This window comes from Aythya marila (assembly GCF_965140915.1).
Source record: "Aythya marila genome assembly, chromosome: 1".
Taxonomy (NCBI): Eukaryota; Metazoa; Chordata; class Aves; order Anseriformes; family Anatidae; genus Aythya; species Aythya marila.
This window is the reverse complement of record NC_139042.1, coordinates 79,294,343-79,353,695: the sequence shown is the minus strand read 5'-3', so window position 1 is coordinate 79,353,695 and position 59,353 is coordinate 79,294,343. Positions and strand designations below refer to the sequence as shown.

The 59,353-nt window shown below is 39.9% G+C and overlaps 1 protein-coding gene across 1 annotated transcript; it reads left to right on the top strand.

Moving 5' to 3' along the window:
- The first annotated feature begins 17,614 nt into the window (after positions 1–17,614).
- Positions 17,615–52,109, top strand: VEGFD (vascular endothelial growth factor D). Its single transcript, XM_082784640.1, has 7 exons — positions 17,615–18,238; positions 37,046–37,256; positions 40,930–41,120; positions 43,370–43,518; positions 44,299–44,396; positions 47,164–47,359; positions 48,815–52,109. The coding sequence occupies exons 1-7, from the start codon at positions 18,149–18,151 to the stop codon at positions 48,939–48,941; spliced, it is 1,062 nt and encodes a 353-aa protein (XP_082640766.1). The 5' UTR covers positions 17,615–18,148; the 3' UTR covers positions 48,942–52,109.
- The last annotated feature ends 7,244 nt before the right edge of the window (positions 52,110–59,353 follow it).

Here is a 59,353-nt window from a genome sequence, read left to right as displayed (position 1 = left end):
TGTGTAACTGAGATTCAGGATGGATGAAAAAAAGAGCTAAGGTTGTGCAGATGTCCAAAAGGTAAGAAGCTTAGTACTTTTTTTGGGAGTAGGAAAGTGGGAGAAGAAGAGGAAAGTACTGACCTGGGTGTGAGTCATAGCAGGGTGAAGAATTTCAACTTTATGGGGTGAGAAACACCTTATTTTTGCAATGTTCTTCACCCTCATTGTTTGGAAATGAATAAAAAAAGGCAGCTGTGCCAAATGCTACTTCAGGTACAGTGCAGCACAGTGCTTGATGGGAGCTGGATTCCTGTAGATGGGAACCGAATATCTTGATTTGTGTATTGGGTTTATGTGACAGGGTTTTGGTAGCAGGGGTGGTGCAGGGGTGGCCTCTGTGAGCAGCGCCCAGCAGCTGCCCCATGTCAAACCAGAGCCAGCTCCAGCCAGCTCCAAAAGGGACCTGCTGCTGGCCAGAGCTGAGCTAGGGAGCAATGTTGGGTGGGCCTCTGGGAGAGCAGATTGAAGGAAGGGAAAGAACGGCTGGACAACTCTGGGAGAGAGGAGTGAGAAAATGTTGAGAGAAGCAGCCCTGCAGCCCCCAAGGTGAGTGCAGCAGGAGGGCAGGAGGTGCTCCAGGCAGGCAGCAGCAGTTCCCTTGCGGCCTGTGGAGAGGCCCCTGTTGGAGCAGGCTGTCCCCCTGCAGCCCATGGGTCCCATATGGAGCAGATCTCCACGCTGAGGTTGCTCACAAACAATTACACAAGTGGAAATGCAAATTTCCTGCAAACAGGCATGGGGATTCTATTAGAGCTCTCTACTGAGGAAGACTGTATGAACTCCACTCTTATTGTCCCATGAGAGAGTGCTGCAGGTGGCTTAAAATCAGAGGGAAAATTTCATGCACAATTCTCATCAGAGAATTCACACAGGAGTGAATGGAAACAAAAACAAAAACAAAAAAAAAAAAAAAAAAAAAAAAAAGCGCCACAGACCCATTAGAGACAACTTTTCAGGGATCTAGTTGCTTTAATTGCATGAGCGATTCATTTAAAACAGGCACATATAAGAGTTAAGCAGCTGGTCAGTGCCTGTACAGTCACAGAAAACAGATGTTTTTGCACGGTACAAGGCAGCTGAAGCAAGGCTGTGGGTTTGGAAGCAGTGCATTCCACATGGCTTGGAAAGAAGCCGGGGCCACATCCTGCAGCCTACATGTGCCTGATAGCTCCCCTCTTGGGAACAGGTCTCCACAGAGCATGTACTAGTTATGTCAGTCAAAGATTGCCCTCAGGATCAGTAGAATCTCAGCACCACATAATTCTTTCACATTTGTAGCACGTTTTTCCCTGCTAGCTGTATAAAAGGGAATTCTTTATTATCCACTACTGCGGTTTTGATTTGCATAAAAAAATTGATTTATTTGCCATATGAGATACAGTTGTTAGTTGCTTTCACATAAAAAGAGCAGATGAGGAACAAGATTATATCAAGCATTACAAGCGTGTAACACCATCAGTGACTCTTTTGCCTTTATGGGCACAGATCACAAATTACGTATTAGAACAATAATAAAGATGGGAAGTGAATCACCCCAAATTATACATTATATGCATCATACAGGTGTATATGAATAGACTTGTAGTTCAGTGGTCAAGACCATATTCAATTACTGTAATCAGCTTACCAGATCTTGGCTTTGAATTGCTAGTGGAATGACTGGAGGTGGCCATAGCACATGAAGTAACAGGAACCTAGTGAGCAATTATGTTAAATTTATCAAATTTGCAACTGTCTTAAAAAGAAATTGAATCCTAATTGTTTGTTGTATTTGTATTCACAGCACAGTGTTTGTTTATTTGTTTATTTCATTTTGTCTAAATTTTTCCCTTTGTGTTTTATCACTCTTGCAGTACTTTCAGCATGTTTGTTGCTTTGATGGTGGATTTGGTGTATTGAAGAAGAGAAGCATTTAGCTTTCTGTTTGCCATGAGCACACTTCAGTGAACAATGTCCTGTAAATCTAGTTCCAGCATTTGAGAGTTTTTAAAAATATTTGCTCCCATATAAAAATATATATATAGATGATGAAAAGACTTCCCTACATCTTCACAGACAAAATATCATAGTGTTTAGTTGAATGGTGATGATGTAAAATTGCAAATGACAAAAACATAGATACAAGCAAAACCAAATAAGGCTGAGTTATTTTTATTGCTTAAGGTGAGAGAAATGCAAAACAATTAACCAGTCCCTTGCAAGACAAATATGTGTAATCTTTTCAGTTTTCATAATCAACAGGGTTGTTCATCTGACAAAGAAGTTGGAAAATTTTTCTTAACCTGAAGTGCCTTTCTAAGAACAAATCCTTCAGGAGGATGCAGCATTGTTCTCTGTGGTAATACCATCTCTGGAAATCTGAACTGACTTAACACTTTTCAGTCATTCTGGAGAACTGTATCAGCCAACAGTACTGAGCCAAAACTAACAGTCTGTAATTTGGTTTGAGGAGCACATTGGCATCCAAAATCAATTTGCAAGGTAAGAACAGAAGAATCAATTTGCAAGGTTAGAACTGGTGTAAACAGATGTTCATAAAGGAAGGATTGGGTGAGGGATTTGGAGTCTAGTGTTACTTAGGAATCAAACCATGATTTGGGAGCTAATAGTGGGTGGAAATAAGTTATTTTGAAAGGGTCATAGGGGTTTTCCAAAATTATGTATTTCTAGAATTAAAAGTATGGAGAAAAAGATAAAAGAAAATTACCAAGGTATACTCTTCATTATATATATATATATATGTATGTATGTATATATGTACATATATACATAAAAGCATAAAAAAATAGGGACTTGGGAGGCATAGAATACAAGAGATGACATTTTAAACAAGAGATGGTGTTTTTAAGAACTTCAGAGCTTGTGTTCTTTACCTCCATATCCCAATGTCAGAGCTGTTCACCAGGGATTGAAATGATTCCTTGTACACAGCACATGGAGGGAATGCAGGAAATGTGGTCAGTGTAATGTAGGGATTCCGATCAGCTGATTTAATGCAGATTTAATTCTGATACAGTAGTAGCCCTGAAAAAGAAAAGGTGGTGTTTGTTAGCTTGTTAGTAGTTAGTGAATGTTTACATATTATAGACATATGAATGTTTCTCACTCTCATACTTATTGAAAAACTGACACATCAGAAATCCTCTTAGTGCAAAGTTAGAATTTTGATAGCAATATTAATCTGGCTGCATTAAAGGGTAAAGCATAGTTCAATGTGCAAAGGACACACCACATTTCAGAATTTGATTAATAATTAAAAAGAAGTTCCTTCTAACACCCCTTAACATTAGAAAACATATACCAGTTGTGGAGTTTTGGCATATAACAGATATGTGTGTAAGATCCAGTATAATATCTCCAGTGAGATTACTATACATCTCAAATAGCAAGCCACAGCTTCTATTAAATGTAATCACTTCTCCCAGCGGTACAGCAGCATAGTTCAATACAGAACAAAATCGTTTTCTCAGTTTAAAGTAATCCCCACCATAGCCTGCATGGTTAAATTGTGACTGGGAAACAAGGGGAAATAACGATGGAGGGTAAGCTTCTAAAGATGAAAGCAATATGTTTTGCCAAAAGAAAGAGATCAAATCAAACAGGGAGTAAAATGATCTACAGGGAAATCCTTTGCTAGAGGTTAATGCTACATGATAGATCTCAGAAGAGACAGACATGGGTGGAAATTCTTGGAAAACAAGGGTGCATTAAGTTAGCTATATTGAAACTATATCAACAGGAGACCAGCCTCATGGTGTTGTAAGCATTTCATAAAGGAAGGTATCACCATAGGTGGGAAAAAATGTGCTCCTAACAGAGAAACTCAAGCAAGCTCTGGCACTAATACAATGGAATCTCTGTGAGGGAAGTGATAAAGTGCATAGAATTGCGGTGATTATATTTTACAGCCAGGAAAGGAAACTGATAAATATCTACTATGGGGAGAAACAGGGTAGATACATGTATATGCATTTTTACCCCAAGGAGAGTTACATGGAATTTTAGTATTTAATAAATAAATAAAAACAGGGTTACTGAAAGTTATTTAAGAAACAGACAACATCAGAAACCTGCAGAAAATTTTGGAAGACCTTGTTTCACCTTTGGGGAAAGGAGGACATGAGGCTGAAATATTTTTATTCAGATGAAGCAACAAATCCAGATGGGATACTTTGTGAATTCTGTAAGAAGTGATAAGTGATCTTTTAGGTTATGTGGCAAAATAATTTAAAATGTTTCCAGGAAGCCGACATTTTCCAGACAGACAGTATAAGAGGAGAAGAAAAAATGCTTCTGGAAAACACCCTGATTCTACTACATGGCTATACATCTGAAGAAGATGCTTACAACGCTTGAGCTGGTCCTCCTAAAGTCACTTCAGAGTCAGTGGAGGGAAGTAAGTGGAGAGCACAGTCCTCATTTTAAAGGATGTGCATGTACTTGGTCAGGTAAATAGCATCCTGAAACTTTCTGTTTCTCTCCATTATAAAGGGAGTTCAGAGTGGCAAAACTGGATATAAGTCTACATACTTGTTTGTAGAAGTCTAAAGTTAGATGAAATGAACCCAGCCAAAGCTACCAATAATTCCCTTTGACACAGCTTGATTGGGCTCAGTGCAAGGAGTTTCAGAGGTTAAACTAGACTTCACAGGTGCACAAACACAAATATGCACAAAGATGAGAAGAAATAGCATATACAGAGCTGTCTGATAGGGCCTACATGCACACACAAATATATACAGCACTGAGTTTGAGGGAGGTGCTGGACTCTGCCGAAGGAGCTGGTCATTGTCAAAAAATATCTTGCTCAGTGCAAGCAAGTCATAAGATAGCATTAATAATTCCCTAAGTCTGTCACAAATGTCTCATTTGTGTCTGTAGTGTTGGGAATTAGGAAAAAGGACACCTCTGCAAATCTCTAACTACCCATAACTCAGATGGCAGCTGTACCCAAAGGTAACCAGTTAACCAGTAAGTTAACCAGAAGGTTACCAGTAACCAAAGAGGCCACCTATGCCTGGGCGTCTCAGTGTCCAAGCCTGTGAAACAAGTCAACCCACTCCAGTGCTGACCTCTTGGTAATTTTTTTTAAAACTCTGTACACTAACCTTGATTTTCGCATCTCACTGTATGTCAGTGCTGAAACCCTCTATTCATACCAAATGTGATGGTGGGTATGTTGGTAACTCTCTGTATTGAACGCTCCACAGAGCTTCTGTTCAGCTCTCCAAACATGACTTTCTGGCAAAAGATGAGATGACAAGATTTGCAAATATGTAAGATGCTGCTCTTAATAAAAATAACACTCTCTTTGTGGCTGAGCAGAAAAATGTGTCGGTGGATTGACAGCTCACTGCTTTCATTTCCTCTTCAGCCTCAGAACATTGTTGATACTGTTGAGTTTTAAACACAAATGTGCACAGAACAGGTTTATATCAAGAGATTATTATTTACATGCTCCAAGTCATCTATCAGATCTGTTTTACCACATGCTGGAGCTGATTTTGGACCCACCGCTCTACACCCTTTCATCTCAGCGGATGCCCCTGCCTGCACACTGTTGCAGGACCACCCCGGTGAGCAACCTGATGGAGAAAAGCTGTGCCCTAGCAAGCAGCTTTCCAGCCAAATGGCTTCAGCAGTGTGTTGCAGCATCCCACTGTTTTGCTATTTGACAAAAATCAGTCTCTTGCAGGTGGTGATTTCAGCTGTAAATTGTGACTAACTATGTGGTTTTCACAGCCTGCTGTGGAGACCATCACTGATGTAGATCGCCATGCTGTAAGCTTTCTGATATCCCAGAGGGTGGAAATCAGATCAGGGTGGAGAATTCCTGGCTCATTTCTGACTTGTTTGAGAACAGGGATGATCTTCTGCCCATTTTGGTGCTGCAGTTTCTTCCTGAGGATATACCCACCAGCATACAGTGAGGCAGCATGTGGCCATGGCAAGGATATCTGAGGTCCTGTTTCATACCTACAAATGCATGAAAGAAAACAATATCTTCAGGAAAACTTTGGTTATCTATGCACTAGATGAATAACCAGGGTGATTCAAACACAGGGACATTTTTATATGTATTTATATTTTTTCCCTATTAGTGTATTTAATCCTAAATCCCTTGCTAAGAGACATAGGACAATCTATAAGTCTGGTCAGTACTTCCAACCAAGAAGCAGTCATCAGAATTTTAATACATATGCTATTGTTTAATTGGTTTGGTCTGTATGCCTCAAAATGTTGGGAATTACTGCTTAATCCTCAGCCTTGGAGGGAAGTAGACCCAATGGGAACTAACCAATAATTGTCATACTGTATGAAAATACACTTATAAATGAAAGCCAGTCTTTCCAGGTAGCTATCTGCGTGCTTTTGCTGATGTTTAGATGTTGTAATTTAACCACATATTTACATGTAGAACAGCTATTTTCAGTAGAGACCCTTATGAACTGTAGTGTTAGCATTCTTGGCACAGGTTAAGCAGTGGAAAATATTTCTTATCTGATTTGACTGTATCTATAAGTGAAAGACACGTAGAATGTCTTTCAAAACATTTTTGATTTACAAATAATAATCAAATTCATAATGTATCAGAAAAAATTGCCTGTGAACATTTCTGTAATTGTCTTTGATGCTACTGTGTGAGTCTTTTGTACGTACTTTATATATGAATAGTAACATATTTTACATGTATTATCTGAAAAAAATATGAAAATTATGAAAAAATATTTTTGTAATTTATGACTCAGTTCCTATATTTTTTTTTTATATTTAGATGTCTGTTTTCTTCAAAGATCCTGATGATGCTAAACAAAAACCAGAACTTCATCACATAATGTATTGACTGATGGTAACTGTTCACTCTGAGAGCAATGTAGCTCTGCCCTAACAATGTAGCTCTGCCCTAATAATTGCAGCCTGAAGGACATTTCTTGATAAAACTGAGATGAGAGTTGTTTACATTGTTGCCGTAAGCCATAACTGTGGGCTCATCACCATCCAAGTATCTTCTTGCAACCTTTAATATATACATTTATAAACATGCTCTCAGAATTTTTGGAACAAAAGTTTCCTAAATATTCCTGAATTGTTGTGCTTTTACTAATTGCTTATTGTTTTCTTAATTTTCATGATATATATCAATCTCTCAACCTCCTCATTTTGAAGTCAGCACTGGAAAGGGGGCCTTCCCATGTACATCAGCAGGAACAGATTAATTCTGTCTGATCATTTCTTTTAAATCTCTTTTGAAAATTTCAAAATTTAAGTAGCCAGAATAAAGTTATTCTTGTTCCCCAAATAGAATAATAGGAGAACAACAATAGGCCTGCAGTTACACTTAACAAGCTAATTGATCTCCAGAAGAGTTTGCCTTGTGTATTGCCTACTTTTCCAGTCTTGGGGATCATCTGGTGAGACGATAGTCTCTCTTAGGAAAAGCAAAGATGTGACCCTAACTCACTTCAATGTCTTGATGAATCTACATCATGTTGGTATCCTCTCATTCCCTTTCTGTATCATCTGCTCTTGTGCTGTGTCCTGCTTTCTCTTGAGTGCCCTCTATTGTATTTGGAACAATGGTGGGTGGGGTGGTATGCATGCCAAATAAATATTCTTAACATGGAGTCCAGCTTGGAAGAAAGATTCATAAGTAATTATCTGTTGAAATGCATTTACTGTATTTGCTTTGGTCCCTCAGTGTCAGAAAACAACTAAAATCCGTAGTCACGGTTGATTGCATCATAGGTCATAGAAAATGTCAGTCTGCACAAAACATTCTTAATTACATACATTTTCTAAGTTTCTGGTAGTCACTTGGACTATCTGTGTAATGTTGATAGGACCTCTCCCTGAATCCAAGAAACTCTATGCCCAGATTGCTTCAGACCAACACATCAGACTAATATTTTTGAGAATTTGGCTGAAACCAAGCCCTATAGTAGTTGGCCAGGCACCTTGTCTGAGCTCCACTTGATGTTCTTGTGCTTTTAAATCATAATTAACAATCATTTTAATGATTTTTTTCAACATCATTAACCTTAATGACTTACTTATTAGATCATAATTATGTATATGGCATAAGGTGGGCCATGGTAGGAAGACACTTGTGCATGTTTGAAGAAGCAAAGCCTTCTTGGAGATGCCGTAAAGCTCTGGGTGAGGGGAACCAGAGAATCCTTTGCTACAGTCTTGTTCACTGATGAAGAGATCTCTGAAATGAACTATTGCCAGAACCACGCCTGTGTGTTGTCTTGAAGTAGGCTAACCAGAGTGATCTAAAACAGGCCCAGGGAGCAAAGCAATCATGAACCAGGGAAGAGCAGAGGTCCCATACAGTCTCTTTACTATCTCTCTTTTATATTTAACAATCTTATTCCTCAAGAACATTCCATCAAACATACAGCATCAGAAGAGCAAGACCTGAATATTTAGGTACAGAAAGAAGATAATGTATTTTTATTTTTTTTCCATGTTTTTAATCTTGTCTTTTTTTTTTTTTTTAATTTTTAGTGACGTGTATCTAGCCTGCTACAGGAGTGACAGATTCCTGGAAGATTTTAGATTTTTTAGGTTTAATTTCTTTTGGACTTATGTTCACCACCCCCCCCCCCCCCCCCACCTTTTCATAAGTAAGCACTATTTCAGAATCTAAATTGTGTTCACTTTTTATATTATAAATGTGCCTATCAAATTTCTTCACTGCATTTAAAGATTAACCTAGCAGTTTATGTGAATTTAAGATTATCTCATCATTTTGCTTGTCTCTTGTCTTTTCCTTTTTCTTTTCCTTTTTTTTTTTTCTTTTAAAGAACATAAAATTGCTTTCCAACTCCCTGACAGCCCTCCTAAGCCTAGACAATTTTGTTATTAACTGCCTTGCCAAAAGACTGTGCTAGAGACTTAAGTTCAAAGTGTATTCATCAAATGCCACCAACAAAGTATTTCTCAAAAGGATGAGGAGGTCTGAATTTAACATTCAGAGCTGTTGTGACATTGTAAAATACTCTTTGTAAAATCTCATGTTTTGTATGGCCAAGTGAACTCATCTACTCCAGAACACAATGACTGGTAGCTGATACATCAGGCTTTTTATGTTATCTGAACACAGCTGCAGAATCTTACACTTGGTAGCAGACCAGGGTAACAGCAGGCAGGGGGTTGATCCTAAAAAAAAAAAAAAAAAAAAGTGCGTGTATGTTAAATTAGGTCTGAAAACAGGAGACAAAAAGGTGAAATAAAGTTGACACACTCTCTGTGCCTCTTCAGGATTCTTCCCATCCTTTGAGAAGCCTTGATGGTACCTGGTCTTCTGAATCCTGATGTCAATAATGGGAAATTAAAGATAAATAGATCATTTCATGTAGGTCACTGACCAGATGATGATAGGTATGAAGTGTTCATTTGACTATGGTTTAAAAGGCGGATTGAGCTTGAGTAGAGTTTTTTGGGTATAAAACTCTAAAACTCTTCACAAAAGCCACATGGCAGGCCATCTTTTATTGCACTTTCAATAAGAAATGGAAGGTGAGATTAAAAAACTATTTTTATATCAGTATACATTATTGATAGCAATAGGAAGTAATAAAGACAGGAAGCATGTTTTTTTATTTTATTTTATTATTTTTTTTTTGGAAAAGGGTAGAAGTACATTTGTGTTTTAAGTGTGAAAAAAATCATCCTGTTAGAGCCAGAGATGAACTTTATAATATATACACTTCAAGTATACATTTACTTCTCTAAACATCCTCAAGAGAGAGATCATTAATTCTTTGCTGCTGACATCAGGGAGCTGACTTATCCTTTTATTGGCCTAGTGTTTGTGAATATTAAAGGAGTTAAACCAAAAGTAAATAATAAACATTTCATCCCCAAACTTTAAGTTGCACCAGATGGACTTTATTTTCAGATTACCGAGTGTGACTGTAAAGTGTCCTCAAATGGATTCGAATCCTGATATTAACTTGTGGGGGATCTGCTGTCATTGCAAACCACTATGTGCATGTTCTCAGGGTGCAAGGTCAGTTACGATGATGTTTGTACTTGTTCTCAGACCATCTATTATATATGTTTATATTACTTCAAGGATGTTTTTTCAGGGTGTTACAAAGTAGGCAGGGAAATCACTTGTAGAAAATAAATGAATATCCCTTCTATTGGCACCTACTTGCTGTCATACCTCCCACAAACTAATTTCATTTTGTCTAGGACTTGTAGCAAAATTTGCTCCTTCTGAACCTCCATCCTTCTACTTCTCTGTATGTTCTCTCTCATCTGTTAGTTGCTCTTATTTGTGAAAATGGCTGTATTAGGAGTGGGGTCTTAATTTGATAGAAATGCTGGGTGAAAATAGTTGTTCTGCTGTATTTTTACTGCTAAAAGATCTTAGAAAAAACTGCTTTGTTTTTGATGAAGACAGGGAGAGGCAGAGAGGGGAAATTAGGCAGCATTAAGCTATTTGTTTTTATGGCTTGGCATCTTTTAAGACTCCTCTGAGTTTCTTGCTGGCCTAGAGAGGCAGGAATGTTGTCATGGTATACTCTGGCCATACCTAGTGGGTCAAGAGTTTGGGACTTGTGCACAGAAAATGTTCTCAAGGGGTTGTTTCTGCTTATTCCAAGGAATCATCTCCTTGACTGGACAACAGAATTAGGCAAGTGCTTGAATTTGAGGTATTTTACATTACTTTTGACTAAGAATGTTTCTTTTTGACTGGATAAAATTAAGATGTCCAGAAAAAAAGGACAATGACTAATTTATGCTATAGGTAAATATGATCAGTTGGGAAACCACTTTTTTTTTTTTTTCCTGTGGCCTTATTATGATAGATTAAGCCATGACTTCAGTTCCACTGACTATTTATTTTGGCAGTCTAGCCTGTTGTCTGAAATGCAAAGATGAAATTAATCTTGAATTTCCTTCTTTTCTCACAAAGCCTGCTTACCTCAAAGAAGTGTCATGATGAGTTGGGTGGAGCTCTCCAGGAGTACTTGAAGGTTATTTTTTGGTAAGGCCACTTCAGAAAATAACTTTGTATGAATTCGGCTTCAACTGACAAGGTCTGTAACATGTATTTCTTCTGCAGTCTCTAACAATGTAACAGTCACTAGATTAAATTAGCATTTTCACATCTAATTGATGTATTATAATGAAACTGTGGTCATAAAAAGGATGTGTCAGTCTTCATGATGTCTTGTAGATGCTCTGCTGCCACCATCTAGCTTGCAGCCACTTCAGTTTTATTGTTATAGGACTCTACTGTGCTGAATGAGCAAATGGAAAGTTTTAAAGTACAGGCTGCATTGTTTCTGTTTCATGTGGAAATATCTAACATTTTGTTCTGACTGAAGAGTCAGCTGATGCTACCTTGTACTCAGCCGCACTACAGAGTTTCTCCTGGTGTGCAGGAGGAGCAGATAAGGTTCTTTCACTTACTCAAGACAATTCCCAGAATTTGAAAGGTAAAGATGTTGATGTCATCTGTAGTCACATCTTTCTCTTGAGAAACTCTAGGCTTGATATGCATAATACAACAAATGTCTATTCAGTTATACAAGTTGGTGCAAGCTGTGCATACCCTTAAGACCGAGGATGATTTAGCAAGAGTGATGTGCATACTGGAGAAAATGACTGTTGTTACCATTTTCTTCAATGTAAGCACACAAGATTTCACCTATTTTTGCTCACAATCCAGACAGAATTAATCCGTCTAGATACTCGTGTTTTGCAGTTATACCTCCCTTGGCTATTGCTTCAGATTAAAGGTAGATATTGAACTATTGACTTTGAATTCATCCTCTTGGTATATGCCTCCTTCATTGACTTTCTGAGCATTTTAAGGCACCTGAGTCAAAAAGTTAGGAATCCTCTGATGTACTCAAACACCAGCCAGTGAGCATTTCACAGTCAATTTGGAGTCACATCCCCTGTTATGATAGGTGTGAAGGATGGCTTTTGCTCCCTGGTCAGACCTCTACCTCTTCTTCCCCTCTCCCCTCACTCCTTCCTCTTTCTTTTCTTTTCCTTTCTTCTCCTTAACCTTGAGAACTCTTTTTTTTTTTTTTTTTTTTTTTTTTTTACCTTCCTGTTTAGCTTGCCTCACTCTTTTATAAAAAAAATAGTGAGGACTTAGAATATGTCACAAGAGAAATCGGGGGTTGTGAGTGCTATTGTAATTAAAGTCTGATTATTGTTCCAGTTGTGCCCTCATTAACAGTTATGTAAATACAGATGGAAGTGAAGACAAGCCAAGCTCCCATTGTTGTAGATACTGGATTGTAGGAATTCAGAGAAAAATTAGGTTCTCTGGAATAGGGACAATGTAGTTTAGGTTCCTTAGAAGTTCGAGTTACACAAACAGACACCAAGGAAACAGCGATTTCTTCATACTTTGGCTAGGTAAAGCTGTCATTCATCACAGCAGCCATGCCCACTATGAAGTTAGAAATATGAACTAGAAAAGGGTGGCAAGGCAGCCGTGCCCTTTGCGAGTCTGGGGTAGAGCCTTTCAAAGACAGAGCAGCGTAAAGGTGTGTTCATCACTGAGAAGCTCAGCCCCAAATGTTTGTGGTTTTCATCTGCCCGGTGTTGACATCTATCCTGCTGCAGCACGCAGTTAACAGTAGAGTCCCTCCTCCGAGCTAGGCCTCTGTGCAGCGTGGTGGAGAACCGAACCCATGGATATTGTGGTTCACCTATGTTAAATCTGAGAGTGTGTCTGCCCTTCAGCCACGGGTGTGTTTGTAGCTTGTGCAGGCATTCCCTAGAGACCTTTAGTCTAGCTAGATTGGCTATCGATAGCGGTTTAGCCACCTCAGCCTGGAGCGCAGTGGATGCCCAACGCCTAGTTATGTGGCCCACTTTTCAGGCAGGTTTTTCAGCCTGCACTGAGCTCCAGGCTCACAGCAGCAAGGAGACGATGAGGCTGTCTATCTGAAGGGTAGCTAAAGAGTAACCTCACAAGGTGCCACAGCCACCTGGCTGGTATGTGGGGCTGGTCCTGGGGCTGCCTGGTGTGCACTGTCCCATCACCGCATTAGCACAACTTCAGCAGCAGCAAGACATGAATCTGGCTATTAGATTTTGCTTGCGTTTCTAAATTAATTCTATAAATCCAGTTTAGCATTTAGTGTGATGTCCTGAACACTCTCATATTTGGCAGAAATTTCTAATTCCAGTAGCTGTTATATTAACCTTTGCATTATTTAAACATATTTTAAATAACTACTTAACAATTTATAATAAATTTAGTAATTTTACTAAGTCAGCGGCCTCAAATTGCTGTATCGAGTGTTATATTAAATATAAGTAAGATTCTTGTTTGCAATATTTGAGATAATTGACCCATTTTTTCTTTTTCTATGTAATATTCAAGAAAACAAAAGTTCCTCTGTGTGAGGATTTTTTAGAGGGAATGTACAGATCTGCTCATAGAATCATCTTACAAATACTTACTTAATGACCTTCACTGGGAATTATATTAATTCCATGAACATTACTCCATGCTGAGACTTGAAGCTGTGCAGAGTTCTCAAGCGCAAAGTATCTAATAGAAGAATACAATATTTGAAGTAAAGGCAATGAATTGCCTTTATTGATCTCCAATTTAATTTATGCTATCTGAGAGTGATTGATTAAATTAGAGTTAATTTAGGACATATCGTCACAAATACTATTTTATCTGAGTATTCCTATTGATTCATGGTTTACGCTTGTGGTAAAAGGTCTGAAGTACCTTTTTTTTTGTGTGTGTTTTGCTGCATTTCTCTCAGTGAAGATATTTTTGGAGGTGTTTCCCTAGTAGTTTTGCCTGGCAAATAGTGACACAGGTCTGGACCTATCTGCAGGTATGTTATTTTCAGATAACAAAAAGAATTTATTTTATCAGATGAAAGAATTTCAGCTTAAAGAATATGGGTTGTACAGTATAGCCAATAAATTCTTCTGTTCTTTGGGTATGCAAGCATGCAATACATTTATAAGGTATTTATTTATTTATTTATTTATTTATTTATTTTTTGTCTAAAGCCTAAATATAGAACCTGCTATGCAACTCAATAAAAAGTCCTGGTAAGTAAGCTGTACTTGGTCTGCATATTCTATCTTACAAATTAGAGGAAAGTATCAGTAAAATATGATTAGTCTGTTTCTAGGTATATATACCTTATTATTTATTTATTTTTTTTATGTTCTCTTCCACCAAAAAAAATTATGACAATCAGTGAATTGGGGTTTCTGTGGAATGTATGTGAAACTGTTACTTTGGAATTAAGTCTCATATGCTTGCTTACAATAATATTGAATAAATAATATATAATGTTTATAGATAGAGATTTAAACTTGTTTTCATAAGTATTGTTCATTCATTTGAGACTTCAGCATTGATCAATATTTGAAATAGATTAAACCAAATATTTTAAGTTTTTCCTGCAAAGAGCTTACTGGTTGCCATAGTATGAAACAACTGCTAAGTCAGAAGTGATAAAGTAGGAAGATAAAGTCTCATTTCATTTAACAGAATTTAACTTTGTTGGTGTCAAAGGAGCTGGATATTCAGCCACCAAAGTGCAGTAATGCAAATAGTCATGCAAAATTTATTGAAGTACTTCATTCTACAGTGTTAGCTTTAAAAAAATGCAGAGCAGCGCCATGCACAGAACTAAGCAGGTAGATTTGCAATAGCAAAAGGAAATAAAAACAAAAGCTAGTAGTGCTAGTAGTGTTAATTTGTGTTTAGACAGTAAAAGAAAACATAGGTCATAGTCCTAGGAGGCATCCGGTTGGACAGCAGGTTTGTTCAACTGCTCTTGCAGGCAACCTGCAGTGTAATCTCAAAATACTTTAAGTTAGCATTAGAGAACTATTTACATTGTTATCAGTGCAGCAGCAGGCAGGAAAAATTGTTAGAAATGTGTGTGAAGAGTAGGCTTGAGGTAATGCTGGAGAGAGCCCTTATTCACATCCCACATTGGAGAGGAGAGACAAGAGGAATAGGGGAAGGGATAGGGACTGTGGAGCAAATGGTGAAAGGAAGCTGTTCCCAAAAGTCCATCATCAGAGTTGCTCTGCTGTCCTAGTAACTGTTTTCTCTTGCTTTGTCTGTGCTTTCGCTAACAGCTTTGAGCTAGATTTGAAGTCCATGGCAGTTAGCAAAAGGTGTTTTTCTTCCTTTGCAAGTCTTTGTGTCTGAGCCCTGAGGGAGAGATTAAGTATTGTGTATCTTCTGCCTGCAGCATCTAACTTGCTCTTTTAAATGGATTTGATTCAGTGCCAGAGGTTCAGTTCAGTATTCCTGCCAAAAAGCCCACTGAAGCCAGAGCTGGGCAGACAGATGTGATGAACATTTTGCTTCCAGAAAGACATAATTTTGGTCTTTCTAAATGTTTTTGTGATTCAGAATTGAATTTGGTTAATAGCAGTGACGAACTAAAACACAAACAAAACATTATTGAGGTGTTTCCCGCCAGTGTTTCCAAAACAAACAGCCTTGATTTTCTAGTGCTAGTTTGTTAATAGTCCCTGAAGTAGGTTTTGTGGGTCCCACAAGGGCGGAAAGGCCATTGCCATTCTCACCGTGAGGCTGAGACTGTGAGAACCCTTGGGTTTGTGTCTCTTCCCATTTTGATTTAAATCTGAGAGCTGAGCTGTGCTCTCATTCTCAGACATGTGTTTTCCTTACTAGTTTGCAGATCATATCACCACAAGGCCTTTTCACTCTCCATCCCTCCAAGCCCTTTCACCTCCTATAAGCAGTTAAACACCCACTGGGATGCAGGAGGAATTCCACAGCTAGTGTTCAAGACCTTCCGTGCTGCTGCTGGGTTGTCCCTTGCTTCTGCCACCTTACAAAGTGAAGCGGAGTAGTGATGTTGTGTGAGGGCACCAGCCAGAAGCAGCCTGACTAGCAGCTGGAAGGAAAGCTTGCTCCAGTTACCTGGTCTGGCTGAAGAAAAGGTGAAATTTTGTGCCAGCCCTTCCAGGGGAACAGAGAAGCTCATCTGTAAACCATTCTGGAGACAGGCTGTGTAAGTAATACTTCGGTGACCAGGCTTTAGGGCACAAAGGATGTATTGCTTCTTGCCTGTGTTGTGAATCAGGGTCTGTGTTCAATTAATGATCCCCATAAATGAGAGAAGTTTGTAGGCAGATACCCCCTCCAGATAACTCTCTATTGACCTGTAGTTATTATCATGCAGTCCTGACCTTGTAGTGACTATTTTGGGCTTGGTCCCTTGAGCTGAAGTAGCGTGCTCAAGGCTAAGGAGCATTCATTTTGTTCCACAAGGTTTCAGTTCCTGCAAGCAGATGGCTATCAGCATCAGAAGGGAAATGGGGAAACTAAATGAGGTCAGAGTGACCGTACATAAGCAAGAGATAACATGCTCCTTTGAAATGATGAATGAAATAGTTGATGTCTTTCAATGGCAGACTACAGCATTGATGCAGAACATCCCCGGTGGTGTGGGGCTGGTGAAACTGCATGAACACAGCCAGCAGTGTGGTGGGGGGCAAGGTGGAAGGGGGAGAAGGAGGTATGCAGAGCAGAGGACCTTTCTCACATAGCTCAGAGAATGAAACTCACGCTGTCCTTACACGAACCACTGCAGGGTAGGTGGGGGAAGAAGCCACCAGCTAGAAAAAAGGGAGAATAAATTGCTTTCACAAAACAAATGGTGAAAGACAACAGTTAAAATTATTCAGTCACATATGTGTTTTTAAAACGTGATGGCACAGTTAACTGGCAACAACTGGAGAAAACAGATTCAAATAATTTTCTCTATCATATCCATTTGTGATGAACTCTTAGGAAAAAATTATGCAACCTTACTGATAGCAACAGAAATGTGGCTTATATTTAAAAGAGCTACTTCTTGGAAGTCAAAGGTAGGAAAGCAGTGCTGTGAAATATTAGCTACCAGACTGTTTTATGGTAACAACTGTAGCTCTGCAAACCCTAAGCTGTGTGAGAGTGGAGCTATTCTCCTGAATATTAAATATTACTTGAGTACAGCAATAAAGACTTAACATGTGTAATTATCAGAGCCTTTGTCTATGTTATAAATTTAAATGCTTGCTATCCATTTTGGCTTTAAACTGTGGAAAAGTGCAGAGAAAATTCAAGATCTTTTTATCTTGGGGCAGAAAGAGAGATTCTATTTTGCTGAAAAAGAAAAAAAAAGAAAAAGAAAAAGATTTATTCCTTTTATATCTGTTGCTTCCTGAACTTTCATTAAAAAAAAAAATAAAAAAATCCTGTGTGTTTTTAAATATAATTTTAAAGTTTCCTTTTTAAAATCTATCCAGAAAACCTTATGCTACATAAAAGAAAATGGTCTTTCTTTCTCTTTTCCTTTCTCTCCCTCTTTTTTTTAAAACTTAAAATCTGTGTGCTGTGTAAGAAACGTGTGCTGAAGTTTCATGTTTCAGGTAATCTTCTTTAAAATAATGGGAGTCTAGATTGCATCAGTTAGTTTAAAAACTGCTATGCTATTGGTAGGGACAAAATGGGATTAGAGCCAAAATTTGACTGTGTTACTGCCAAAGTCTGTATCAGATTTAAGACACATGCTTCTGCAAGCTTCCATGAAGGTTGTGAAAAAAGTTTTAATACAGAGTTGGATTACAGCTCTCTAGCTCAAAACATTGGCCATTACACTACCATCTGAAAAGGCTGCTGTAAGACGGAGCACAGAATAGAGCAGATTTCTGCAGTTTTCTGGACCACAGATGGATTTTGAATACCTCTTTGTGCCTTGATGGAAGATATATTAACTTCATTAACTGGAATCCAAACCTGATCACTTGTGAGAGTGTGTGTGTATATGTACAGATAGAAATCTATTTAAATCCTTATCATGATTTTCTTTCAAGTGCATGTAAAATCTGCTCTAAGAAATTACATTGTCTAGGTGAATTGTTCAAAATAATTGTTTAGAAGAGTAAAGAGCTAGATATTTGCTCTTGCATTTTGGAATCTTCTGTGAGTTTATGACAGAAAAACTGGAATCTTTTCTTGTCTGCATTGGTGATACAGAAATGCATTTCAAAAGAGACGCCTCTAGCTGTATGACAACGATTGCATAGTAACCTGTGGATTTTAAACATCAGAATGTACAAACCGTGGGCAACTGTGAATATTTTCATAGTTTCTTTTCTGCATTTGCTGCAAGGATCTGAGTATGAGAATGGATCTGTGAAGGTAGGTGATCTCTATTTATTGACATGGTTAATAATCCACATTGCCAGAATTATATAAATTTCATGTGCAAGTTGGTGAGCTTCTTGCTGTTTTGGTGTTTGTTTTTGTTTGTTTGTTTTTTTTTTGCTTTGTTTTGTCTGTTTTGTTTTGTTGTGTGTGCTTTTGTGTGTGTGTGCGTGTGTGTGATTGTTCAGCCATAGAAGAAAGAGAATCTATATAGAAGTTAAATGCATATAAATTGTTTATTAGTTTATTATTTTTACTAGCTGTTATTAATTAATTTTAATATACTTTGTTCTTTTATTAAACTTTTAGTATCAGTCATGCAAGGCAAAAGGAAAATACAAAACAAAGCAGAAGTCAGAGCACTTGGGATACTTTTTAAATGCACTTTTTTTATTTCATGTATTTATGATTTCAGAAGTAAGAACACTGGTGTTGAAAATTTTCCTCTAAAAACACTTGTTCATCAGTTGCTTACTTGTTTGCCAGAAATCTAAGAAATATTTTTCTTTTGTTTTACTAAGAAATGTTGTCCAAGACTTTAAAACAAGCAGCAAATAGTAATAATAGGGCACATTGCCTGAAATTCAAACTTTATTCTGAATGCAATGCATGCAAGAAAATTTAAGCTGAAGTTTCACCTTGAGAGTATGATTTTTTTTTGTCTAACTTTCTGAGAAAATGTGAGAACAGCCAGGACAATCATTTAGAAAAATCAGAACAAAAGCTGGAACAAGATTCTGCATGTGTAGTGTGTCCAAAAATGATTAATTCAGTGTGTGGTCCAGAACAAATTATTTGTTTCTCACTGACAGAGCAAAACAAGCTAATAGGTTTGTTTTCACTTCAGAAAACCTCCTGCTTGCAAGAGATGACCACACACTACTCTGTGAACTGCACTTCATGTTGACCTGAGGTTTAGAAAAGAAAGGCTAAATTATGTACTTAATTGCAGATTTCTGTTGCCAGCACAAGAAGTTAGCAGTGGTGAGCAATGTGTTTTCAGGATGACTAATGCCTAAAGCCTTTGCCTGCTCACCATTCACAAGCTTTTAATTTACAACCTTAGCTATCAGGACTTGGAAGACATGAAGACCAGTGCAATAATTCTCATATACATTGCCTTCATTCTTAGATACATTGCACTGCATGACAAGTCACTGTTTACTCACATGTAGGAATCTCTTTACTTAAATCAGAAAGCACTTTCTAATATAGCATACTAACCACTGTATAATTGGCAATGATGATAACTCTTCCCTCACGTGGAACACAAGTTTATTCAGCGTATTAGCAAATCACTAGTTAGTTAAGAGCCTTTTAATTAAATTTTGAAACCATATCCATTTTGCCCAGCATACATACAAGAGCTCTTCTTGCTCATTTAAACTGGTTTATAGTTTATTGACTGTGATGACATTGCCTAGCAAGTATATGCATATTTGTAATTGTTTTCATTGTAATTTGGCTACCACTCTCAAGGAGCCAGACTAGATGCTGGGTATTCTATTTAATAAAAATAACTGTTAGTTTCCAAGACTATCATGAAGGTATTACGTAGATCACACTAAAAAGGACTATGTTTCACGTGCATTGGCTGCTGATTACCAAAAGGAAAAGACTGTGTTTTTTGTTTGTTTGTTTGTTTGTTTGTGTTTGTTTGTTTTCCTGCTTGTTCTGCCTCTTTCTGATAGATTTTTTGGCTAAGCTGTTAATTATTTTTATTTTAATGTTTGACATAGTGTATTAGGTTTCTGGGTTGTTTTAGCATTTATGGCATGTGGGCTTTTGTGCATGTGTGTGGGGTATATTATAGTGCTTTGTTGTACACAGGGTTATCTGTATTCTTACCAACTGCACCTCAGATTTTACTTGCAGAACACAGAAGTAATGTATTGTAGTCACCTATCATATCTTATTTTAAAAAAGTTCTGTAAGATCAACAGTAATATTGCCGGGATAAAAAACACAAGGTCAGGATGTAGGTGTTAATCACAATTAATGAGACACAGAAAGCCTCCCCTCCTCTATCGTTGTTATAGCAGACCAGGTAACTAAGCTCAACCCAGGACACTTGAAGTTTTAAACCTGTTGATGGACTAAACTATCAGGTGGTGTCAGAGTGGTATCACGTGATAGAGTTTCAGGGGGTTAAGCATTTAAATACTCTCTTTTCCCCTGCCACAGTGACCCTCAATAATGCTGTGAAGGTTAAAAGCTTATTTACAAGTTGCTGTAACTCAGGGAGTATCTCTGCTGTGCTTGACTTTTCCTAGCCCTTCAGAAACACCATACTCTTCTGGATACAGGACTCTCTTTTATTCCCCACGTGTACACCAAGCCCATTAATTCCCTGTCTGCCAGACCCCAGTTCTTCCCTCCTGTCTCCATTTTTGTTCTGTTCCAGTCCAGCATCAGTGGATCCCCAGCCCGTATTCCTGGACCTCCCTGGCTTAGGGTTGGTTTCCCTACCAGGATCCCTTTTGCCATCTCCTTGTGTTACCTTCCTTCCCACTCACCCACTTTTGGGCTGGGATAGCCTTCTCCTTCCTCTGACCCTCAGAAGGTCAGTCTCAGTTTCTCAGTGACAGTCTCAGTGCCCTACTGATCCTGTCCCGACTGATCATGGTTCCCCTCTTCCCTAGCTTCTAGCTTTGTTTTCATGGTCAGAACTTCTTGCCTTTCCATTTTCCTGACCCCAGTTTCTAGTTTTGGTCTCCCCTGATGCTCTCAGGCTAGATATTGCACTCTTTTGCTAATGTTCCTCTTCCCTCTCCACTTTAAATCCGACATCTTCCTTTCCCATGTTGCCCAACCCCTGAAGGAACCTAAAGGAGATGAATGGTGTTGTCCCAGCTCTCAGGTCTGTGGGCTGCTCCTGTGCTGGTCTGCATCCTTGTCCTGCTCAGCTCCAGGCTGGTGTGTGGTCAGCACGAGCCCCATCTGCAGAGTTTAGCTGCTAACCCCTGGCAAGTCTCTGCTGAGCATCCGTGAGCTGCTGCTGTTACATCTGGGTGGATATTTACAGAGAGAGCAGGAGGCACATCTGTGCCAACAAAGCTTCCTTGGGTGTCAAAAGTTTACATTTGTCATCCACCACAAGGAAATGCTGGACATTTACAAAGACAAAATTGCCAGAAAAGGTTTTTGCACAGATGCAGAAGGAGCTTCGTCCTTAACTGCGAGCAAACCATTTTGACCAGACAACAAATCATAGGATCATAAAATCACAGAGTGGTTTGGGTTGGAAGGGACCATACAGATCATCTAATTCCAACCCTTCTGCCATGGGCAGGGACACTTTTCACTAAGTCAAAAAGTTATTAAAATCATTTAGAAGCAGACATCTGGCACGGAAAGTTTCAGCTTGAACACTGAATGTCTGGTGATGTTATAACCAACTGGAAAGAGTCTCATGACAGGAAGCAGTAGGCAGCTTAGTCTGGGGCAGGGCAATCATGTAGGTATCAGACACAACTCCTCAGCTGAACTCATGTCAACATTGGCAGTAATCCCTCTATTTCACACTCCAGTTATTTGATTCAGGTTGCCAGTCTGACAGACTAAATCCTTAGTGAACAATTACATTTCCACATGGGTTTTCTGATGCCTAAGCATTAATTTTTTTCATCATGAAATGCTTAAAAATGCCTTGTTGAAGTGTTATCCTGCCAGTCTCTTACATTATGAAACCCCTCAGCTGAAGCACCACAAACTTAACTGTCACTTTTCCTGTTTCTCCCCCACAAACACATTTTTCCTCTCCCATACAGCAATGACAGACATAGACTACTTTTTTTTTTTTTTTTCCAGAATTTTAAAATTAGGTAGAAAGAGGTATGTCCTATATTCATCAGAGCCAAGAAGACTTTTGCCAGGAAAAGCCCCAGTGGTCTGTCAGACCTACTTCTGTCTTCCAGCACTAGAACTGTCTCTCTGATGAGGCCACAGAGTCCTGATCGCTGAGGGGGTGAGTCTCAGTGCTCCCTGCGCTGTTCTGCCCTTTATGTTATTTATTATGGGGAAGGCAAGAGAAAGTAATGCCCAAGTTACAACAAACTCAGAGCTTTCTCTTTTTGCAGAGGTTTTCTCCCTGTGACAAACTCTCTTTTGGTTCATTAGAGAGAATCCCCTGGCTGATAGGCCTGAGGAATATAATCGAACTTGATGAAATCTGGTCTGAAGATAGAGGGGGTAGATATTCTCAGCCCTGGAGCCAGCTGCTCTCTGCTACATGCACACCTTTTCTACAGCTAATAGCCTTTTTTTTTTTTTTTTTTTTTTTTTTTATCTCCGCACCAAATATTGATACAGGCTTAAGTAGCCATTTCTGTTCTGAAGGATCTTAGATTCAACAATCTCATGTTGCCACTGGGAGATGGACAGAGGCAGAAGCCAGTTGCTGGTCCTTGTCCACTGCCCTGCTCTGCTGAAGGCGAGAGCAAAACTGCAGTTCCCCATAAACCTTAGTGGAGACGCCTTGCCCTTGGGCAGGCATGGAGATACTGGAGAGCCACCGTGAGCTGAAGGAATCGGGAAGCTCTGCATCTCTTCCTTCCTGGAGCCACCTGCAGTCTGTCTGTGCAACCAAAACAGAGCTCTGCAACAAAACCTGAGCAAGTCTTAGCCAAGCAGGGAGTAAGCTTTTATCTGATTATCACTGATGCTGTTTTTCAGATAGTCATGCAGCTAAATGCTATGCAGCACTCTAATAACAGCTTGCAAGTGTTGCTCACTTTCCAGAAAAGATATATGCTAACAGTTTGTCTATCTCATAGATTCTCTTCCTCAAAGGCAACTCCTGGAAGTACAGTCAGCTGCTCAGGAGCTAGGAAAAACTCAATCAGGATTGTTGGAAGCAATTTCTCTCTTTAAGCTAGACTTTTCATCCTTACATCCAGCTTCCTTTCAAAGTTAACAAACTCTTTGAAATACTGATTATGAAATTGTGGTTTTCATATGTTTTCTTGTTATCACTGCTGCTCTTGATTCTCTGTGATTACAATCTCTGATAGGCGTGATGAGCCAAGAACATGTGGAAATGTACTTGCAGCATTCCTGCAGAAACGTTTGCCTGTGCTTTTCCTTCAGGACTGGGAAACTATCAGGGAGGTTTATAGGAAAGCCAATTTGTTCTGACTTATCTGCTACTGACTTAAGAAGCTACAGTGAAGGATAAGACAACAACCCCGTATATTGCCATGCCATGTGGCATCCATCCTTGGCTCTTATCAGTTGGGAAAGGAAATTACAAGCACACTGCTGCTTTATCCAGAGCAGCTCTCACTCATGAGAAAAATCCTTCCCAGCTGCTGCTCCAGTCTAGTCCATCTCAGCTGGGATTGTAATGTCTGTGTATAGAGCAGAGTGCTGAAAAATCCACCAGGCTGTTTAGATTAATCAGATGCAGCATTTGAGAAATTCATTCCATTATTCAGCGGTTTGAAATGAAGACAGCACTAATTAAACTTTGACATCAGTCATAGCTCACATCTGGAGCTCTGTAAAGTCCAGGGGAGGCAGGAAGGCAGGTTCAGAGGGCTGTGGAGAACCTTCTGTTAATTAATGATCACAGAGCAATCAGGGCAAGCAATCAACTCAGGCTCAGCGAGTGTTGCTTGTCTGAGGGCAGTTTGCTGTGGCTTGCTTGTGCTTTCTCCCCCACAGGGATTTATTTCCTTGTTTCTAACCACTGATGTGGTGGTATTGATGCAGCTCCCACAGGAGGCAAACAGGGCTAGGAGAGGAATAACCTGCTTGAAAAAGGGAAAAAATAGTGCATAATCTATCTTGTAAGGTCTCTGCTGGTGTGGCTGCAAGTTTTGTTCTGGTCAGTACTGTCCCTACTCAGATCTGAGTAAGGTTTGCTGGTGTCTTATCTCCTGTCTGCCTGCCTGGGAAAATTAAGTAAGGTACTGTTGTTGTAGGTGATAACTCACTTATTCCCATTCATTAAAAATCTTGTACAGTACTTTTTATCATTATCACTGATAAAAATGATTGGGGTCGGTGTTTCTCTTAGACCTTTCTCACAGGGCAAGTAAGTCCAGTTACAAAACCAGCCATTACTGTTTCCTGGGTTTGACTTTGAGATGTAGTCCCAAACTGATGGCACTGCTGGGGTAAAAAGTGTCCTGAGTTATTTTGCTGCAAGGAGGTAAACGTGATATGATACTTTTCCTAAATAAACCCTTATATGTCCCAGTATGTGCCAGTCCCTTATAAAACTCCACACCTCATCCCTATTTCCCCAGCACATTTTACAAATCTTAATAATTCTTGTTGAGAGTTGGGGAACAAGGACAAAATTCTATGGGCCCCCATGACAGCTGCAGAGTCCCCATTTGGCCATGGGAAGACCAAGCAGAATTTGTTCTTTTATTGAATATCTTTGTAAAAGAGCTATATTTGGGTTTCTACATCAATGAATAGTAGAACTATTGAGAGTGGTGTTTCAGTTTGCTCACATTAAGAAAAAATAACTTTGTGAAGGATATCTGCATGTTTGTTTTCTTTTTACCCCAGATCTGACCTAGAGCTTAGGGATATGGTTTAGTGGAGGGCTGTTAGCGTTAGGTTGGAGGTTGGACTCGATGACCTTGAGGTCTCTTCCAACCTAGAAAATTCTGTGATTCTGTGATTCTGTAAAGGGTATGACCATTCAGCAAGTGGCAGAACGCCACCTAGGCTTCTTACTGTTTTGGCAGAATGGCACTTAGAAAAACTGGGACAAATGTTTGAACACATAGAATTTGGTGATCCAGTGTGGGCACTGCATGGGTTTGGAAAGGGGTGATTACTTTGCTTATTATCAGGTCAGGATGGCTTTGCCAGAACCACAGTATTTAGACCAGAAGCATGCTGAGTGAGTTTTGAGAACTCATTGTCACTATAGTGCAGTCACTATTTGCATGCAGTGGGGAAAGGAATCATATCTGAGTCGTGTTAAATTACAAGACAGTTGCATCATGTTGATGTATCATATGTCACATTGCACACAGTGAATGTGCCATACAAACAGGCAAAACTTTTCACTTTAATTAGCAATGTGACTCAGAAACCATGTTAGGATACTTTCCTCAACTGCTAGGGAAATATTACTTAAGAAAAAATACAATTCCAGGAAAATGTGTGCATGTGATTGGGGTAACATAAGTTCACTCAGTACTGGCAGTGGCTCTGCTTTGTGAAGTGACATTTGGAAATCCGGCCGTACAATTGGCTAGTCATACTTCCAAAACATTTGTTGAAGTGTCTTGGGGCAAACCCAGAAACCAATGAAATCACTAACTGAAAGAACCTTCAACACATTAAAAATATTTTCAAATATTAAAAGAATATATAGTCATCTGATTTCATCCAATTCTCTGTTACTGAGACATTTCAAAATCACTGTCCAAACCCCAGTGATTTCCAATGAAAAATATCCAAAAAAAAGTGACTACAGTCTGGACACATTCTTTGTAAACACCTGCAATATGCTATTTTTGACATGTGTACTGTGTCACAGTGTTAGACAAGCACCTAGGATTGCATATGATGAAGTAAGAGCTTATGTAATGTCTCTAGCTGTGCTCTGTGGTGAGCATTGTGTCTGCCTGAACACACTGCAGCTATGCCAGAGGATACAACCAAGAACAGAAGTAGAGCTTGAGAAAACATACTGTAGGATTCCCATAGCTATCAGTAGCATTTGGGATATACCAGGCAGTTACCACCCTGGGCATTTATGACAATCCCTATCTGTCCTTTCACTGACCAGGCAAATACACTTTGCATGATTACCACAGGAGGGGCCTAAAGGCAAAGTCTCAACGTAGATAACCAGGCTTGAAAAGGAAGAAACTCCACACCACAGTAGACCTATTTCTTTTTTCCATCTCTCCATCTTGTTTTTCCATCACTACCAACAAGACGAGGCATAGTGAGTGCTGTTATCTTCAAAAGCATACTTTAGCTGCTGTGAGTGAGGGAGTTTCCCATGACAGCCAAAAGACCTGGCTGTGGGAAGGAAGATTTGTTTGATGAGAGTTCTAGTTGAACAAAACAAAACAAAACAAAACAAAAAACACATCACAACACCCATTTTAATAAAAAAGATCTATATGGCCAAAAGAGAAATATTGTGAGAAATATTCTGATACATTATCAGTTTCTGATTGTTTAGACACATAAAAGAAATGAAATAATCTGAGATTCATGGTTTCACTTCCAAGTCATGTAATATTCTGCTGTTTTCACTTCTTTGCTTTGAGTATTTAGTTTCATTCAAACCAAATGTTCAGAGTAGAACAACCAAAATGTCTCATGTCTGAGGATTTTGATAATGTAATCACACTACTAAAGTGCAAGAAGTCTGATTTGTTTGCTGTAGCACCAGAAAATATATATTCTAATTGAAAAGGCCATTCAAAATATAAAACAGCTGTTCTCCTGAAGACGCAGGGTAGCTGATATGATTCACTTGTGAAAGCATATCATCCTCAGCTAAATTATAAGCTGTTTATCACCACCTTGACTACTAATCTTAGGAAATGGGTAATTAAGTCTCCTGTTTTCACTGGGCGTGAGGCTGGAGCCTGGAGGAGAGGAGTCTGGAGGGAACTTTTTAACACGCTGAACAGCAATGTTGGAGCAGTCCAGAAGTTGCTTCTCCAGTTTTGGGTCTTGTCCAAATGATGTGCTGACAAAGTTTTATCAAAAGAGACCTTCAAACATCATTTCTTTATCAGTGAGAAATATGACTCAGATGAATGTTTCCATCAGTCCCCTTCTCCCTGATAAAACACCAGATAAAAAAATCAGTTTTACCACTTTATGTTCCTCCCAAAATCACATATAATGTAACTGTCAGTCCTTCTTTCTGTGCTCTGGCCATTTGCTGCTGCTCTTCTTACAGGACAGGGTGCTATGCAGTTTCTCTTTCAGCAGCATGGACACACTAGACGTTGTGGGATGACTGGATTGATCACATGGTCACCCTTTCTTGAGAGGAAGTATGGTCAAGACAAGTACTCTAACTCTGGGGGCAGACAGCAGAGAGGTCTCTCTTAGGCTTTGGATGGGGGAAGCAAAACTCTTATTCTTCTGACTGCTTTCCAAACTTTGAGCTCTAGCTGCGCAAGCAGGCACTGGTGAGGGTAGAGAGGTGACCTTCAGGCTTTCCACCCAGAGGACAATTTTCTGCTCTTTGAGCAAAGCAGGAGTAGCTGTCTGGGCAATGCAGCTAGAAGATGCATTTTTGACACATTAATATTTTTGCTTGTGTGAGTTATGTGGAGTCACTCTCTGATGCAGTTGCAGAAAATGAAACTTTTTTTGTGTGTAGAAAAATGCAACTTTTTTTTTTTTTTTTTTTTTTGTGCAGAAAAAAGTTGCCCCAGTACCTGGGGGAGTTCTCAAGCCCACCCCCCCAGACAACTTTTTTGACTATCATATAACTACATGTATGTCCGATGCAATCGTAGGGTTTCTCAACTGTAACACAGTCCCTAGTAATTTTGTATTTGGGGAAAGACTTGGTCATTTCCAACCTCTTAAAAAGAAATTCTGTCCAGTTGCATGTTTTTTTGCAATCTACTCGGACAATATAGTTGTAGTCTTTCAACACAATTTCCTCTGAAGAAAGAACTTTTAAAAAATGTGAAAGCTAGAAGTCAGCCTCACTGGACCACCACTTGACTTTACCATATGCTGCATGTCCTTCCAGATTGTTGATGCTGTAACTGGAATGGCAGCCCAGGTGAGTGTCCAGTCTGAATAAGTCTGAGAGAGCTTGATATTTTTTCCTGAGTATTAGAACAGATTTAAGTTTTTGTTTCAGCCTCCATCTGAAGGTGGAATGAAGTACTGAAAGACCCTGAAGCTTCATCCATGTTTCTGATAAAGACAGAAGAGCCTGTAAATGTCAGTGAGAAATTCCATGAGAATCTTATTGGTTTTAGGGAAGAATATAAGTAGGAAGTCAAAATATCTCATTGTTTTGTCTCTATGAGGTCACATTCATTATAACTAAAAATAGCTTCTTTGTGCACTAATAGAAAATATAGATAATCATAGATATAGGCACACAGATGTTCATGAGCCCAGAGGGGCAGAGGGGATACTGTCAGGGATGGTATTACATAGATAAAAAGTTCATAGCTGACAGAGAATCAAAGTTCTGATTTTAGAGGAGTTGTTGAAAACAAATTATTATTATTTTTTCTCCTCAGAAATGAAATACAACGGTGATGATAAAATTAGTGCAAGCTATTATGTGTCAGACTTGGTAAAGTTAAACTCCCCATGCTATATGTTTAAAAGCTGAGGCAGTTACTTCTTGGTAAGGCTGTAAATTACTCCTGCAAATCTGATGCTTTCAAGCTGCAGAAAAGTTTCACAATTTTATTGTCTGTTATGCAACACCCAAGAATGCAAGATGCTGTAAAATTGACAATATTTGTTATGATAAAACTTGACAGTGGTTGGACCCCCTGCTATCTCAAAATCACGGCCTATGACTCTAAGCATTATTTTCTGTGTTTTCTTGGTAATCTCTTTGGATAAATGCCTTCCTCTGTTTTCTCTTTTCTTCTACTTTGGTTGTAGTCACCAGGTTAGGGATCGTCTCTTTATTTTGTGTTCATACCCAAAACCACAACAATGCTAGAAATAGTTACTAAAAATGATGCAAATCATCAAAAGGAGTTTCTCTTACTGCAGAGATTATATGGAAGCTTGTCAATTTCATCAGCTCAAATGATGACTTCAGGCACCATCTTTGTGTAGGAGCTGGGCTGTTTTCCTGCCAAGAGAGAGCAAGGCTTTTCCACAAGAACTCGCTTTCAGTGTAGAGATGCCTTGGTCAGATCGGCTAACAGCCTGCACTATGAACCACAATATGGCTTTGAGGCAAGGCATGAAGTCCTCCACCCAGGCTACTGGCAGTCCTTGTCTTTAGCCAGTCCCAGCTCCTTTAGGCCTTAGTACAGTTGCATGATCTGGTTGCATGAAGTCTTTGAGCTACTTGTAGCTGCTACTGCTGCATCAAGCACATGGCACTCACATAAAGCTCCAAAATGTTCTCATTTCCTGCCAGTACTCTTTGTCAATGTCCAAGTGCCCTCACTTTGTGATGAAACCTCCCCCACTAAATTGGTTAATTTTGAAAGATTTAGTTTGAACTTAGCTTAAACCTGCTTGGCAATGTCTGTAATACAATGACATTAAGAGAATCATAACTCTTTGTTATGCAGCTAAAATCTGCTTTGTTTGGCAAGATAAAGTTCTTACCTTCTTTTTATTGTTTAACTGCTGAGAAGATGGACCATAAAACAGTGCAAGGTTATTGAAAGGTTCCTTAATCATTTGTCCTGGCTCCAGACATAGTGATAATGTTGAAGCTTTCCATTGGTATTTGTGCAGCGCTTGCCACAATATTATCTGTGACCCTAAATCAGAAAAAAAATGTGTTCTCTTTCAGAAGAGCTGTTACACATATATAGCTTTGAGCAGAGGTTCGTGTCCCACTGTGGATAAGGACTGCCAGGGCTGGGGCTAAAAGAAAGTGGTTTAGACATCTGTGTAAGCTTTGGGGATGTCTTCCTTGAGTCTGTGAGTGTGACCGAGTGTAGAGTGAAATGCAAGCAGGACTTTCTTTACAGTGTGCAATATATGGATTTTGATAAACCTTTATTTTTGCCTTGTCATACATGCAGAATATTATTGACTATGCATCTATTTTCTTAAAAAAAATTATAGTTACTGAACTTGAAAATAATTAATTCGAGGTCCTAGGCATATGTTTGTGGTCCTTGAGTAAATTTAGGACTTCAGTGGGCCTTTCTTTCACTATTGCATTCTACACGTCTTTCCTCTGTTCAAATTACCTCCAGAAGATCCCGAATGGGCCAAATACAGCACTAATACAAAGATCATCTGTGGCATATTTGAAGGAGTGAAATGTAAAAATGTATTGTGTTCTGCTGGCTCACTCAGACATCAGTTTGAAATATGTAGGGTACTTTTTCCTTAAGCAAGAAACCTAGGAGCTTGTCAAGCATGAAGAAAAGGTGCGAACTGTTGAGTGGCAACACCTGATAGGAGCTTGACAATACTAACTCTCAAGAAGGGGCAAAGTTTGAGTAGTGCAGACTAACTGTGAAATTCTGCATCTGTACAACATGACACACAAGACAAATGTTTGATTATTATAAGTCAACAGGGTAATGAACTCTGTCTGATTTAAACCATCTTCCAAGGTAGGAAAGGCCACTGAATGTACCACTGCTCTTTCTCTTGTTTCTTTCCAATGCTAACTACTTTTAGAGTTCCCTGGCATCTGAGATTGCTAGGAAGAAGATAGATAGTCCATTATGGTTTCTTTTGGAAAGACAGAAGTTGTAATTATCCAAAAATCACAATGCTAACCCACGTTATCATTTCCTGATGTCAATGATATTGCTCGTAGTCCAAACGCAGGCAAATAGATATTCCTCTTTGAACTGAAGAAAGTTTTGGAACATACGGGAGGTTCCTGTCATGAAAAACAGAAAAATTTATTTGAGTACAAATCAGATTTTTATCTTTGGGCATGGAATTCATTGTGATGCTTTGAAAAATTATATTAAAAGTAGCAACAAGATGAAGAGATAAGAATGAACTACTTGAATCTACTATACTACTTGTACTTTGTTTTGTTATTTGTTATTGATGAGTTCTAAGAAAACATTTATTGTAGGCAATAGCATTATGTACTTGGTTTACTATGGGGTATACATTTATGGGTAGTGAAAGTTTGTGACATTTTGAGATATCCAGTGATATGTTTCCAAAGATTATATATATATATATATATATTTTTTTTTTTTTCTTTTTGGGATCATGTAAAGAACATTGTCCTGGCCCTTTTTCAATAGCTCCTCTGTTTTCTTTCTCTCTCAAACCGTAATGGAAATTTTAAGCTTTTGGGGGCCAGAGATCATCATTTTTCCAACTATGTGAGCAATGCTAAGTGCAGTGAAGTCCCATTCCACAGATAGATTGCAACCATCACAACCAGCCACCACAATGGTGAAAGCTCATCCCACCTAACCACTAAAATCTTTGGTGACTTAAGAGAAAGGGAGTGAGGGCATGGCAGGGAGAAAAAATGGATGTCTCTATACCAAGAGGCTGACCAGCTCAGCCTGAGTTAGATCTCATTAGACTCTCACCTGACCCATCGCTTAAGAGTGTGGAGAAAAAAGGGGAAAATAAACATAAAAGCACAGTGTGTTCCAAGCAGTACAAGATGATGAAAGCAGAATGGAGAATGTTGCAGGTAGACAAGAACCGAGGAGGGCAGAGGTAGTGCAGGTAACACCATGACAGGGGAAGGAACCTGGAACAAAGGACTATCATTATCAGAGAAAGCCTAAAAAAGGGAGGAAGGGATCTCTGAAAAGTTTGAAATAGCACATGCAGGTGACTGCAGTTAGGAGAAGCAGATAGAAAGTGCCTCTGCTGCTCTTGCGTGTTCTGGGGATCTGGACCTTCCAAAAATATCAGTGGAGATTTGACCTCTTTGCATGCTGTCCACTCATTATCACTGTGAGAAGGAAAAAAAGTCTTTGATCATCACATGAAGGGTAGGTTTGGAATGTCATCAAACCTAACACCTTTATCCAATTTCACATTTTGAAACATTTATTCATCTTTCAGTGCAAAGCTGCACTCTTCCAAGTGGAGCTTTTCAGCCGGCCGGAGTATGTTTGTCTGTAACGAAACAGGGCTTGAATTCAAACTGTTGTACATGAAAGAAGTGTCCACATCTGTGTGGCATTAGCAGTCATATGGTATGTCATCTGTGATATTGCCTGAGACCATAAAAGTTTTTATGTTTTCAGATGATGCTATCCTTTTCAAAACACACTAAATACAAATGTATGCTTGAGAAAGATTTTGTGACCACACACTATTCAGTGCTGCTGTGCCATAACAAGAGAGTGCCCCAGCTGAGGCCATAATCCTGCTGGTGGGGCTGCTGCATCTTCCATGTGTTTTCATTTATATATATATATCTTTTTCCTTCTATAAGCTTTTAGTTTTGAATGCTTTTAAGTTGTGGATATCCACCTCTACAGTCAAACTGTATAAAGATGAGAGACTCCGTTCTAGATTATGAACAGTCTGTCCATGCTCTAGCAAGTGTTTAAAAGAACATCTTATTGAGTGTATTGTAAAAATCCCAGTGAAGACAAAACAAATGTGTAAGGCAGTATTAATTGTTCCTGTTTCAGCACCTAGTCAGATCAGAAGAAAATGAGATGTTTGTCTTCAAATGTTTTATATTCCAGAAAGCTGCAGTGGGATTCGTTTAACCAAAGATCCACAACACAGATGACTTTTGTGATCTAGTGAGCCATCCCTGGAGGTCTTTAAAAGACGTTTAGATGTAGAGCTTAGGGATATGGTTTAGTGGGGACTGTTAGCGTTAGGTTAGAGGTTGGACTTGATGATCTTGAGGTCTCTTCCAACCTAGAAATTCTGTGATTCTGTGATTCACTTACTGGGCAGCTAGCAGAATTTCAATGTGATTTCAAATGCCTCATGCTCTGCAAGTGTCTATTTCTCTACCTTGTTTGTAGAGGGAGCTGAGAGTGACAAAATAGATGTCCACAGTGTAAAAATCTACAATTATTTGGGATTCAGCCCTCTACAAATATCTATTAGTGCCTTCTGCTTACTGTCATGCCTAGTGTCAGTAGTGCTCAGAGGGAGAGACAGCACTTTATCTCAGTGCTGTTGTTGATATGGGAAATAGCATCAGGAAATTTTGTATTGGATTCCTGGGAAGAAGTTAAAAAATCAGCTGCAAAATCTGTTCCCTCCAGGAAGTCAAATATAAGAAGAAAGAACATGATTATCCTGACATTGTTCTGGGAGGCAACTGGCTATCCCATTAAATGAAGAGCTTGTGTATCTGTTGGGAAATGTGAAGACAGTAAAGGCAGATGATTCACTTCAGGGTTGAATAACCCTGGCACAGAGAAGTGATAACTCAGTTCCAAGGGCTCTGTGTGAGTTTTGGATAATCACGGTGTAGTTAATTAGGTTTAACTTCTAATGACTGTAAAGGGAATTCTGTAATGTGCACTGCTCTTCCCATTTCCTTTGACTGCACTTCTCCAATTTCCAGTATAAGAGAAAAAGTAAAAGAAGAGAAGGAACAACCTGCATACATAGGCAGGCTTTGTCAATACCACTATAGTGCATCAATATCAGAGGTACACTTTTGTAATTATCACAATTCAAAATCCATTTGATATGCTTTTTTATTTTTGTACAAAATTGAATTCTATTAATAAACTTTTTTTTCCCATTTCTATACAATATTAATTTTGCAGGCATAAAGTCAGTTAATTTCCACATCAATGAATTTGTATAGCTTTAAAAATACACAGATACTTTAAGCAGTACAAATTTTTGCTTTAGATAAGCACAGAGATCTTTTCTGTACCATGAGGCATGCATACTTTTTGTGTATTTTTTGACCTTAAGATTAAAATTAGTTTTCTCCTATAATAACACTTGATATTTAAGTGAAAGAAGTGGAAATGCAAGTCCCAACTATTGACTTCTACAAGAAATGCAGAGATGTGTCTTTTCATTTACAGAATAGCATCATATAATTTTACTGGTTCTCTGTAATTTCATTCTAGTTTAAAGGTCTTGGATGCTGACCTAGCTTGGACATCCTTCTTTCTTTTCTTTCTTTTCTTTCTTTTCTTTCTTTGTTTCCTTCCTTTCTTTTTTTCTTTCTTTCTTTCTTTCTTTAAAGACAAAAAAAAATGTTAATGCTTAATACATTTCATTTTTAACATATTTGGTCCCATTACCACACCACCCCTGGTCTCGTACTCACTGTTTTGCAGGGTCAAGGAGACAGTATGTGTATGAGAGTGAATATAAGCTGCGGTTCTTTGAAAAAATAACTCTTGACATATTGACCTCAAGCTGAATTTGAGCTTTCCTAGATCAGCAAAATTCTGGGTAGCTTGTTTGTAAAACTGTCTTGCAGTTAAGTTACTGGTGCTAATTTTTCACATTCCTTTTGACTTATTTGTCCATAAGTATTGAGATGGGCGTTCCAGTTTTCACCACAGATGAAATGTATGAGAAATGATACACCTATGAAAAGCAGCCATCTCTTTCATCATAATAAAACATGGCAGCATGCTAGAGCACGGTACAATGTTCCATATGGGCATAAAAGAAGAGTAAATAACTTATTCTGGTTAACTACTTAGGGAATTTTAGGTCAGTGGAAGGTAATTATGCAAAAATGAACTTGGCCAGTGTGTACAAGCTAACATCTGTATCATTGCAAAATAAATGCCACAGATGTTTTAATAATGAACAACAGATGTGGTCAATGCCTAGGTTTCAGATCTCATCTAAAAATCTTTCTCTCGTAGGTGACTCCTCACTCCTTCCCTAGGCTTATGCAGAACACTATCTGGCTGCTGGCTGCCTAATCACCAGCTCCCATCTTTCAGCTTTGCCTTTAGGATGTGGTGTATTATTTATAAGAGCTGGCAGTACAGCCCCTTATCTGCTGGTCAGAAAGCACAGCTGACTGCATTAGTGGAGAACACAGCTGAGCACTAGCCCAGCAGAGTACAGCCATTTACAAAGATAACCTTTCGCTTGGGTTGGAGGCAGTAGTTTTTAGCAGACCTGGTGAGTCAGTGGAAATAAATATGCAGTGTCTTGGTAAAGGCACACAGATGTCAGAAAGCAGCAGCCAAAGAAACCGGTATTGTTGTGGTATGCCATGTACTACTAAGTTTCTATTAAAAAGGTATATTTTAAGTGAGTAATGACTTTATACTAACAGTGTAGGCCTTTGCAGGGAGTGTTATCCCATGGAAGTGGAGGGCTGTCATGTACTGCTGCACAGCCACAGCACAGAGGCTTGATGTGAGGCCACCTTGGCAGACTTGGGCATGACCTAGATGGCAATCATGGTGGGAAACAGCAGATGCACCCTGCACTTTGCAGCACGTTGAACATCGTGTTTGCCCACTGTGTGGGTCGGCCCTCATACTTAGGGCATCTCCTGGCTATATCACCTACTTTTGCAGTGATGTCTCCTGACTGACACCAGAGTTTTTGCACCCAAGGTGGCTCTCTGCAAAGGTGCCTGAATTGTTCTTGCAAGCTGAACTCATTCACATGCCATGTTCCCTGGGAAGCAGGGACACGGGGACTGCAGCCTGAATTGGTTGATCAGCTCTGCTGGCTGTGATGGAAACGGTGAGGAAAGGGGTATCTCACCTTCCCAATTTATAAGGGCACAAATCGTGCAGATCCGTCTGACATCAGGCACCATTAAAAACAGGGACATTCCCATGTCACAGAATTCACAGAATTACAGAATTTTTTCTAGGTTGGAAGAGACCTCAAGGTCATCGAGTCCAACCTCTGACCTAACGCTAACAGTCCCCACTAAACCATTTCCCTAAGCTCTACATCTAAACGTCTTTTAAAGACCTCCAGGGATGGTGACTCCACCACTTCCCTGGGCAGCCTGTTCCAGTGCCTCACAACCCTTTCAGTGAAGAAGTTCTTCCTAACATCTAACCTAAAACTCCCCTGGCTCAACTTAAGCCCATTCCCCCTCGTCCTGTCACCAGGCATGTGGGAGAACAGGCCAACCCCCACCTCGCTACAGCCTCCCTTGAGGTACCTATAAAGAGCGATAAGGTCGCCCCTGAGCCTCCTCTTATCCAGGCTGAACAAGCCCAGCTCCCTCAGCCGCTCCTCGTAGGACTTGTTCTCCAGGCCCCTCACCAGCTTTGTCGCCCTTCTCTGCACCCGCTCAAGCACCTCCATGTCCTTCTTGTAGCGAGGGGCCCAAAACTGAACACAGTACTCGAGGTGCGGCCTCACCAGAGCTGAGTACAGGGGGACGATCACCTCCCTAGCCCTGCTGGTCACCCTGTTCCTGATACAAGCCAGGATGCCGTTGGCCTTCTTGGCCACCTGAGCACACTGCTGGCTCATATTCAGCCGACTATCCACCATCACTCCCAGGTCCTTCTCTGCCTGGCAGCTCTCCAACCATTCCTCTCCCAGCCTGTAGCTCTGCTTGGGGTTATTGCACCCCAGGTGCAGGACCCGGCACTTGGCCTTGTTGAACTTCATGCAGTTGACCTCAGCCCATCGGTGCAGCCTATCCAGATCCTCCTGCAGAGCTTTCCTACCCTCAAGCAGATCGACACACGCACCTAACTTGGTGTCATCTGTGAACTTACTGAGGGTGCACTCGATGCCCTCGTCCAGATCATCGATGAAGATATTAAAGAGGACCGGCCCCAGCACCGAGCCCTGGGGGACGCCACTAGTGACTGGCCTCCAACTGGACTTGGCTCCATTCACCACGACTCTTTGGGCCCGGCTATCCAGCCAGTTTCTAACCCAACGAAGCATGCGCCAGTCCAAGCCAAGAGCAGCCAGTTTCTTGAGGAGAATGCTGTGGGAGACAGTGTCAAAAGCCTTGCTGAAGTCAAGGTAGACCACATCCACAGCCTTTCCCTCATCCACCCAGCGCGTCACTCTGTCATAGAAGGAGATCAGGTTCGTCAGGCATGACCTGCCTTTCATAAAGCCATGCTGACTGGGCCTGATCGCCTGCTTCCCCTGCAAGTGCTCCTGTTTTCCCAGGTATTCTCAGCTGTTCTCATCAATATGCTGCCTCTGGTGCAAGTGCTGTGTGTGCTGTGTTTGGGACATGCAGTAAATGCACTGGCTTTCTGACTTCCCCCTTTTTCCTTCCAGAGGACATCTCTGTCAGCACTGGAGCGGTCAGAGCAGCAGATCAGGAGGGCATCCAGCCTGGAAGAGCTGCTTCGAATCACTCATTCTGAGGACTGGAAGCTGTGGAAATGCAGGCTAAAACTCAAAAGTCTGGCCAATTTAGACTCCCGCTCTGCATCGCATCGCTCCACCAGATTTGCTGCTGCTTTCTATGACATCGATACACTGAAAGGTGGGTGCAGGTTTGGAGTCTGGCTGCAGCTTCAGGACCATCTTATGCAGTAATGGATTTTAAGTGCCAGGGGTTTCCTAGAATACACCTGGACTGGAAACAGCAGGGCATTCACGGAAAATGACTCTGTACGAAAAAATGTCAGGCAACAGCCTGAGTATGTCTCCCTCATTTATGGGCAAATCAGGCTTACTGTACTGTGTACCATTCGAGGGAAAGATGTATTATGTATGAATTTGTCACTCCACAAAAAGAGGGGAAGTAAACATGCATAGAGTGGGCTGGAGTGATGGGCTGAGGGGCCTGCCAGCAGCATCTTGCCAGATCCTGGAATTTGCTTGCAGGCAAAAACAAACGAGTTTTACAACAGGCATCACAATCCCTTTCTTTATTAGGTGTGTTTTGATATAAGGCACTGCACATCATCAGTGGTGTCTGAGTGGGAACTGCAGGAAGGAGGTATTGCCCTAATCTTCTCTCTCTATTTGAGGAAATCTCTCTGGAGAGAAGAAGTAAGCTTTGAAACTGCCAGCCAGCACCTGAGTGAAGGGAATCACAAATCTGTTCCCCCACATGGAGCAAAAATGAACACTGTTCCCTGTAGGTGAAAGACTCAAGGGCCATTTTATGTTCATTGATGTAAAATAAAAGATCAAGTACTACGCTTCAGTCATGGAGATGGATTTCCTACAGCAAAGCTACACTATAGGCTAACCAAGTACAGATCAAGCTATTCTTTTTTGTTCAGTCTTTACCCTGAAGTGACATGACCATATCACTTTCCTTTGGGGAAATAGGATATTGCTGATCCTGTTCCAGCACTGCTTTTACAATAACCACAGCCACATTTGCACGCAATTGCTGTCGCTTTTATATCTATTGCTTCTACATTTCAACTAAATTATGACTGAGCAAAGGCCTCAATTTAGTTCTCTGAGCCATGGAACAGAAATGCAGAGATGAATGCCAGTCTGAAAAGGGTTTTTATGTGACAGGCATGGCTTTAAACATCTCATAAAATTTTTGTAGAGACAAACAAAACAAAAGCAAGCTAACAACAACAAAAATACACAAATCAAACCAAACAAACCCCAGCATCCAATACAGATTGGAAGAACAACTAAGGGGACTTTAATTAATGTTTGCATGTTTTGTTTTTCACATCTTTACAAGCCTATACAGAAACATTAGTTTCTGTATGTATATCAAATGAAGTTAATGTAGCTGTTATTAGAAGTAGTACCCAGGGTCAAATGCTGTATTTCTGTATTCACTATAGCTCATTGAGTGAGCCTCTGTATTTATGAAAAAAATAAATGTTCCTTTTGTCAATGCACTGAAACAACAGAGGATGTTGTCAAACGGTACTGAGGCAATGTAGGCTTTTTGCAATAGGCATTTTGAATGGCAGAAAAATGTAGCTCTTCAGGTAATGAAGTCAGATACCTATAGTTGTACAGATGTAATATTCTCATAACCACTTGTCACAGCTGTTAGTTCACTTCCTTCTTTCCCTTTGAATATCTAACTTTAGACACAGGTATGTCCGCTTTCTCAAACAAAGCCCAGTCACTGAAATTTAAGTTAAAAAAAGCCTTTTGGGTCATCTTCTCCATTTTTCCATCCAAAGTGGAATTATCCCAGAACAGAAATGACTTTGTTCTAACATCTTAATATGTTCAAGGTATTAAAGCTCCTTTTAAAAAACTGAGCCTATAAACATGTATTTCTTTCCCACACCCTTTCCAGTCAGTAAGCACTGTCCCTTTTGCCAAGAGCATCTGTTTTGTTTTAGTAAAGTTCTATGATGAGAAGGCTGGGTGAAGTCTATTCACAGCTTCACAGTTAGACCATCTTCCACTGCACCCCACACTCCAATGGTGCAATTTGAAGACTTTGTTCCTCCTTTCTAGAGCTTTAACAATGAAGTCACTGAAAGCCCCCCTCACCCTGTCCCACCACAACCTGCCCAGAGCAGCTCAGTTCACCTACAACAGCAGCACTTTCAAGCTTGGGTGTATATCATCGGAGCCAGATTTTGCAGCAAATGCCCTGTGCTTGCTCAGGGGAGATCACAGCGACCACAGTGCTTCACAACAAAGCATGACACCCACTTCTTTGACCAGCCCTTCCTGAAGCAGCCCTTCTGTTTAAAATAAATAAATACATACATAATGTGATTAATAAAGGGAAGATATGTGCAGATGGAAAGGTCATCACTGCTCACTCTCACTGAAGTGACATCTGAAGTGGTTACATGCATGTACTTTAGTAAGTTTGGCAAACACTTTATTTTCTATTTTAAGGCTTAGGATTAGATTGCTGCTTTGATAGTCTCAACTACTCTAGAAAATTCTATTGATTTTAGTGATTCTTTCCTTAATTTATGCTACAGGAAGTAAAATCAGAATCCAGACCCTAAACTGTTATAGTTTGTACTTTTTGAATGAGTGGAAAGTAGAGTGAATCAGCCCTGAGGAAGAGCTTTGCAGAAATAAACAAACTGATTTAGATATACAGAGTCAGTTGAAGAAAATATAAATAAATGAAAGGAAAGTCAGGTAGGAAAGAGTGAAATCAAGGCTTATCTGAAGACAAAGTATAGCAATTAGATTAAAAGTCTTCCAGAAAAAAAAATAATAAAAAATTAGAAATGCCCTATAAATGTACATACTGCTGGCACAATAGCAGGGAGATGGACTGCACTGGGAGAGCAATTTTCTTAATAGTGTAGAAGTTGCTTTTCACCTTTCATAAGCCTGCTGGAGGGGGGCAGACAGGAAAAATGTTTTCAGTATTTTAAGGACTTAAAGCACAAGCACTGATGACTCTCGAGTAATTTCATAACATGAATCAGATAAGCAAAAGCAGAAAAAAAAAAAAAAAAAAAGCAGGGCCACCTCTAAGAAGACCTGAGATGGTATTATGTAAATGTTACTATTTTCTCTCTGTGCTTCAGCCAGTGAATGCATTATTCCTTCTCACAGTCAGGGTTTGACAGATAGGTCTGAAATAAATTACTAGTCTATACCAACTGAGTATTTGAAAGATGCCACGTTGTTTTGAATAGATAAAAGACGCTTAAATTCATATTCCTGCTATTCCAACTTAATACCCAAGAGGGTATTTAGGTGTGAGAGTGTTTGTCTTGGATTTCATTCAGCAGCTTGGAAACAGCTCGCTGGCTGACATCCAGTGGGAGTACTAATACCCTCTGACCAGAATCTGTTAATCATTAATGTGCTTTTCCAGTCAGGCCCAGGCTCTATGCGCCCAAATTGGGGTACACGTGGTGACAGGCTAGGGTGGCAACATGAAAATGACCCCGCAGGAGAGAAGAAAGGGTTGGGGCCTGCCTGACCAGACGTGCTTTGGGGAGCTGATCCTCTGTCAGCAGAGATCGATGTGCCCTACTTAACCCATGGACATGAACGGAGATTTTGGTCATCCCTGTTGAAAACCAAAGGCAGATAAATGTAGCGACCTCTTTGCCAGGGCAGCTGCTGTAAGTTACTGGGATAATTTTGTACTCCGCCTCTCTCTGGTCCTTAAATTAATCCAAGTAAGTGCAGATGGCCTGCCAGCACTTCATTTTTATTTGTGTAATGTTTTTGCCTCACTAATCAGAGGTTTACTTTGCCATGATTGCTCATAAAAATGGTGTTCTCTCCAGTCATAGATGAGGAATGGCAAAAGACTCAGTGTGTGCCAAGGGAAACCTGTGTGGAGGTTGCCAAAGAGCTTGGTACGACAACCAACAAATTCTTCAAGCCTCCCTGTGTGAACGTGTTCAGATGTGGAGGCTGCTGCAATGAGGAGAGTCTGAGCTGCATGAACACAAGTACAACTTACGTGTCAAAAACGGTAAATGAGCCTATTTACATGCATTCCCTTTGCCCTGGCTCTCAAAGAAGGGAGGGGAAAAAGGATGTTTGGTTTCTGAAATCCTGTTATGAAAGATCTGTCTACTCTGTCATAACAAACAGAAGAATTGACTTTTTTATCCATGTGGAGTAAACACAGGCATGTGCAATGACATTTTACACTCATGTCATATTATTACAAATGTTTATATATGTGTAGAGATGGAAAATCAGACCCTGAGAAAGTGACTGTAGGCTCACATGACATTACGGGATATAATGCTTCTCTAACGTATTGTTACTTGGACCTGGGACCTCTTGAGAACATTGGCTCGTGGGAAAACTCTCCACCAAAGGACTGAGAAAATCTGGGGCATTTTGTAGTGTGGGACCAGGAGTTTGAGAGCTGCATTCTCAAAATTGCCATTAATGCCACAAGGATGGTTAATAGTTATTGAGGTACAGCTTTGTGAGCCTTAAAAAGAGACATTTGCAGCAGAAGATATCAACTGCTCATTGCATGCTTCATTCAAGCTTGAATGCTTCAGGATCTGAATGTCCCAAATCACAAGTTACTTTGGAAAAGGCTTAAACCTGCACCCAGTTATTGCTTAGGTGCAAAAAGCAACAAATATGTGAATTTTAATGACTGGTGCCAAAAAGTGAGCATAGAGTATCTAGAGCTTCTTTCAGTAGACTCCCTCTAGCATCTATGTACAGAGGTATCTTGCTCCAGTTGGCAAATGAGCACAGCTCCAACTTCAGTACTTTCAGTCAGTGCTTTGTTTGAAACCATCTGTATCCATACCTACAAAATGAACACAAGGGACAGGTCCTCCTAGATTAATCTTCATTTTGGGCACCCCTACTTATCAGATCTTTTGTACTTATATTAATATATTAAACTCTAGTTACCAAATAGGTTTTTATTTAAGACAGAACAAAGACTAAGGGCAGTTGTTTTAAAAACAAAATTGAAGTTCTTACAGGAAAGCATTTGAAGGTCAGCAGGCCTGATTCACTTCCATATTGTTTCAGGTTTTTTGTAATGCAATTCCTTTGTGTCTGGGTACACTGGATCTGTCCTTCTTGCGTCAATGTTCATTAATTGCTTTCATTCCACACCAGACAGAGAAAGCACTTATGAGCTGTTGGCTATACACAAAAGACATCTGATCAGCTCAGGGAGCTAGGTCACGCTAAAAAGTATTTACTTATTTATGCGTTTTTGGAGCAGCAGTTCATAAGTTTGTTGAAAAGCTGCAATTCTGCAGAGTGTAACATTCCTTTAGTGCCCTTCAAAATAACCATTCCCTCAAAAGCCCCCAGCTAAATTCCAGTCCTGGACACACTACCAGCAGACCAGACTTCTCTAAAATCTATGAAATTACTCCCATAAAAGTAAGAGTACATTTTTTTTCCTTGCATAAAATATCCACTGAAGGATATTCCTGCCACTTGAAGTTAGAGACTATGACACCTACATTTAAATATCTAAACAGGTTTAGAACTATTTTTCAGCCACTGAATCTGCATGCAGCACTAACCTGGCATGCTGATAAGTATTTTATTCCTTACTTTCCACTTGAAAAAAGCTGGCCTGTTGGGTCAGAGAGGGTGTGGGTCACTTCAATGACTCCTACATGGAGCTGCCCAGAGAACCAGAGCTTCTACAAGGCTACCCAGAGATTGCTGTTTGGTTCCTTAGTCTCCTACTACAGTCAACAAAGAATGATTCTCTGAGGAACCCAACTAAAGTGGACTGAACTGTCTTTTATTTACTCCTGTTTCCTCTGTCTCTGAGAAGTCTGTGGAGCTTAAGTTAGGGACCTAAAGGTGCAAGCTGTGAGTACCTTAGTAATGCTAAATGTTTCTATGAGTGGCTGAGATTCAACTGATGATATAATTGAGAACAAAGTTCCCAATGCCTTTGTCTTTTCCATCTTCTGCTAGCAATCCAGAAGAGGCATTTGAGTGCATTTGCAAAGATTTTGGGGTGATCTTGGGTATTTAGTAGCTGGTTATATGACTCTGAGATGACCATTTTGGCAAGTTTTTACAGTGATAGGCATTGTTCGCCTTTCACTTCAAAACCCTCAGTGCCCACCTGCTCATTCATCCCTATGGTAACTATTGCTAGAAAAGAGCAATGGTGAGGCAAATGGTGGCAAAGCTAAGAAGTTTTGATTTGATATAGTAATTGCATAATGGAAACTGGAAAAAAAAATAATGTTTATTTCACCTACCTAGCTCTTTGAGATCTCAGTTCCCTTGACAAGTGTTCCAGAGCCTGTGCCAATCAAAATTGCCAATCATACTGGCTGTAAATGTTTATCAAATACCCAGCGTCATCAGTACACCATCATACGAAGATCTGTCCAGTACCCGGAAGAAGATGGGTAAGTTGCCTCATTTACAAGTGACTACCTATGTTGTGTGGTTCAATGTATGAAAATTATTTTGTTCTGATTTGGTTATTATAATGGTGCCTTCGTTTTCTGTTATCCCAAAAGATTTTATTTTTTCAACATGACATGAGCAGTTCTGCTCACACATTACTTAGCCAGGGCACATGAGAGTACTGAGATCAACCTAAAGCACTCTGCTGTACCTCATGTTACCTTGGGTCAGAATCGATGCAAACCATGGATTTTAAATTTTGTAATCAGTCCTGGTTTGCATCTGTCTGGCTCAGTGTCTGGAGAAAAGCGATCTCACATCTCACTCCAAAGTATGGCATAGCAGCTGTAGTCCTGATGGGAACTGGCTACATTAACTCAACAGACACTCTGGAAACACAACTACAGGGTCATTTAAAGTTAGCTCAGAAGTCCCTGTCTAGCCCTGCATGTAGGCTTGACCCTGAAAGTGCCCTTCAGCAAGAGTTCTGGGCTGGGGGATAGGTGACATATCAGCAAAGCCACTGCTAGCCATCACTCAGCCTGCTGGCTGCTCTGAATCCTCTTCTTAGGCAGATCCTGAAGAACTTTAGCCTTCTTCCAGTTTGTGAGCTTCGCTCCCAGATCCAAGTACCTGAAAGTCAGGCTGGTCCCTCTGAGTCTGAAAAAAGTTCATTATAGATCATTAAGCATAGGTTCATTTTGCCAAATGACTCTGATGCTGCTCTTGATATTATTTTCAATTATTTTTAATTTCCTTTTTTTTTTTTTTTTTCCTAGTTGTCCCTTTGCCAACAAACTTTGCCATAATGGATGGATCTGGGATAGTGACAAATGTGAATGTGTTGTAGATGTACAGCATCCCAACAGACGGGAAGGTAAAGATAAAATTACCAATGGATACATATATTTACTATGTCCAAGCTGCTCGTGTTTCATTTTGGTTATGTTCCATTTCCTGTTGTGAGAGGTACAGTTTTAATTCTACATCCTTAGTTGGGCCTGGCTTATGGTGCAAAAACACCTGAAAATAAACACTCGTATATGCTTATCCCCATCTCATGTTTTTTCCATGGACATTTTACTCCATCTATATTAGAAAGCTAAATAAGAACCAGGAATGTATTAAAAAGAGTTAACAAAGTAGGCACCTTTGATTATTTTTTATTTTATTTTATTTTACATTGCCCTTAGGTTGCATTATGTACATTAGGGAAAGCTTTTTAACTGTAGAAAAAAAAAATATCTCCTGGAATATGTTGCTTGGGGAAGATGTTGAATCTTCATTATGGGAAATTCTTGAGAATAGCTGTAACAGGAATAAGAAATAAGATGGATAAAATCAGTCCTTCCTATCAGCTGTAGTCAGTGTAGAAGATTATAATCTTTGAAAGTATTAGACTATCTTTTAGGTAGTCTAATAAGGTATTTAGGAGGCTTATGGAAGAAAATGGGAGAGGGTAAAATGAAGACAGGCAGAGGGAGCTGGGATTGTTCAGCCTCTGAACAATCCCCAGGCTCTGGGGGAAGGCTCTGGGGAGACCTTACAGCAGCCTTCCAGTACCTAAAGGGGACCTACAGGAAATCTGGAGAGGGACTCTTTGTCAGGCATAGGACAAGACGTAATGGCTTTAAACTAAAAGAGGGAAGATTAAGATTCGATGTTAGAAGGAAACTCTTCACTCAGAGTGCGGTGAGGCACTGGCCCGGGTTGCCCAGAGAAGCTGTGGGTGCCCCATCCCTGTTCAAAGCCAGGTTGGGTGGGGCTTTGGGCAACCTGGTCTGGTGGGAACTGTCCCTGCTCATGGAAGGGGGCTGGAACTGAGTGATCTTTAAAGTCCCTTCCAGCCTAAACCATTCTGTGATTCTATGATTCTATAAATCTATGAAAGTAAGTACAAGTGTCCAGTACTTCCTCTCTCCTCAGCTTTTCATGGAAAACTTTGTCAAATATATTTGCAGGAAATATTCTGTGGGGGAACTGTGTAAGTCTAAATATACCCACTAGCAGTAAACATTAAGAGTAAAGTTAAATCTTCCCCAAGCCCTATGTAATTCTTTTTTAAAGAAACTGTTTTTCTTAGGAAATTGTAAATAGTTGAAGTAAAATTGTGACAGCAGTAGAGCAGTTGGACATGGAAGCCCTGACTCTCTGTTTTAACCTATGCAAGCAGAAGAGCAAACCCAGCAAGGCAATGATAAAAGCGAGACAGCAAGTTAAAGTAAAACTAAATAATTTCTTAAGTTATTCTGTTGTTTACAATGTCCTAAGGTTAATAGATTGGTTGCATATCTTTTTCTATAGGATCTATTCTCATTCTGGATCAGATCATTTGACCATCAAGTTATGTAGTTAAACTCATGTTAGTCTTTTCACTCAAGAAGAGATTAGTGCTCCATATTTCAGAGTATGTCCAAAGGACTATGAATAGCCAAAGTCCTCTTCACTCTTGGCCTTTTGTAAGGTCAGCATAGAGATCAGAATTTGTGGCTTGTTGAATTATAGCTTTTGTTGACATAAACTCAATATTTCCTCAGATAAAATATAACTCTCTGAAGCACGTTGTGCTTGGCTGTGGCTAGGACAAAATAACTTAAACTCTGTCTTTGATGTTAAAACAGTGAGACTGAAACACTCATACACGCCAAGCTTTATCACCCCAAGGATGTGGTTTGTTTTCCAAGAATTTGGGGCAGATTCTTTCCTCTCTTCAAATAGGACTTGGTTTTTATTTTTTTGGATATTGGTTTTTCAGCATTAAGTAAGTAATGATGAAGGTTTCTTTCAAGTAACGTACAGGCCTGTTCTGGTCAGTAAGAGCAGAGCTCAGGTTGCAGAGGTCACGGATACAGGTTACATTCCACATTCCCTAGGTTAAATCCAATAGCTAATTGTAAAATTACAGGAAATTACCTTTCCAGTGACACATTATATGCCATGACCTTTAACCAGGGATGTGCTGCCAGTGTTTTAATGTGGCTTTCAGAAAATATGTTACCCTTTTTTCTAGGATTAGCCTCATATTGTACTCCAGATGTATATTTTGAGGGAAGATAGATGAGGTATTGGAGTGTTCCCTTGGCTGGGGTTTTGTTTCTGAAACAAAGTATTTTCTCCTGTCTTTAACTGACAAGTGTACATATGTTGCTTATTGAAGTGCTAGACTGGCTTGCATCATGCTAGACATAATATTATTTTTGCAAAAATTTCCAGAGTGTATGGATAGTAAGATACATTGAGCAGTGAAGGTTCTAATTTGTGTGGATATGCAACTTTGGTATGGGCATTCACTAAATCCTTTCTAAGATTTTTCTTTTTAAAACCTGCAGTGCAGTAAAGGTTTGTTCCAAAACCTAACATTTGGCATTTCTGATATACAGCCCCAAAATAAAGTACTTTTATGCAGGGTTCAACCCACAAGAAATAACAGTATCAGAGTTAGCGAAACAATCGGCTCACTCCTCCCTTGAAAAACTTGAGAAGACCTTTTCTGCCCTGTAAATTGCAGCAGAAATTATAAAGACTAAAATAAATCGAAGAGTACACAACTGAGTCCTACTGATTGCAATGAAAGAGCCAGTGTCTTCCAGAGCAGGATTTAGCTCTGTAAAGCCTAACACTAAATGTTTTTTGAACTATTGCAGGACTCCCTCCTCTTGCTGAACTGGCTATGTGTGGACAACATATGGAATTTGATGAAGAAAATTGTGAATGCATCTGTAGACAGAAGTGTCCCACAGACTTCTTTCAAAGTAAAGAGAACTGCAGCTGCTATTTGTGTAGGGAGAGCCAGGAAAGCTGTGCTCAGAAACACAAGATATTTCATGCTGAAACCTGCAGGTAAGTGCTCCTTGTCATTCAGTGCCTATACTGAATTAGCTTGCATAGATGCTGGAGGTGCAAGTGCTGAATTAGCCAGGAGTGCCACCCAGGATGAAATACCTTGCTGCAATTATGAAGATAATAATAATAATAATAATATAGTCTTTACAATACTCACATCATAGAAGAGTCTAAGGTTTATTTAATTGACATGTTTTGAGAAATCTGGACAAGGATGTTATTCAACTACCTAGGTTTATTATTTTTTCCCTCTTCTTAGGGGAATGAATTCTAAAACTATGCTATACTTGAAATTACTGTGTTACAAAGGGGATTTACTGTGAGACACTGAATCTTGCACTTCCAGCGAGTCAGAACCCAGCCTGTGTTCTCTGTGACAGCCAAATGCTTTCTCATGAACTTCTAGGGACAAAGGTACCCTAAATTAACATCCACACCATGCAGCTCATTCCCTATTAAATTTGTCCTCAGAGCAAATGATTTGCTAGAGCTAATGAAATTTTGTACACGTGGAAAGCCATGCAATCAGGTCTGATTCCTGTAAGAACTGGGAAAATTGTTTTGGGGCTATTGCACTCCATGCATTTTCCAAATCTTTTTGTGTAACTAGTTTTGAGGTTTCTTTTGGCAAAACTTAAATGGAAAATATGCTTTTAAAATACTCCCTTTTTTTTTTTTCTTTACCTTATTTTTAAAAATTTCCTTCTCAGAGAACCCTGGTCACACGTAGAGAACCAAGAGCATGCAAGAACTCAGTCTGAAAGCCTGTATGGACAGTCAGAATCCAGTTTCCCTGGGTACCTTATCAGAACTGCAGTTCACTGCATGCTCACCTATAGGGCCCATTCTCATAGACCTCTTAGGTTCATTCATAGAGAGGAAGCTGTGGAAAAAGTAACATTTGCATCTTTAGACTCAGTTTTGAAAATATGGACAAGCATAAAATAGATGGCAACAAATATACAAATAGCTAAAAAATCAGCAGAGCTGAAAGTGAGCATCAGAGACTTGGTCATTTATGTGTTGCAGGTGTGAGAGGGTATCAATGCAATCATTTGTTTTCATGAGTGTAGCTCCTAGAAATGACTGTGATATGGACACAGGACTTCTATGCCAGCCTTTTATACCCGGTAGTCTTGGAGGACCAAAGCTGAAGCATCAAGTAAGCTAAGGTACTTCATAAAATTTGAGGGCGGCACTATCCAGGATCTCACTGCTCGCAAGAAATGAAAGAGTTACTTAGGCTGACTGTGGATGAATGGACAGCAAGAAGACATTGCTGCAGACAAGAACTGCCAGGCAGCAAAGTCTTTTCTCCCTCTATTGTAGGGTGTCCGCACTTTCTCAAACATCTCCTACATGTCCGATGATGAAAAAGTTGGGAAAAGTGACAAAGAATTATCATATTAAAATGCTCCTCTCTTTTTTGCTTTCTTCTCCTTCATTAAACAGCTGTGAGGACAAATGTCCATCCCAACCCAGAACATGCCCCACTGCAAAACCAACGTGCGCCAGGCATTGTCGTTGTCCGAAGGAGAAGAGAGGTTCTCATGGGTCTCAAAGCAAAGAAAATCCCTGACTGAATTTCCTCAATTCTACAAAAATCCACTGCTTCGCAACGTAGCTGTCACTGACTTTCGAACAGTAGTAAACACAAACATCTTCCACATTAACAGCAGAAGAATGAATCCAGTCTGCATTTATTTATTTATCACTAACTGCAGGTCAGTCCTCTGGGACACTGATAATTGTTCTGTAAGAGGTAAAAACAACTGATGAATTTCTGTCTGTGTGGAAGAAAGAGCAGAAAGAGCCAGTTCAATGTTATGCTATGGAAGATGAAGCTGGTATTGGTAATACAGTCGCAGTCACCAGCCAGTCTTTCAAAAATTGAGACTAGATAATCTTAGCCTCTGAATCCTTAGCTAACGCAACTCTAGGGTGAAATTTTCTTCAGAAATTCAGTGTACAGGATTTGGCTTCTAATAGGGTCAGCACTGAGTTATTTGATCTACTGTCCAGCTTTGATTATCATTTTGAGTTTATTGTACAACTACTGTCAGATGTGCCATATTTAAGTGTATATAAGAAAATAAATACATCAGTTATTCAAGTGGTTTTGATTTTTTCCCTGTTATGCTAAAACTCTGCCAAACAAAAAGAAAATAAGCAAAAACCCAAAGCCACCTCAAGCACAGCCTTATGTTTGTCCCACTGGGACTGGCTCCTGCCCAACCCCAGGTCGAAACAAGGTCACTTGGTCCAATAATTTCAGTATGGAAGAATAATTTTTCCCACGTCTGCTTGACAGCCATGTGTGATTTATTTATTTGTTCCTGTGTGCTAATCTCCCTAAGGGGATAACAGCCACACTAGTACTAACTGTTCAGTGATTTTCTAAGGGAAACGATAATTTTGCTTTTAACTTACCATGCCATGAAAATATGTCCTTTGCACTGAAATTGTTTTCACCAGTGTGAGGCCTGAATAACAGTGTTTTAACCAAATCAAGTACAAGGACAACATTATTTTCTGAGCCACTGAAGTCTGGTCTGAGTCATTCTAGAGAAAATATTGTAAGCAGCAATCTTGAACTGGAAATGATGGTCTTGATGACTGAATCATTTTTTCCGCTTTGCCGAACTCTCCAATTCTATACTGCATTGTGAGTGGAGGGAACAGAGGAAATGAAACAACTGCAATGGAGATGGAAAGGTCGACACAATGTGTGGAATAGAAAATAGCTTTTTGATGTGCATCTCAGAGGGTTATTTTATTTATTTTTATCGTATTTTTATAGGGAAAAGTAGATTTCTTTAAAATAAAATCAGAACTCAATCCTATAAGAATCCTTTAAGTTGCCTCCTCATCTACACTGGGCTCCCCTGCCGCGGGGTTTCCTGCACAGCACAGGCATATGCAACTGGCCTGCCACATGAACAAGGACCAGAACAGGACCCCAGTGCAAAATAAGGTGAGCCAGACGGGCAGTAAAAGCAGCACACCCTTATACTTCCCTCACTTTTCTGAGAGGCTCTAAATTCAGACTTATATTCATGGTGGGTGAAGTCTCTGAGCTATGTGAAGGTCCTTAAAAGAAACGAACCTTCCCATCACTTTTCACCCCACCTATAGTCAGGGGTCTCCCGACCCTGTGGTGGAATTAATGTCGTCTACACCATTAGCACATTCCTCAGAAAGCAAAGGAGCTGCAGAGGCACGGTGCTCTGCAAGCCCAGGCACCTCACACTGAACCAGACACTTAACTGATGGCACTAGTGGCATATGAAGTAACAATACACCTTTGCCTGAAACTATACATAAGTGTTTGTACAGCTGAATTCTTCTTCAGTGTCAAGAAAGTTAACGTATATTCCTTTACTATAACCACATCGCCCATGGGCAGTTATTTATAGTGTCATTTAACAGTGCAACAACTGGAAAATGAATGGTTTTCCACAAGTTGGATCTGACTGGAGACCTGCTAGGCTCATGAATAAATAATTCCTGAAGTCAGTAGAGCTGTACTGACATAAAAAGGCAGGATGAGAAGATGCCCTCTGGGTTTGCAGAGGTCTGACTTTGAGTGACACGTGGAAAGAGTTTAAGCTTTTCCATTTCCTAGCTTGTCTTACATTGAGATTTAGCAGTTGGAGTCCTGTATTAATTATGTCTCAGCCTTGTCAATGCTGATCTGTAGAGGCTTCCTAGCTTTCCACCCTGACAGGGGTAGAAATTCATTTTAATTTTTAAAAAAAGAAAAAAAAAAAACCACAGAATTGCTCCAACCTGAGAGACAAATAAGTCTGCTCCAACTCCAGAAGGCTCTTAGATAAAGCAATCACTAAGGAGCTGAAAACCATGTTTGAAAGCTTTTCTTGGTGAGGCAGAGAGGGATTTGGTCATAAGCCATCCAACCCCCAGGAGAGTGCAAAAGCCATTTGGATACTGAGGCTGGAAAGGTCCCATCACTGACCACTGCTGCGAACCCTGCTCTGAGGTTTTTGCACCTTCCTAGACCACAGTAAGACAGACTTGTGCCTGGAGGTCCCACTTGGGATTGCAGATCCCAGTGGGAAGGAGAGAGATGTTGCTGCATCCATAGGCTTCATTCAGCCTAAGCCACAGAGTGATTTTAACCCTTAACCTCAAAATTTTGTGATAAACTATTTTGGATGACTTTGTGAAATGCTTAGGTAAATATTTTTGGTAGAAACTTGTAAAAATGAGAGAAAATGTGTTCAGAATTTGCAGAAGGCTTACAAATGTGAGTCTTTGATCAAATAGGATTGTCTGGCACACAAAGTTAAGACCCAAACATTTGCAGGATAGGAGAATGGGGATGAGTGTCTGTGTGTGCGTGTGCATACATGCACCCTAATCACACCCCACCTCTTTCCCTCCTGGTGCAGCACAGCACCTCACGCAAGTCTTCCTCTTCCACGAACCCATTCATCTGTCAGCCAGCTGCCTCTGGTGCTCCAGGACACAAAATGAGGCCAAGACAAGCACACACACTGTGCCAGGGCTGGCAGGGGAAGGGGATGCTTCTTGCTGGTGTCCCATTGCCAAAGACACCACACAGCACCACCAGGACAGCACTACAGCCTTCCCCTGCAGCTCTGTAGGATGGATGCAACTCCTCTCACTTCACCTAACCTAGGGTACAGTGCTGGGTGGCAAAGCAGAGGCACCCAAAGGCTCTGAATTAGCCAGATTCACACTTTGAACATGAAAATACCTTTCTCTAACCCTACACATTAATGGTTCGGAGTGTGAGCATTGGCCATTCTTCCCCTCCCATTGGCTTCTGCATAAAGGACTAAGAAAGGCACTTCCATCTTCCGAAGCCTTCAGTCACGTACTTTTTGGACTGTGCCAGTGCACTACTGTGTTGGCAGCACAGGGATCTTGCAGCTTATTTCTATTACAATAAATTTCCATCCTGGCAGATCCCCAGCTGTAAGACTCTGTGCCAGTCTCTGCATTGCTGTGTGCTGCACTTTTCCGTCCTGCTCTCCTGTATGATGAGAAAATAACCAAAGCTAGAGCACGTACTGGCTATTTATAGCACTCACCCAAGCACTACGTGGAAAAGCTCAAGAGTTTAAGCATAATGTTGTGAATGCCAGTGCCGCATGATGATCATCATTGTCACAGCCCAAAGAAGATCCGGATGTTGCTAATACCGTGGCACAGGCTGCAAATCCTTTGCATGGAAAACTATGACTAAAAGGAGGCTCTGGGTGGAGATGGAAACAAAAACAGATAATTAGAATTTGATGAGGACTTGTAAGAATTTATAGTGTTATTTGATTTGAGAAATTCTGGAGTCGATCCATTTCAAAATATTCAATAAACTTGGGAATAGAAATGCTTTCTGTTATCTTTCATATCAATACATCAGAATTTAATAACAGTGATTTAATAAAACAATTCAGGAGACTTAAATGGGGTATATAAAATTCATGGCAGATCTGGCTTTTGACTGATGTCATTAGCTTTTAACCTATGACTAAATGACCTTCTCAGAGGGAAGGTTATTGAACAGAGGAACGTAGTGTTTGAAGTTTGAAATGCCTTTTATTACTGCGTTCAGCATGACTTGCTTTTTAAACATATGGACATGATTTACAGGCTTCATAGCCAGAATAATAATGCTAAAATTTCCTGTTATGGTGTGTCTCAATTTTTATATAATGAGGGATGTCTTTAATCCAACATTTGGATTATGGCCTCTACATATCCATCTCTATAATAGGAATGACACTACTTAAATAATAACTGTTAATTCTGAAAAAAATGTGCAGGTAGTTTCTAAAAAATATCACTTTTTATGTCTAGCTAGCTTTCAAACCTGCATGTGCTTTTTTGGGGGAGGGGGCAGGAAAAAGACTGAATGAGCAATATATTCCCATTGCATTTGAAAGAGTCAGGAAATCTTTATCTACTTGTTAAGACTGTACTTGACTTCCAGAAGGACAGAGGTGACACTGAAGAAACTCGAGTGAATCCTGAATGCATTGCTGCCATTTACTTCAGAAGCTGTCGTATGTCACGTACTGTGACACTGCTTATAGCACGCATTATTCATGGAAAGCTTGACAGACCATACATAAATCCTGTCATACTCATATACATTGCAAGCATATACATCCATATGTAACCTTTGGGAATCAGGTCCAGCTGACTCTTAAGTTTCTTTCCTGTTTTCCAGCCATTCTTCCCCACATGGGTGCCCTTACTCATCACGTGGCTCTCTAGCACGTCCCCTGTCTGCACATTTTGTCAGAAAAAAAAAAATAAAATATTTTTTTTGCTTTCATGTGCAACAGTAAGCCTGGAGTTATGTTGTTTAAATCAATAGTTACTTTGCTTTACAGTAGTGTAAAGAAAGGAAAAGGAAATCCAGAAAACAAAATAAAACAACAGTAGTGGAAGCTCCTTCAGCTGCCATTTCTATTTATATTTTGTAAATAACTGATAAATGTTTTTCAACTTCAAAATATGGAAGGAGCTGTCACCTTCTAATTTGGGACTCATGGAATGAATAAGCCTTTGTGGAAGTATGAGGTGGTTACCAGGACAAGTGAATCTCTGTTCTCATTTATTACACTCTACATTAAAAAACAAACAAGTCAGGGGTTATAAATGGTGTACTGCCATTTGTTTAATTTCTGTCAGACTCCTACATCAGCAGTTACTCAAAACTTCAATAAAAAATTTTCACTCCAGGAGGGAGAAAGTCTGTTTTAAATTAACTTAAAAGGAAACTGCTCCTTTAGCCAATAAAGCAAAATGAGTACATAAAAAGATGCTGTCAGGGCTTGGTCTATATTTTGACTTCTATGCCATTAACACCCTTCTTGGTTTTCACTTTTATCATACTTTACGATACCATTCAATTTGAAAGGTCCTCCCAGGTTCACAGCATTGAGGATTCATGACTTAGTGTGAACTATTTCATATCTTAAACATCAAAAGCTACCTTTGGCACATTTATGGCTGAATAATCAACGACTTTATTCTAGTCTGCATTAGTATATGCTATATATTTTAAACCATAACGATTGTATCAAAAATGTCAGCTTATTGAGTATAATTACAAAGTAAGAGGCAAGAAGGTAACAAAGAAGGAAGCATTTCCTCTGGTCTTCTGCCCCACTTGTTTTGCAAAGTGGTATTTTTAACTGGTGAGGACTGTACTGGTGGCATGTACCTTAATTTCACAGGTTCAGCCGAAACTGATGCAAGATAACCAGACTAACCCATCACACTGTCAGGTGACTCAATGGTAAAGTATTTATCCAGAACTTTCCCTTGACCCCTGATCTGGCTGTCTAAGCACATTCATGTGCCTCCTTTGTTCTTCTTTCTTGCTCGGGAAAGCTTTTCTTACTCCCTATGAATGGGCTAACTGTTCAGATTTGTGTTTCAATTCTCAAACGTGGTTGCATAGCTGTTATTTAGCTTCACTGTTGAGAATAAAACAAACAATACAAGTCACAAAACACAAGGAAAGGCTCAACATTTCACAAGAACTATGTAACACTTCTTATCAATACTGCCTCCATAATAAACTGCAATATTTTCCTGTAACTCAATTACAAAGGCATATTACGAAAAATCCTTTAAAATCGTCTGGTCTCTCTCTGCTCTGGTGTTTTCCCATGTATACTATTTTAAAACCATCCACAAATCACCCCTAAAGATTTCATAGCTAATAATTGCTTACCCTCTCTACCTGTTCCCTGGAGGGCTATCACCTTATCACCTTGCTGTGCTCCACGGTAATTAAACTATACTCACAGCAATGTTTCCAACCTGCAGAAAGCCTGAAGCCTGTGGCTTCCATTTCAAACCTCAAAAAGAGTTTGTGAGCCTGAAAGCATCTGTAAAAAACAAAAACAAAACCCAAACAGTTAGAGTTTTGCACACTCTAACAGTCAAATAAAAATTACTGCTTCCTCTAGAGACTTTGCCTTGTTTTTATCTTTACATATTCAAGGCTACACTACTGCTATGAACTTAAAGAAACACTTGTTTGGATGGATTTTAAAGTACATGTAAAATGAATTATGCTTGCTTTACAGTTTAAGGCCAGATACAAACTATTGAAATACTGGATTTTTTATTTTTATTTTTAAATAAGAAACTCATTTTTCTTTTAATTCAAACTGTGTAGAAAGCAGAGGCCAGCATTACAATAACGGGTACCACAAACATAAAGAACAGTACTGACAACATTCTGGAGCTTATGTATGGTGGGAGCATTAGTAGTAGGATATAAAACATACCAGGTGAAGGTTCTGCAGCTTTGTACAGAGAATATTTTGCATCCCCACCAGGACCAAGATTTTACGTTTCCAATAGCTCCATCTGCTGTTGTCACTGCACTTTTTTTTTTTTTTTTTTTCTTTCCTCCACTAAGTCCTTAGAGTTGTTTAATTCTCAATAAAACCTATTTTGCTAGCATTTTAATATTTGAACCATCTGAGAGTTCTGGCACTTCATCTTGTATTGACTCTTTGGCAATAAATTTCCAAGATTTTTTAACGAATTTGTCAAGTCCTGTCTTAAATGTACAAACAGAAGTGTAAGACAGGCCTTCTCTTCTACCACAGATGATGTGCAAACGCTAAAGCACAGAAATGGCCTCGAGGCTGCAGAAATGGAAATTCAGACCTGCAATTAAATAGACTGTAAACTGTAGCAAAACTAATAAAAAAATAAATAAAATAGTAAAGCCAAGTCTAGTCCAGTCAACAGACTGTGGCTTCATAACAATTGATACCAGATCTGCCTGTTACTGTATCATATGTGATCCACATCAGATACTGGCACATGACTGCATTTCTGTCACGTTAGTCAGATTACTTGTCAGAGAGCTGATGCCGCTTGTATGCTGGCTGTAGGACAGATATCCATTAGGTCTGCCAGTACAAAGCTAACCCACATTTCTGACCGATATGAGCTGTCAGGGAGAGCCCAGTCATCACTCTGTATTGTTTGCCCAGGAATTTTTTCTGTCCCATGTGGGGAGCCACGAAGTGGGATCACTGGCTCTGCTGAATAGGCAGAAGACTGCCAGCAGCCCAGATCTGCTTCCAGGGACTGCTCCTGCTGGGCACAGGGAAGGGCTTTTAGACCTGGCACTCACCAAAATGATCCCTGAATGTAATCATAGAAGCAAGAAAGTTGGAAGAGACCTGCAAGGTCCAACCACCACCCTACTACCAATGTCTCCCACTAAACCATGTCCCTAAGCACCATGTCCAACCTTTCTTTGAATACCCCCAGGGATGGTTATGCCACCACTTCCCTGGTCAACTTGTTCCAGTGCCTGACTGCTCTTTCTGAGAAGAAATGTCTTCTAATTTCTAACCTAAATCTCCCCTGGTGCAACTTGAGGTCATTCCCTCTAGTCCTATAACCAGTTACCTGCGAGAAGAGGCTGACCACCAGCTTCTCCACTCTTCCCGAAGCCTGTAGTGCTGCATGGGGTTGTTGTGACCCAACACTTAGCCATGTTGAACCTCATCCCATTGGCCTCTGCCCATCAACCCATCCTGTCCAGGTCCCTCTGCAGGGCCTTCCTACCCTCCAGCAGATTGACACTTCCCCCTATCTTGGAGACATCTGCAAAAGGACTGAGGGTGCACTCAATTCCCTTATCCAAGTAATCAGTAAATATATTAAAGAAAATGGGCCCCAAAATCGACCCCTGGAGAACACCACTGGTGTGGTGAAGGATTTAAAGAGGATAATCCACAGCAAACGTTGTGCACTGTGAGCTAGTCTTGTGCTGGTGAGGACAGAGACATGAGCTGTGTGTGAGCTCAGGAGATCACAAACCACTCCTTGGTATATGCACACTGATGGCTCCAAAGCCTGCTGGCTCTTCTGTCTCGTCACCATCCTGATTTGAGCGGTAAGCAGACCTGGGATCTTGGCTGGGTGAAAGCTGAATTGAACAGAGGGCAACTGAGATATCAAGACCTTGGGACATGCCTTAGGAGCACAGGGTAGATACAGATGTGAGACCTGACAGACATAGAGCGGCTGATCAACTTCTCACATCTATTAGCAAATTCACCTGTCTTAGATATTGTGCTTGGAAGGGAGACATACCAGTAAAACGCAAAAAATCTTACTGCTCTATGAGCAGAGAACCATTTCTTGTGGCATTTATTTTCCAGGACCACAATTGTTCCCTCACCATAGTATCAGGATGGGGAGCAGTGCAGTTCTTTTGTGAACTACTTTGTGGACAACCAATTATCTGTTCTTGCCAACTACTAACATTTTGAAATAATAAACTGCATGCTTTAGACATATTCCTATAAACAAATGTGTTAAGTTAACACACCAACTTATTACACACAGCAAAAGCACTCCACCAAGACGATATTTTGTGCTCAAGATATTCAATAGATGCAACGTTGTACATCAGGCTGGGGCTGTGACAAACTCAGCGTGAGAGTGGGCTGAGAGGGAGATAATTTAGCGTGGTACCTGTTGAAAAAGTTCTGTGTTTTCAGGAGCACTGAAGCGATCTCCTTGAGGCAAGGTGACATCTGCTACCAGAACAACGCCACAAGAGTCTCTTTAAGCCTCCTCCATCATCTCTTTCCTTTAACTCAATTCATAAGGGTGCTTTAGGGAGCATTCAAGGACCAGGCTTGAAAGCAGTAATTACTCTGCTATCATTGTTTTTTACTGTCTACTGTTACCATCTTTACTCCCTACTTTACATATTCCACAGTCTTATTCTGACCTTGTATGTACTTTTAATGACGGAGTGAATGCATCGAGTTTAGGCATTTAGGAAAGAACGAAACCTGAATTCCTCTTCAGCTGCTGGTCCCTTTATAGCAGCTCAACCTCAGATCAGGGCAGGACAGATTCTGAATATGCCCAAGATTAATGACAATTTTCTGAATATACAACACAGCAACCCAGCTGGGGAAAAGTGTGTGGTACCCCAATCTCATGAAACAGTTGTGGATAGAAAATTTAGCAGTATTTTTGCCAACTTTGCAGTAGCAAGGATGTCTTTCCTTTCCTGGAACAACTACAGGTTTTTCCAGGCTCACAGGTAGACAAAATTTTCAGGATAGTTTGAATATGACAAGGGAAGGAACTTGCTGGTACAGGGTGACAGAATTGGACTGAAGACATGACACTAAACATAACTAGACACGTTTAACGTAGAACATGGATGTCTGAACATCAAAGTTAACATGCAAAGTCAAATGCAGGAAAGCTTCACTGTAATACTTTTCCTGACCTCCTCCAGAAAGACATTCCAGAGCTTATGGCCAGCTGCTGAGAAAGCACTCCAAAGTTCAGATAAGCAGAGGGCCAAAAAAAATCATAGCCGTCCCATGGCATAAGAAGAGGTTTCTAAGATGAAGTGGGTGTATCCCGCGGAAGGTTTTGTAGGTCACTGAGAGTATTTTGGATTTGCACAATGGTTAATATTGGCTTATGGGCTATGTCAAATTTTACTTCTTTTTTTTGATGAGAGGCTGCTATGTTGTACACTGATTACGATTCATCTCTTAAGTTTGCATACCAAGAATTACAGTTTCTCTACAGAGTGTTCACGGAATTTATTAGCAACAGATAGTCTAAAAAGAAAAGGAAAAAAAAAAAAAAAAAAGGAAAAAAAAAACTTTCCAGATAGTTAAAAAAAAAAAAAAAAGTTTTGTTTTTCAGACAGCTAGAGTGGCAGTGAGTACTACAGCTTGATTCTTCAGGGCAGCCTGCCCTTGAAGCAGGTTACTACTGTAATTTACCAGGGATCACCTCCCAGGGTGCTGCAGCTGAGTACCTCCAAGTACTTTTCGCCTTTTCCTGGCACTACTTTGTGTTTTCCTAGATTTCATTTAAGACAACTGTTTTACATCCAGGCTCCAGGTTCTGCTGAGAACTAGGACCCCAATGGCTTCCTGGTACTCTGGCTCTTCTTTCACAGCATGGTGTCAC

Excerpts from the sequence above, each read along its gene's own strand:
- VEGFD (XM_082784640.1), top strand. The coding sequence starts at position 18,149 with ATGTACAAACCGTGGGCAACTGTGAATATTTTCATAGTTTCTTTTCTG. Across the intron at positions 37,257-40,929 it reads TGACATCGATACACTGAAAG|TCATAGATGAGGAATGGCAA; the intron begins GTGGGTGCAGGT and ends TGTTCTCTCCAG. Across the intron at positions 47,360-48,814 it reads TTTCATGCTGAAACCTGCAG|CTGTGAGGACAAATGTCCAT; the intron begins GTAAGTGCTCCT and ends TTCATTAAACAG.